Below are 72,089 nucleotides of genomic sequence, written 5' to 3' on the forward strand. Positions count from 1 at the left end.
AGCTTGTATCAATGCTCTTAGACAGTGGTGAGCTGGTAAGAAGTCCATGATCTATGATCCCTTACCTAATAGGGATCAGGCAAAAGGAACTCTGTGTTAGTCTATAGCAGGTGTTGGCAAACTTAAACACTCAAAGAGCCATTTGGACCTGTTTCCCACAGAAAAGAAAACACCATGAGCCATAAAGGTCCTAATCGGAAGCCCCCCTGTTCAATTCTGGAGCTGACCAGAAGTTCAGTTCACCCACCATAGAGTCTCCTCCTAATGCAGCATACTTTTCCCTCTACCTGTCATAACCGAAAGCCCTATCAATTGTGGAGACAACTGTAAAACCCTCCCCTTGCCATAGAGTCTTCTCCTGGTGCACTGTGCTTCTCCCCCACCACCACCATAAGCTCCTCTCAAAATTGTGGCGCCAACCGGTGACGGAGCTGCAGCAGAGGGAGGAAAGAGTCACATGCGGCTCCAGAACCGCAGTTTGTTGACCCCTGGTCTATAGTAACTCCAAATCAGAAGGAATCTGGTAAGTGTATTTTCTAATTACTGAATGTTATTAAAAGACATATACTTTTATTAAATAAATGACTTTAAGTGTGCATTATATGCATTTAATTACATGCATTTAATGAAAGTCTATGTCTTTTAATAAAATGCATTAATCAGGAAAAGTTATACTACACTCCTCCTGATTTTGTATAAGGACTAAGAGTCTCTGTGACACGCACGTGCGTGCAAGCGCGCGCGCGCACACACACACACACACACAAACACACACACACACACACACACATCTCAAACCAATTCAGCATCTCCCCAACTCCCATTATTTGCATCAGGACAAAAACCCACACTGGAGCCCAAGGCTGATTAAATTCTGCAAATATAATACCAGGCTGTCAATCTCTCAAGGATTTTAAGAGGGTCTCATGAATTTCTGTTCCATCTTCAGAGAAATCTTCTGAGGTATATTTGGCTGAGCAGAGATTATTCAGCCCAGCCCTCGTGATATGACCAATACTTTCCTTTATTGTGACTGGATTTGCATAGGCAATTTTAAAGCAGGCAAAATATATGCATTCCTCAGATAAACCAAAGGGAAACATGCAAATCCTTAGAGGGAATAAGCTCTATAAATCAATCATTTTCTCTTAGTTTATAGGAAAAGTCCAGTTTATAGGAAAAGTACACAATACATACCACATTAGTTCAAGAGGTTTGTTCTGGCACCGCAACTCTTCCAGTATTTCTAAGAATTTGCATTTTAAATTTTTTTTTTAGTTGCTCATAATTGCAATCAGATTGCAAATAGTTTTATTTATAAGATGACCTAAATACACTCCGTTCAATGTTAGATTGCATTAAACCTTGGAACCAATTTGAAGAAAATAGCCTTTGTGCAAAACTGTATCCATTCCTGAATCTTAGCTTTTCCATTTCAAACCAACAAAACTTCAAAGTGCTTAACTTTGATAATTGTACCCAGAAAGAATACATGTATAATTTGGAGAGGGGATGGAAGCTACGGAAGGTTATTCAGAATAGATGAATTAACCATAAACAACTTCACCTGAAAAAGAATCAACCTTTCATGTTGTTGCTGAATTTCAGTATCAGAATCTTGAAAGTATCCAGGCAGAGGTCAGCAACCAGAGCAGAGGTGGGTTCCTACCGGTTCGGTCTGGTTCAGCCGAGTAGGTAGTAACTTGGCTGCCCACGCTCCTGAACCGGTTCTATCAACAGCACCATAAGCGCTGCCATCTTGTTTTCTGCTTCTGCACATGTGCAAAAGCAATTTTTCACTACTGTGCATGCACGGATAGCACGCATCAAGCGCCCGCATGCCTGAAACGCATCCCTGAGCGAACTGGCAGTAAAAGAATCCGGAACCCACCTCTGAACCAGAGATGAACACTCTGTTTTCAAGGGATTCAACAGTCACAGGTGATGAAAAGGGGAGGGAGAGGAGACTAAAACAAAGATGTGAGAAAAATCTTTAATGGCTGATTCAGAAAAGCTAGTACGTTTACTTTCTCTTTCTTCTAATTCAGGAGTGTCAAACTCGATTACATTGAGGACTGCATCGGGGTTGTCCTTGACCTTGGGGGAGCGGGGGCGGGGGAGTGGGGCATGGCTGGGGGCGTGGCCAGCTTGACATCACTTGTGTTGGGGGCGCCTGTGGCGGCCTGAGCGCTATGCCAGCAAAAATGGGCTCCCAAGCTCCATTTTCGGCTGTGACAGCCTCCTGGAACCCTCTGGCAGCAAACACATGGCTCGGGAGGGCTGCGGGCTGGCAGAGGCACCACAGGCCAGTCCTTCGCTGTTTTCATGGCAGCCCCATGGGCCAGGTCTAAGCACCGGATCCAGCCTCTGGGTCTTGAGTTTGACACCCCTCTTCGAATTTCTCTAAAACCAAGTTAGTTGAGAATGAATAATGCTACCAGATAACAAGGTATAAGCCCACCTGTTCTTATGTTTCTTCAAGATCTCTCACACCCAGAATACCTTATGAAGAACAGAGTTGCAACACTTGCAATCTTACCTCAGTTTCATCATTCCTGTGGTGTGACCAGGATGCTGTGGCACTTGTCTCTTGCCACTCTCCAGAATTACTATGCTACTAAGAGAGAACATCAGAGACTCCATTGTTTTGTACATGCATCCATGCCAAACACATGCACAAAGAGGTGGTTTCTTTGATAGTGTAATAGAGTCATTTTTGGTCCCTGCTCCCACCCACTCACCCCAAAATTTTTGGTAGACTTCTCATCAAAAAGTTAGGGAGCATCTACCTTTTGACATTTGACAGTGGCCAAAATCTGGGAAGTGCAGGGCACTATTAAAGTTGTATGCCCCCTGAATCTCAATTGCTCTGGGCAGTTTACAACAAAGCGTCAAATATTTTAACAAAAGGCTGTAACCTCCCAAATGTAACAGCCCCCCCCCCCGTTCTTTCCTCCCATCTCTGTATTCCGGGGTTACAAGAGGGGATTGTGGGGCATCGGACATGCCAACAGGTTTCAGGTTGCCCAGCTCTGGCATAGGACTAGCAGCTAGCAAATTCATGGATCATCTGAGGCAAAGCTGTTTGTTATGTATCTTTTAGTCATTGGTTAAAACTGAGCTCAGCAACCCAATTTCAGTATTCTGTTAAGTTGCTTGAACAATAATTGTTCAGCAGAGAAAGAAGCCTAAGGTTTGGAGTGCGGAATTCAGGGGGAATGGCAGGAACAATAAACTTAAACATGTACCAGTAACTAATCAAGCGATGACACCTATCTACATGATATTGATATAGATCAGAGGTGGGTTGTTGCCAGTTTTACTTCCGATTCAGGTGCACAGTTCAATGTAAATTGTTCTTTGTGCTTGCGCATACGAGCTCGCTACTAAACCAGGGAACTGGGCAACCAGGGAACCAATTTGGGGGTGTGGCCGTCCTGGGTCACTGCTGGTTCTGTGACCCAGGTCTGTGGCACTACCAGTTCGGCCAAACAGGGAGCAACCCACCTCTGATATACGTAGATTATATGTACTAAGCCTACATAGGATGTATAAAGTACTCTAGATATAAGTACTTTATATACATAGACATACACCCACACAAACATATATAGTTTGATCAAATCATAAGCTAATTGCTGTTCTGTTAAATTTGACAATAAGGTTGTTTCTTGGAAAATACTAGTGGCTAAAAGAGTTTGTTTAAGAGATTGATTAGTGGATGTGACTGCATTAGTGATGAGATTTATGTTCTATTTGATGAGATAGGAATATAAGATGAAATGTTGCACTCAAGGAGGGAGGAAGGAGGGAGGGAGGGTGTAGGGCAGGGGTGTCAACCTTCCGGTCCACAGGTCAGAGGCATCACGTGTTGGCCCTGCTCCCACCTGGTTTAATGAAGGGGGGAAAAGTCCAGATATGTCATGATGCCCCCATGACACTGCAGGTTTGACACCCCTGGTAGAGGACAACTCACCGCAGGCCACTGCTACAGCCAACTCACCGTGGCCAAGTCACCATGGGACATTGGAACAACTCACCATGGCTAACTCACCATGGCACAAGAGTTACACTATTATCAAAGAAATGGTGGAATAGAATCATTAAGGAAGAAGACAAAGGGAAGGACAAAATGAAATGTGAATGCCAAAAATTAAAATGTTTTTTTTAAATAATTAATTTGAATTGTTGAATTGTCCCACGGCAAGTAAGCTGTGGCAAGTTGGTTATGACGAGTTGTTCAATTTGAGGGAGGGAGGGACGGAGGGAGCAAAGTTTGCATCTGATCCAAAGACACTGTCAGATTAAGGATTTTATAGATGGATATTGTTTCATTTTCAAGCACACTAGGCTTCGATATTATTGTAATAGTGAAGCAACATGATAAAAGTTGGCAGTCCATAGGTACGTAGAACAGGAGAACCTAACGTACAGACTTCAGTCTAATATAAATAATCATGCAACAGATTATTGAACAAAAGAGCTCACAAACTAGAACCAGGATGGACACAGAGGAATAGCCAACTGGAGAGAGAATGTGGGAAGGAAGGAAGGAAGGGTAGCTCTACTTAATTAGGATAAGGTAAAGGTAAAAGTTCCCCCTCACATGCGTGCTAGTTGTTCCTGACTCTAGGGGGTGGTGCTCATCCCTGTTTCTAAGCCGAAGAGCCAGCGCTGTCTGAAGATGTCTCCGTGGTCATGTGGCCGGCATGACTAAATGCTGAAGGCACACGGAGCACTGTTACCTTCACACCAAAGTGGTCCCTATTTTTCTACTTGCATTTTTTACAGGCTTTCAAACTGCTAGGTTGGCAGAACCTCTGATAAGTAACGGGAGCTCACTCCGTTACGCGGCACTAGGGATTTGAACCGCTGAACTGCCGACCTTTCTGATTGACAAGCTCAGCATCTTAGCCACTGAGCCACCCTGAGCGTCCCTTAATTTGGATACTGGGCCTCAATAGATTACTTTTCCTTCGATAGAAAAATAAGTTTAACTATGGCTGGATGGATGATTGTCCCCATAAACCAGGGGTGTCCAAACTTGGGAACTTTAAGACTTGTGGACTTCAACTCCCAAAATTCCCCAGCCAGCATGGCTGGCTGGGGAATTCTGGGAGTTGAAGTCCACAAGTCTTAAAGTTCCCAAGTTTGGACACCCCTGCCATAAACTACCATGAACTTCACTAGCTTTTCCCACCAGAGCAGCCTGATAATTAGTCAGTGGGGAAGAGATACCTGGTTACCAGTTTGTAATTGCAATAGGAAACAATGCATTGCTAGGGGGAAGAAGTCAGCCTCATTATCTCCAAGTAACCATTAGCAGGGAAATCAGTTATCTCAGACTGAATTGTTCAAAGGGAAAAGGAATACAGGCTTCCCACCCTCCTAGTGACCCTGTTTAAATCAGTGGTTTTTTTTTTTTGTTGTTGTTGTGGGAAGCCATCCAACTGCAAGTGTGTGATTGAGAATGTTGTGGAGGCTAAGAAAGTGATAATAATAATAATAATAATAATAATAATAATAATAATAATAATAATAATAATAATAATAATAATATATTTATTTCTTAGCCGCACCCTCTCCCGAAGGACTCGGGGCGGCGTACAACGAAACATTCGAAATAAATATGTAAACAAAACAAACATATAACAAAGGTACACTAAAACATACAGACATACAAAAGGAGGAGATCGATTGATAAAAACAATTAAAATACTGTATTTAAAACCCCTAGAAATTAAATGAATTAAAATACCCAGTTAAAAACCCGTCAAGAGCGATATGGTTAAATCAAAGTTGAGCCAGGCCAGCTGCTTGGAATAGGTGATCAGGAAACTTTGTATTTTGTGATTATCCCAATGCATCTTTCATCTTATATCCCTTTAAAGGTAAAAGGTAAAGGTTCCCCTTGCACATATGTGCTAGTCGTTCCCAACTCTAGGGAGCGGTGCTCATCTCCATTTCAGAGCTGAAGAGCCAGCGCTGTCCAAAGACGTCTCCATGGTCATGTGGCCGGCATGACTAAATGCCGAAGGCGCATGGAATGCTGTTACTTTCCCACCAAAGTCGTCCCCATTTTTCTACTTGCATTTTTACGTGCTTTCGAACTGCTAGGTTGGCAGAAGCTGGGACAAGTAATGGGAGCTCACTCCGTTACACGGCACTAGAGATTCGAACCGTCAAACTGCCAACCTTTCTGATCGACAAGCTAAGCTAACCTTTAGTCCCTACTAAAGATGGTCATGAACCCTGCCCTGCACTTCCCATATTTTGGGCACTATCACATGTCAAAAGGTAAATGCTTCCTAACTTTTTGATAAGAATCCCACCAAAGATTTCCTGGGGGGGGGGCAGGGGCCAAAAATGGCTGCATCAAAGCAACCACCACTTTATGTGTGTGTTAGGTATTTGGTGCTTTCTGAGCTTGGTGGTTTTCTTGTAGACGTTTCATTACCAAACTATGTAATATCATCAAGGCTAGCACTATAGACTACTTTGATAATGAAACTTCTGCAAGAAAAATTACCAAACTGAGAGAGCATCAAGGATGACACAGGTCAATCCTGAGCTACAGATATTTTCTTCTGCTGCTACTGGTGAGTTTTCTTGCTCCCCCACCCCCTTGCAGATGCTGGTGCCAAGTATATTTAATAAACTACAACTGTACAAAGGGAAAGGCAATGAAAGCAATATTTAATTTATTGTGTGTGTGTGTGTGTGTGTGTGTGTGTGTGTGTGTGTGTGTGTGTGTTTTGGAGGTCCAAAAAACCTGATTTAGATGTTTGGTTTTGAATGTTGAATACACTGAATGCAAGATTTTACTGCTGGATAATTCTTGTTTTAATAGGCTACTCTGAGTTCTACAATTAAGGTTCCCCTTTGAGAATATTGCAACATATCCTTGCCATTCTCATTATCCACTGGAAAAAGTTGTATTTTACATTATCATTAAATAAAAACAGAACCCCCTAATCTCACTTAGTTTGTGTTGCTAAGCAACATAACATCAGAGGAATTTTAAAAAATACGTTTGAAAAAATTGCCAAAATACCTCAGAGGAACACTAGTCATGCAAAACAAGGGAACTGCTTCAGGCATCAGATGCTAAAGAGGTGCCCTGAGAAGCTGGAGGCCAAACTTTCCTGCTGCATCCCACAAAGTAACTCAGCCATCTTCAGCTGAAGTTGTTGCCAAATTGTTGGTGTTGAAAAAACAAAACCCTAACTGCCAGTTTAAATTAATTTTCCACATAATAAGAGGGTAACATTTTGTCCTTTGCCCCAGGCAATAAAGGTCTTGGATTGGCTCTGATTAAATTCATTTTTCCCCAAAGGAAAGTGTGATTGCATTCTCTTTCTGATGAAACTGTATATAGGTCTCATTTTGGAGTGCAGAGATTGTTTTTTTTTTTTGTAAAAAAAAAAACTTTCCAAATGGGGAGCAAAGCTACTACGACCTGGGATAGAGATTGTAGAGCGAATTGCCCTTTACAAAATTTTAGGAGCAAGTTTGAACTGCATGCATCAGAGAGAGAGAGAAAATACTGGGAGGGATACGAAAGAATTCTAGAAAAAAAAGAGGGGGGGTGCGATTTTTCAAGTGAGGAAGATGGGGGTAGGCTGGAGACTGCATATTCCAGATTGTAGCAAACAGGAGGGAACTGTTACAGAAGCAATGGGGCAAATGATGTGATGAAACAACTTCTGTGAACTTTGATCTGGCAGATCTTCCTAGGCTCTTGCACATCCCCTCCTTATGGAATTGGGTTTACACAGAAAAGTTTCCTTGGGGATTCACCTTTAAATTTCTCAAGCACCAATAAGAAACAGTTGCACTGATTGCAAAGCAGAACTCTAAATGCCCCTATTTTTTCTGAAGTTTAGAAACCAGTAAATTAAACATAACATAGGAATAGTATTTTATGTCAGAGCAAGCAGATATTCTTTGCAATCCAGTACAAAATAAAAACGTAAGTTTATTCATCACTAATAGGAAATTACTTTTTCCAGAGCTGGGCAGGGAGTGGATGATAACTCCTAAGGTGTCCAATCTTGACCACTTTAAGACTCATGGACTTCAATTGCCAGAATTCCCCAGCCAGCCGGCCATGACACTTACCCATGCTGGCTGGGGAATTCTGGGAGTTGAAGTCCACGGGCCTCAAAGGGGCCAAGGTCGAACACTCCTGTCCTAGACTGAAGACTGTTACTGATTAGTAGATGCAAAACAAATAAACTTGTTCCCGTTTTACGAATTGGCGATTATTGTTTGAACATTAGCCCCGGAAACCAAAATAAATAAGAGCAGCACCTTATCCACCTTCAATTCGTGCCTGACTATTCACCTGCATCATCATCCCTCCGTAACGCTGAAACCGTGGGGAATACCTTTCGTGCAGCAAGCGCCCCTAAACCCACGAAGGCAAAAGGCCAGGGAGGACGTTTCGAATACGAAACTGGAAAAGCGATTCGGACTAGGCGGGAGCGCACTACGGGCGTCTCTTTAACGCGTTTCCGGGATTTAGCGCGGCTCCTGTGAGAACTCGGGGCAAAAAGCAACAAAACGCTGCTTCTTTAAAGAGGAACGGGCAAAGGCAAAGGCTTCGATTGCCCTGGCAGCTTTGTGCAACACCGTAGTGGCTCAGTGGCTAAGACGCTGCGCTTGTCTATCAGAAAGGCCCGGTAATTCGGTGGTTCGAGTCCCTAGTATAGGTCTCCTGCGTAAGCAGGGGGTTGGACTATATGACCTCCAAGGTCCCTTCCAACTCTGTTACTGTTTCTATCCTAGGTTGTGTGGAAAACTCCGTGGCTTTAACAAGAGAAAGGACTTTCTTGTGGAAATCCGTTCCGCGCGCAAGTTTCTGAACCGCGGGGCCGGCTCAACCGCTCCGGCTTGATGCGAAAGGCATCTCTGGAAGAAGAAAACGAGCAGCCGTCCATCCAGCCGGCTCGGCTCCAATGCCAGGGGCTACAAGGGTCCCTCCCTCCTCCCTCCACAAAGAACGCGCGAGATAAGAGCCAATAGGTGGGGAGCCTCATTTGCATATTTCTCCTCACGCACTTAAGGCGCGGGGGAAGAGGAGCCGAGCGCGGAGTTAGCGTCTCCCTTGCTCCTCCCGCGGACGCTCTCGCCCCCTTTCTCAGCTTGCTCGTCCGTGAAAACTTCGGGAAACTTTTTCTCGCCTCGTTCTTTTGCAACCAACGCTTTCCCCTTCTCCTCACTGCCCCGCCCGCTGCCTTCCCTTGTTTCTGTCCGGGGACCGGCCGCCTTTTCCCCCGAGCCATGTGTACTAGAAGACCAGCGCTCCGGGCAGCCCTGTGTATGTGGAGTTGCTGCTGCCTCGTCGCGCTTTGCGGGAAGTCGGCTAGCCAGCACATCGTGGCCCCGTCAAGTAAGTCCGCTTTCTGCTTGCCGCCCCGAGAGAGATCGCCTCGGCTCTCCCACGGAGGTGAGGCGGAAACGCTGGCGAGGCGAGGCTCGGGCTCGCCGTGGAAGGAGAAAAGGAACCGAGCCGAGACTGGAGTGTAACCTGCTGCCGGGGAACGCGAGGTCCCGGCAGAAAAGGAAGGAAGGGAATTCTCCCGAGGGGAAACGGAGCGAGGCGTACGACAAACGGAGAGTTTAATGGGCAGACGTTGGGTAACGGGGCCGGGAATTTGGGAGGGAGCGGAGCTCCTGACAAGGGCTGGTGGTCCCGAGACCACTATTTGCAAGGCTTGCGGACTGCAGAGAGGGCTTGTTTCGGGACATTAGTTCTGGGAAGTAGGAGACTAACACGAGGCTGTGTGAAAAGTAAAAAAGGGCAGAGCTAGTCACGTTCCTGAATGCAACCTATTAATTTTAACTCATTTTTAAATGTATTGTTCCATAAATTCGATTTGTTTTTTTAATTTCTTTTTAACTTTTGGGATGTGTGTTTTTTAATGTTCCACGCCGCCCTGAGTCCTTTGGGAGAAGGGCGGCATATAAATCCAATAAAAACAAAACAAAACAAACAAAACAAACCAGCCAGATGTAGTGTCAACCTCAGTGCAGTGGTGTATTAACCATTAAGCAGACTAAGCACGTGCTTAGGGCACCAGGCCCAAAGGGGGCACCACAAAGTTGAGAAAGAAAAACCAATGAAGATTTGTACAGTATGTAAAAAGGAGAGAGGGGGCACCAAGATTTGTCAGTGCTTAGGGCACCAGTGAGCCTTAATCCGCCACTGCCTCAGTGGCAGGGACTGAAGGGCAACCTGGCTGCCTCCTGTCTCTGCCTTCAGCCGCTGCGGAGAGCGGTGTGCCCTACCGAGAGTATTAACTTGGTATATTGGGGGGGGGGGGAACGCAGGGCAGGTGCACGAAACAGGTTCAGGTGGGTTGTATCAGGTTATTCTCAAGGGGGCGTGGCCGAGTGGGACCACCAGAAGAGGTGAGGAGGACGGCCCAACATTCAGAGGGGCGGGCGAGAGAGAGGGGCGTGTTTTCGTCAGAGCCCCCCCCAAACGTGGCGTCTCCCGGAGCTTGCAAGGAAATGTCTTGGAGCAACTTTGAGCGACGATTAAGCATTTTGCGTGTCGTCGTCCGTCCGTCCGTTCCCCCCCCCCCCCCTTCCGCATCTTTAGATTCGTTCGTTCCGTTGCTTAAAAGAAAAAGAAATGTTACGGGCGTTTCTCGTGAGGAGACTCGCGGCTTGCGAAAGCCCAAGGCCGGCGGCCGCTTCGGGAAAGGGACGGCTTCGTAACAGTTGGGAAAGCGGGAAAGCCTCGCCGAGGTGGTTTTTTTTGGGACCGTTTGCGGGCGGTCCGTTTGGCGCGCGTTTAGTTTTTGAGTAGCCACGGGAGGGTGAGGCGCAACCTATGCGGAGCCCGCGGCGTGTCCTTAGAAGGCCGACGGCGCTTCCTTCCGCCGGTACTTCCAAGCCTCTTGGCGTGTTTACTCCCGCGGCGTCAGGAGAGGCCAGCAGCGGCTCCGCCAGTACGCTTGCTGGGATGGAGGAGGGCGGGGAAGGGGCCCGCCGAAAGAAAAGCTGGGCTCATGCTTGATGACCGCTAGTAACTCCTCCGCTGAGGAGGCAGCCGGCGCAGGAATGCCTGGAACGTGGGCCAAGGTCACCCTGGTTCAGGGGGCTGCTACGAGCCGGGGGAGGGGGGCGAGCGGGCGAAGCCAGAGCCGGTCGAGAGCGCTCCGGTTCCTCCAGGACCAGAAAAGGCTGGGCTGGGCGCGTGGCGGCCTGCCGGATGAAAGCGCCTGGCACGGAAGGAGGCTTTTCAGGAAAGTTCTGCCTCCCGAGGAAAGGCGGCGGGAAGGAAGAGAGCAGCAGGAAGCGGTTTCCACACCGAATGGGACTTTTCTGGCGGCGAGCAAAAATAGGACATTAGGAAGCAAGACTTCCTTTACTTAGAACGGTTTCTCATACCTGTGTCCGCAATGGTTCTGTGAAAAACTCCTATAACTTTCTGCAAGAGCAAAAAGTCTGTGGAGATTCTCAAGTCCCCAAGCAAATATTCTGCCGGGGGTTATAAGAAGAAAAACAAAAAATTAAATCAAATGGTTTTCCAGTTGTCCCTGCTTAGCAGCCAAACATTTTTTGTTTGGATGCATGCTGTACTAATGCTTTCCAGTCCTTTCCCCTTATTTGGCCTTTTGAAAGAATGTTTTGGTCCCCCCCCCCCTTTTAAAAAGTTTACTTTCAAGATTATCTCCTTTCTCCCTCTCTTGGTAGTAAAATTGATTAGTTTTAGCAGAATAGAAACATATTAGGGAGGAGGTGCAGATGTTTTAACTTAGTTCAAGGTTAACGTGAAGTGTAGACTATACACAAGTTCATACAATAGGACAGGATAGTTGTGAAAAAAATAATACCCATTTAATGAATCATAAAACATGACTGCAAAACAAATTTATATAAAAACAGTATATAAAAATGGGATATAGGTGGTTTGTTCTCATTGGGCAGGAATTGGATGGTGAAGCACTAGTACAACCTCTCACAAATTAGAATCTACACAACTTTTACTGACACTTTTGTTACCTGATCCCCTATGTTGCAGATTTATTGCAATTTTTAACCTTACCTTGCAATGTCAGTGTAATCTAATATGTGTGAGCTGACTGGACTGATATTACTTCTCCACTTCACCTTTCTCCCAAGAAATATTCTGCAGTGTTATTGGCAATTTGGGTAACCTTACTCCTTCACAAAAAAATGCACATTTCAGCAATTTTTTAAAAGCAGCTGATATCCTCTGAATGCAGCAGCCTGAGAAGTCTATGTATTTTGTCAGGTTATCAGGATTTGGGAGCCATTTGCAATGGTGCCTCGAAAAAGTTGCTTACGAAAGAGTTTTGTGAAATATTGAGGTTTCCATCATCTGCTCTACTATAGAAGTCCAAAGAAATCTGTTAAGTTTTACTAGGCTTTCAGAAGTCATGGATAAGCTGAGGGCTGTTATCAGTGGGGTGAGGATATATGTACACCCTTGTGTGTGGAGATGGCATCAGGGATGGTCTATCACCATTGTGTGGTGCTAGTACTAATAGAAAGTCTTCTGTTATTACCTGGAATTACCACCATCACCTTGGTTATATCTTTGTGAATAATCATTAGCATTCAATTTAAGAACCATATTTAGGCAAGATTATATACCCAAGATGGCAAACCTATGGCACTTGTGCCTGAAGTGGCACGCAGAACAATGTCGCCTGGCACGCATAGCATTGCTCGTTCCTCTTCCGGGTTTCTGGAGGGCATGTGCACGTGACAATCAGCTGGCCTTTGTGTGTGCGGCAGTGATGGAAACTGGAAGAGCTGATCTTCCATTTTTCAGCATGAGCATGTGCGCTGGCCAGCTGATCGTCACGCGCATGCACGCCAGTAACCGGAAGCACATGCGTGTTCTAGAAACCAGAAGTTCATTTTATGGCACGCGCATGCCCCCTGGGCAGCTCCTTCCGGGTTGCATCCCAGACAAGTGTGAGTGCACACGCTCCATTTTCGGCACTTGGTGCTGAATAGGTGCGCCACCACTGTTATATACTATCCATGATCATAGGTCTCTAACATGATCTTTTACATTCTTCACAGTGTAGTTATCACCATTATAACTGAATCTATCTACTTTGCTGCTGGTCAGCCTCTTCCTTTTCCTTCCACCTTTGCCAGTTGTTAGAGCTTTCTCAAGAAGGCATGCAGTTCTCTGCACATCCTGATACACTCATGTAAAACAATAGTTTTATAAGCTGCACTTACTTCCAATTGTCTTCTGGGTGGAGTCCAAGGTCACTTTTAGGACTGACTATCTCCAGTGGTTTCTGTACCTCCCACCAGATTCAATGGACTGAGCATTGTTATGTTGTCAGTCTCCTCTGGTTGGACCTTAGAGATACTTTTCTGTTGTTTTTCCACAGGCATTATGTAATTGGCACCAAGCATTTACAATTAATAGTATGCCCCTATGCTTATTATGTAGTAAGGATGCATTTTGCTTACAGAATGGCACTGTATTGTGTGTTTAGTTTACTTTGCTCTTGTTTTTATTATCAGTTATCCTAGAATGATAATTATTAATTATAAATTATAATTATAATAATAATAATAATAATTATAAATTATATTATAATTATAAAGTCTTTAAATTCATGCATTTCAGTGACTTCTGTCTATAGGATCAAGTTAGAATCAAGGCACGAACAGTTTGTATCTGCTTACTCTGCCACTGGACTTTTACATAACCAATGTACAGTGTATGTATAATTGAAAAATGAAAAGATTGTGCCCATTTGATTTTGGAATTTGCCTATTCAAGATTTCACATTCATATGGATTTGAAAGAGTATGTTCATATAATTTGAATGCACCAACATACATTCTTTCTAATCTGCTGAATGCTTCTTCATATCACTGCATTGTGCTAGCTTTTATTTATTTATTTTATAAGTCCTGCCTATTTCACCAGCTGCCTGAAGTGAATAGAAAAGTATCATACATCACTTCTAACATTCCATACTAAGCTGGGATTGTATACATTAAAACATCAGAAACTGGGAATAAGGGAGATGGGAGTACTTTAGTTAAGCACAGAAAATATGCAAAGGTTTTCATAATCCCTTTTGCAAATATATCAACTGCAAATAAGTTAAGCACCATTCCTCAAGGATTAGTTTTAGTTGGTTCAACACCATACTTCACTTGGTGGACTTTTGTTCCTAATTAATAGAGCTAAGTGTTAACAGCATTATACACTATTAATTGGAGAATTGGATTCACCAGGATCTTGTATTTTGCAAGTTATATAAATTCTGTTTACTAAGTTGGGTAAGTCTAATTAATGAGAGTACTCTGCAGAAAGTTGACAGTAATTTATGTGACGTGTGATATACTCTCATACTATGACAAAATGCAACATATTTTTCAGCATTATACAAAGAGACTATGTAGGCTCTAAAACTGACTTTACTGTAAATTAGAGGGTTATGTAAAAAACTTTGATCAAGAATTTAGTAAGCCACCTGCATAATGTCATATTTAAAACAATTATAGTTCCTTATGAAAATTTAAATTAGTAATCACTGGACTGCTCTTATATATGTTGCTATTCCTCAAAAAGACAACTACCATATGTAAAACTTTGAGATATTAACCTTTCACAAACTTTGTAATGTGTATACAGTACTATCTTGTCTTTAGGACAGGAATCTTAAAACTGTAGTCCTTTTTCAGAGAAATCCTCTCACTTTTCTTTTCCTGTTCAGTTTATTAAACCCCCAAGCAACATTATTTTGTTTCATTATAAGTAGGCTGCTGAGTTTAATAATATAATAAATGCAAATAAGAAAAACTTACTTGTGATTAATACCATAGCATATAGAAGACTAAGCAAATGTAGAATGTTAGTGCTTTATTGCCACAGTTATGGAATATATTGTAAATCAGAGACAAGAGGGCTGTTTTTATAGAGGCATCAATGTGGAAAACTGCTTTAGGCTTTCTTGTTGCTCATGGAAGCATTATTTTCAGCAAAAGACCTGGGCTTTAGGTAGTCCTCTGAAATCTTCATTGGACTTTGTAAACAGGTACTATAGCTGGATATTAGAAGAAACAAAGAAATTTCCGTTTTCTTGCTAGATCAATCATACTAGTCTTCCTAGATCAAAAGCAGATTTTAACTTGATGTCATTTCTTAGCATATTCTTGATTTTACTCCAAGATGTGTACATAAGAAAGTCTTAGCTCCTCTACCAATGTTTTTCTCCCTCCGTGACTTGGGATTTGGTAGTTAATTGTTCTTTATTGTAAAATATATGTAAGGGTTGCATCTTGAAAGCTGCAATAACTTTTCCCTTTTTATAAAATACACATACATTCAGACTTAGTTTGCAGATAATCTAAGCCAGGTGTGCTTTAATTACAGTTTGTAGAATATCCCACAAATGACAGGACTTGTGTTAATCCAAGACAAGTGACTCGGAAATTCAGCCTTTATTTGCAGCCTGTCATGTCAGTTTCATTAAACTAATAGGGCGACATAGGAAAGCTAACTTTGATTTAAGTAAAAAAAATAAGGAGACAGATTTTCTGGGTGTGAAAGGTTTTGAATGCAATATTTAAAAGTATAGTTTGTATAAGCAACCACATATGCAGGAAGTCTAGTAAATTTTCTGGGTATGCTTATTTAATTTGAACAGTGAATGCGGAGACTGTTTCATATGGTTATATGGAACCATACTTAAGTTCTTTCATTCCAATGCACCTATCTTGGTTGTGTCTAACGTCTCACTGATTTCAGTAAATCTGTTCTTGATAAGTGCTTAGATAATTGCCTCCAATCTGGATGCTCCCTGAATTCCCTATTCGGTGTAGCTATTGATAAGAAAATTGAAGTTCTGAATCTGGGGAGCTCCCAGTTAAGACAACGATATCATAGATTCAGTTATTTCTGTAAATCTTGATTTTGGTTGAAGTTTCTGTTCTCAGCTGACACTTTCAACCGTCATAAATATGAGTCAGTTGCCAAGCGGCTGAATGTTGATCACGTAACCATGGGGATGCTGCAATAGTCGTAAGTGTGAAAAATGGTCATAAGTCACTTTTTTCAGTACTGCTATAACTTTGAATGGTCACAAAATGAACTACCCATAAATCGAGGACTACCTGTATTTGAAAATACAATTTTCAAATCAGCCTCTGGCAACTTCATGAATGTATCCATGTATTTCTTTTGACAACAGTGTGGAAATGATTTGTCAGTGTCTTTCCTAGATGTGCTTTTGAATTCAGCCTGGTCTACAACTCTATGGTTGTCTGCAAGATCCATCCAGTCCTGCTTAGTTTCCAGTTCTACACAAGATCAACCAGGTGTAGCCATCTGGTCAGATCCAGTGACCTTACATTTAGGACCTCTGGGGGAATCAGTGCAAAAGCTTAAATGTTGCAATGATTTGTTGTAGCTCTTCAGGATGAATGAACCAGTGCATTGCATCAGTAATTTTCAATATCCTTTCTAGTATGTTTGCATTTATAAGAGGCAGAAGATTGCTTTATGGTACTGCAATCAGACAGCCTTTGACGAGTGTGGCTGTCTTTTAATCCAGGAAAGACAATCTCAGGAAGATAACTTATATACTGCTTCATAGTGCTTTAAAGCCCTCTCTAAGCGGTTTACAGAGTTAGCATATTGCCTCCAACAATCTGGGTCCTCATTTTACTCACCTGGGAAGGATGGAAGGCTGACTCAACTTTGCCTGTTGAGATTCGAACTGCCAAATTGCAGTCAGCAGAAGTAGCCTGCAGTACTGCATTCTAACCATTGTGCCACCTCAGCTCTTATTGGGCAAAGGAAGATAGATTCCAATGTTTGAAAACCACTTTCCTGTAAATGGATAACTTTACTTACCTCCCACTGGACATACATTTTTAGTTTGCTGAAGCAAAATTCGACTTGCAATCCTTTCAAAGTTCCCTGTTGAAATGTCAAAAAATTAAAAGCTAAAGTTTAGACCTATAGTCTACTGCAGTGGTGGGTTCCTGCTGGATCGCACCGGATCGCGCGCGCTCCCTTTCAGCGCTCCACCTGGCTTGCGCGCTCCCTTTCAGTGCTCCACCTGGCTTGCGCGCTCCCTTTCAGCGCTCCACCTGGCTCTCGCGCTCCCCTCCGGCGCTGAAACCGGAAGTACAGTCTTGCCCCGCCCCTGGCGAAGCAACGACGCCTGCCTGTGCTCCACCAGCTCGGCTGGGAACGGAGATGTTTCTCTCCGCTCCGCTGAGGAAACATCTCCGTTCCCAGCCGAGCTGGTGGAGCGCAGGCAGGCGTCGTTGCTTCGCCAGGGGCGGGGCAAGACTGTACTTCCGGTTTCAGCGCCGGAAGGGAGCGCGAGAGCCAGGTGGAGCGCTAAAAGGGAGCGCGCAAGCCAGGTGGAGCGCTGAAAGGGAGCGCGCAAGCCAGGTGGAGCGCTGAAAGGGAGCGCGCGCGATCCGGTGCGATCCAGCAGGAACCCACCACTGGTCTACTGGGTCAGAAATTTCGAAGAGAAAGCTGCAAGCTCAGAAAACCAAACTGGCATTGGATTTTCATCCTTCTGTAGAACAATCTGTCACTTGAGCAGAAAGATGAGATTGATTGTTTTATTTCATTCATGAATTCCTAAATAATAGGATTGACGTATGGCATATTGTTAGAGGAGATACTGTATTGAGAATCTCTCCCTGCCTTCCACTATGTTCTCAACTGAGAAAAAAGTAAGTTAATTAAACAAGTCTAAAATTTTACTTGCAAAAAGAGGAAGCAAATGTTGCTTCTTAATTTTTGCCCCACAGTCTATTAATTATCAAACCTATATAGTGCCTCATCTCACAAACATGACACTGTAAGCATGCAATGAAACAAACAGTTAAAAAGTCCAAAGCATCCATTAAAAACAGTTAAGCATATAATATAAATAAGACCATGGTAGAATGGACCAAATCCTACACAGTCCTTGAGCTGCAACCTTTCATTGTTTAACGTTACAAAGGCACTGGAAGAAATGACTTATGATGGGTCTTCATGCTTTACAACCTTGGTAGCATCCCTATGGTCATATGATCAAAATTAAGGAGATTGACAACCAGCATTTATTTATGATGGGTGCAGCATCCTGGGTTTATATGATCGCCATTTGCAATCTTTCCAACTGGCTTCTGACCAACAAGGTTAGTGGGAGATGCCAGATTCATTTAATAGCCACACAATGCAACTGTAGCGATTTGCTTAACCATGGCAATAAATAAATAAAATTGATACAATTGAGTGTGGATTCACTTAGCAACCGCCTTGCCTAGCAAGGCGAATTCTGGTTTCAGGTGCAGTCGTATATAACAATCCTTCATGTTCTCCTTTTCCATGGGAGCCTACTGGAAAAATCATGTTTTAAAGAGATTTCCAGAAGGTCAGTAGATTTGGGACTAACCTGATTTCAGGGAATGAGGTTCCAGGGTGCCAGAAAAGGCTTATCTCCTCCTTATCCCATCAGATGGAACCCTTCAGCAGATACAATGAGTAAACTTCCTGTCCTGCCAAATCTATTGCTGTGATAAAGTTGCTTATGTTCTGATGTCTGGATTGCTTTGCTTGTATATTAAATAAATACCCTTCAACACCGCTACCAGTAATACAAGAGATAAGTTGATATGTCAGCCTGCTTTAATACGGGCTCAATGTTAGGAATTCTAATGAATTTGCAGTAGAAAGATATTTAAAATTAGAGTGTGCATATCTTATCTCCAAAACCTTTTACAAGCAATTCGTCTTTTTGTTATTAAGCAAAATCTCAAACTCAGAGTAGTACTACTATTCTTGTATGCAAATATAGTATTTCCTTATTTTTAATTTTGTGTTTGCTCTTTTTGAAGTTCACAAATGCATTTCAGGAGTGTTGCAATATGGCCATGGAAATTATACCTCAAATGCAAAATTGAGTAATCAGCCGTGCAGGTTTGTTGACATTTGTGTTACAAAAAGATGAATAAATATTTGAGAGGTGGAGATAGACCAAGTGGGACATACGTTACCTAGAAAACTAAGGGATGAGTTTGTGGTTTGCCTGTTCAGAAAACAATTCAGACTGTGGCCATGAGGGTTATGTTAAATGCTTTCTAACCTTTGTAAAAGAGAAACATTTGCATAGTCTTTTCCAACACTCTTTCCAGGAGTGTTATGACCTATCATTATCAAATAGCCTAGAAATTGTAATCCAACACTTTTGTAAGGTATTCAGTGTGGGCAGCCTGGTGAATAATAGTTTGTGTATTGACATATCCATTTGAGGGCTGCAAAGATTTACTTTGTTGATGGATTCAAAAATCAACTTACGGGACATTTAACATATTAGGAAATAGAACAGGATGTGATACATAAACAATAAGGCAAAATTGGGCTGATTCATTGTACCAACAAAGGAGAATATTTGTAGCTTGGGATTGACATGAGGGGTCCTTGGTGTTCTCTGAGCTTGGTTGTTTTCTTGCAGATGTTTCATTACCCAAACTAGATAACATCATTATTGCTCCACTAATGATGTTACCTAGTTTGGGTAATGAAAAATCTGCAAGAAAACAACGAAGCTTAGAGAGTACCGAGGACCCCTGATTCATTGTTCTTCTCTTACTTTATCCCTGCTGAAAAATTCCTAGACAGCTTTTTATCAATATGATATAGACTCGAGCAAAAGCTTCAGTTTTGTCATAGGATACTTGCCTTTATTGAACAGAGACCTGATGAGGTGTTCAATAAACCTTTGGCTTTCAACAATCTTGGAAGTGCATAAATCAACTTCTTCCCTTCTTCTCTACATGTAGTTTAATAAAAAAGCAGTCATTTCACTGATTTTTATTTTGAATAAGTCATAACACAAGAGTCACTGTTCTCGTTTATGGCTGCCCTATGTAAAATATAACTACGGTATTTCAAGCAAAGCTAGTTCTTTGTCATGGTTGCTTGTGCCCAATTGCTAAAATTGTAAAAAAAAAAAAATCTATGGAGACCATAAAGCAGTCTTTCATCAAAGCAAACAATAGTTCTTAACTAATAGTAGTTTCCAAAGTATTGGGTTTTCCCTTATCCTGCTACTTTAACTCCTTTTTAAGTGGACATTTTGTAGATTAGTTTACCCAAATGTTGCATTTACCTGATGTCTAATGATATTATTATTGTCAGAATGATATACAAGTAGTCCTTGACTTATGATCACAATTGAGCCCCAAATTTCTGCTGTTAAGTGAGACATTTGTTAAGTGAGTTTTGCCCTATTTTACAAACTTTCTTGCCACACTTGTTAAGTGAGTCACTGCAGTTGATAAATTAGTAATATGGTTGTTAAGTGAACCTGGCTTCCCCATTGATTTTGATTATCAGAAGGTCACAAAAGGTGAACCTGGGACACAACAACGGTCACAAATATGAGCCAGTGGCAGAGCATCTGAATTTTGATCACATGATCACGAGGAAGCTACAAAGGTAGTAACTGTGACAAACGGCCATAAGTCACATTTTTCAATGCCGTTGTAACTTTGAACGTCACTAAACAAACTGTTGTAAGTCAAGGACAAGCCATATCAAATGTAAATGCAAGTTTTTAAAGCATGTCTTAAATGGGTGCCAGCACAATTTATAGACCATTTTTTGACTGAAATGTAGAATGAGTTTAATAAACTATTACATAATCTTGCAAGCAAATTTGCTTCTGATGACATTCATCATCCAAACCATAATCAAAATGCACTCCAATAGGAAATATATTTGTTAGATAAAATATATTTACAGGAGACAATTAATAATGGGGTATTGCAAACCCATAAGATTTTATTAAAATCTTTCAAACTTGGATTAAATTGATTAAATTTGCTTAAAAAAACATTTTGTGCCACTTGATCAACATGGTATGTTAATATTTTCTGCTGAAATTATTACAGCATATTTTTGCCTCCATTTAACTCTTCAATAAAAGCTGAGGCAAAAAATGGTCTGCATGAAATTTAGAAATGCAAATGTCCATTTAACAGAAGGAATACTTTATGCATAAACTGGAAATGTTTATAAACTGACCATAAGCAATATAATGAGATGTGTGTCATTTTTCTATATTGTCATTTTTCCTGCTGTCTATCATCTGAAAATAATCTTGCTTAGCTTCAGTATGGAAACTTGAATCAATACAATGAATGTGTTCTTTGTCTTTTTAGCTGTCACTGCAGAAATCTGTATCAAAGAAGTACTAGGATAAATAGCTATCCTGGACCATCTGTGCCCTGTTTGATGCTACTGTGGATGCTAATAAATCAATATTAGTTCTGAGTCACTTAGCTTCTTACTTATTTTATTGATTTCTATAACAGAAAGAATCTTAAATAGACTATTAATGTTTGCTGATAGTTCCTTTGTTTCAACCACTTCCCTCTCTTTTTAACTTCAGGAAACATTATAAAAAATGAGAAAGACTTCAGTGGTATTGAGAGTAAATTTTCTTTAAGGATACCCGAAAGGCCTGATGAAGACGTTTGCCTCCTAGTTCCTGGACAGGAAACAAGTGTAGCAGATTGCAACTTCAATCATACCAGTAAAACCTTTGTGGTTATACATGGATGGACGGTAAGAGGAGCTAAACACTTGCTTAGCTATTCACTGAAGACTCTTAGTCAGTCGGATAAGAGCAGAAACCCAAATAGTGATTTTTTTTTAAAAAACCAACAAATTAATTGCCATATGTTTTTACTTATTTCTGGTTGGGATGGGTAGCCTTTTAAGCTCTATAGGTAATTCTTGACCAATGACTGCAATTGAGCCCACTATTTTTGTCATAAGTTGTGATCGTCATAAAGTGGCTCATCACAGGACCACTACCAATTTTACAATTTTCCAGAGGAATTTTGCAGGATTAGCCAGGATTGGGGTATTGTGATGTCCAATTGGCCTCGAGACAGAGTTAATTTGAAGCCACGTCTCTGTGCTCCTTGCTTCTGGTTCCCAGTTTCAACTCTGTCTGGCCGAAGAAAGACAGGTTGCTTTTGGTTCCTGATTCTTCCAAAAACAATCCAATGCCGTCCTGCAAATTCCTTCTCCCTGCCTTCTTCCCCTTGCCTCCATCTGATACCTGGAAGTCTCCCCTTGGTGTGGCTTGCTCCCGGCCGCCGGTAAGGGATTTAAAATTTGCTTCTTGGGGCTTGGAGGCAGGATGCCATTATGGCAGCCATTTTGGGGCCTCAATTCCTGCGGGCTGCATGGGCTGAGGCAGAGGCTACTACGAAGCCTTGTTTTCATCCCTGCCTTCCTGGTAGGCCATCCCTTCTGTAGCGGCGGCAGTGGCAAGACCCTGCAGGTCCAGATCGATGCCGGGAGGCCTGGAGCGGCGCGGGACAGCGAGGATCGCTTGGTGCACTGTGTGGTGCTGCCAGCAGCCGCATGGCTTGCAAAAGGGGCAGGAAAGGTCTACCAGAGGCTGATTTCGTTGCATGGAGGCCGTGAGTGATTGGGGGAAGCTGTTTTTTGGTTGCTGCTGTTTCTGGTGGGCTGAGCCTCGTGGAGCCCTGACCTGGTGCCATGGCAGATGCAGAGGAGAGGCCGGATCCCCCCCATTGTCCCCTAGGGAGGGGACCTCCAGTGGGGCCCGAGTGAAGTCCACAGCCTCTGTGAGAGTGCGCAAAACTGCAGCAGCTGGAAAATCCTCCAAGGCCTTGCAGAAGGATGAGGAAAAGAGGCACAGGGCCTTGGAAAAGCAGGTGTCCAGAGCTGAACAGAGGGGTAGGCCTAGTTCTCCCTTGAGGTCTAGATCGCCCATTAGATCCAGGTCTGGGTCTCCTCACAGGGGGGATTCCCCAGTGTATCTCAGGGACATTTCACCTTCTCTCCCCCTCCCCCATTCTCCATGGTGGAACAGGGATCCTTTTCAATGCAGGGAGGCCAGGGGGAATAGTCCCATCAGGCCATCATTGGCTCCACAGTCTGAAGGCTGTGCACAAGAGGAGGAGGATGATTCCTTTGTTAGAGACATGGAGCAGCTTCCAGCAAGCATTCAGAGGTTTATCTCCTCTGCAATTTCACATGGAATTTCTGCTGGGTTACAGAAGGGGTCTGTGTGACCCGCAGTGGTGGCAAAGGTCACTGGGGGGGGGATGTGCCACTGCTCAGGCCAGGCCAAGGCCTTTCCCCTTGGAGGTGCGCCAGCCTGTTTCTCCTTCTCTGGCTAGCGAGGGTTCCATGGTGGGGGATCAAGTTCAGAGAGAGGTAGATATGTCTGATGATGAGGATCCCTCAAAACCTGAGGCATCAGCATTCTCTGGTCTGTTTCCTCCGGATTTGTTCAAGTCACTGTTGCGCAAGGCCAGGGCCACAGTGCAACTGGGTGAGATGGAGGGCGCCACGTCGGGTGCCAAGGAGGGTGGTCCGGAGAAAAAGCCGGAGGTCGAGTTTACTCAGAGACTCCTCCAGCGAAGGAAGACATCCCTGACCCTAAGTTGTTCCTAGAGGTAGTTAAAAAGCAGTGGGAAAAGCCAGGAACATTTCCCAACCCCAGCAGCAGTGATAGAAGGTTCTTTAACATGGAACCTAGCTTCTCTGAGTCGTTGCAGGTGCCCATAGTGGACCTCCAGTGGTGGCATTGGCGTCCACGTCAACGGTGGTGTCCGGTGATGTGGCTGATTACTTTAATGGCAAGGACAAGAAGGCGGAGCTGACCCTTCATAAAACGTTCCAGTCTTCTACACGGGCCATCAAGGCAGCTGCCTCTGCGTCGTTCTTCAGCCGCACGGCTATCCTTTGGCTACAATAGATGCAGGAAAGGATTCCGCCTGAGGAGGTGCGTAGTCATCAAGATCTCAATAAGCTGGTTGCTGTTGCTCAATTCTTTGCGGATGCCACTCTTCATGCCATGAAGTATGCCTCACAGGCAATGGCGGCCTCGGTGACCTCCCGACGTCTCCTGTGCCTGAGGGGTTGGCAAGCGGAGAACAAGGCAAAGTGGCACCTGGCATCATCGCCTTATTCCGGGGGATCCCTTTTCGGTACCCCGTTGGACCCAATCCTCGTTGAGGACAAGAATAAAAAGAAGGTCATATCTTCGCCCGCAAAGAAGTTGGAGCAAAAATCTGCACCTTATTTTCGGAAGCAGTCCTATCATCAGTCAGATCAGGAGGCACAGCACAGCAGGTATTTTCCGAGATCAGATAGGCAGTCGGATAGGCACTACACCAGGGATAGGCCTAGGTTCCAACCCCGGGGGAAGAGGCCCTTTCGGGGGGGAGGGGGCTGTCCCTACCGCCAGGACAGATAGGTCAATAGCAACCCCACCTATAGGCGGTAGACTGGTTCTGTTTGCCGACGCCTGGGCTGAGATTACCACTGACACCTGGGTTCTGAATACCATCAGATTTGGCCTGCGCCTAGAGTTTCTCTCCATTCCGCTGAACCACTTTTGGATGTTTTCAGTCGCCAAGAGTAAAGATAAATGCTCTCATGAGGCAGGCGATCCGACACCTCCTAGAGATTAGGGCGGTGGAACCGGTTCTACCGGACCAAGTGGGGTCAGGTTTCTATTCCAACCTCTTTGTCGTTCTGAAGAGTTCGGGGGGGATGGAGGGCGATTCTGGATCTTAAACTGCTAAATTTTCACTTAGTCTATAGAAGATTCAAGATGGCATCGCTTAAATCCATCTTGGCAGGGGTCAGGCGCAATGACTTCATGGCCTCCATCGACCTGACGGAGGCTTACCTCCATATCCCAATCTTCCCTGGCATCGTAAGTATCTCAGGTTCTCCTATTTAGGTAGCCACTACCAGTATAGAGCCCTACCGTTTGGCTTGGCATCGATGCCTCGGACCTTCACCTCCGAGAGTGCTCTGTCAGGGTCCAATGCTATCTCGATGACATTTTAGTCCAAGCAGCATCGTTTGAACGTGTGAGGGAGGATCTTTCGTTGGTGGTATCCACACTACAGCAGTTAGGTTTTTCGACTAACCTAGATAAGAGTTCCCTTGTTCCCGCCACCCAGAATCCTCACTTGGGGACCATCATAGACTCTAAGCTGGGAAAGGTGTTCCTGTCCCACGACCGTAAAGTTAGTTTGTTAGCCTTAGACAAGTTAGAAGTGAATGTTTTATTCCTGTAGTAGTGCTCTCCAGCTTGCTGGGGAAATTCATTTCTTCCATAGACGTGGTGCCTTGGGCTTGTCTACACGCGAGGCCGCTCCAGTGGCATCTCCTGCCGCATCAGGTCAAACTCCAGCAATTCCGAGGAAAAGGTTCCACTGACACCACAGGTGCAGGTGTCATTGAGGTGGTGGCTCTCACCAGCGCTGCACGAGGGCTGCGAGTTCAGGGAGCCGGAGCGCATCATTCTGACAATGGACGCCAGCTTGTACAGGTGGGGAGCTCTCTTGGAGTCCCGGATGGCGCAGGGGCGTTGGACCTGGTTGGACCTCCAACACAATATAAATTGGCTGGAACTGCGAGCGATTCACTTGGCATTGCGGCACTTCAAGGACCATGTTCGGGATTGAGACGTCTTGGTGCTGACCGACAACGTGGCGGCAAAGGCCCATGTCAACCGACAGGGTGGCACACACTCCAGGGCTCTTCGAACCGAGGCGATGGCACTCGGCGCCTGGGTGGAGAGGCATCTTTGATCGCTATGGGCGGAGCAAATCACAGGAGTGAACAACCATCAAGCCGCCTGGCTCAGTCGGGCCACGGTTGACCACGGGGAGTGGAGCCTTTCTCTGAAACTGTTCCAGGCCATCTGCTCCAGGTTCGGCCATCTGGAGGTGGACTTGTTTGCCACACTGCAGAACGCTCAGATGGATCGGTTCTTCTCTCAGTTCCCGGCTCGGGGGATGGAGGGAGTCGACGCGCTTCGGATTCCGTGGCCAGAGGGCCTGCTTTACACCTTCCCTCCCCTTCCCCTTCTCCCTGGGGTAGTTTGGAAAGTGATATCAGAGAAGGCAGAGCTCATCTTAGTGGTGCCGTACTGGCCGCGCTGGGCGTGGTTTGCGGACCTAATCTGACTGTCAGTGTCACACCCGTGGAGGATCCCGGGGAGGGATGTGGACCTCAGACAGGGGAACCTGGGTGCATCCCGAGCCACAGTGGCTGCAGCTAGCCGTGTGGAGATTGAGCGGGAGCGCCTAAGGGCCGCCCAGCTTTCACAGAGGATGATCTCCACAATTGAGGCTTCATGCAAGGTTTCCACCACTAGGAGTTATGATTCCATCTGGCGGGTCTTTGCAGAGTGGTGCCGGGTCTTGAGAGCGAATCCTCGTGAGGCTTCGGTACTGCACGTCTTGGAGTTCCTCCAAGATGGATTGGATAGGGGGCTCTCACATGGCACCCTCAGGAGACAGGTGGTGGCCCTCTCCATGATTATTTGGGGAGAGGGGCTCCTTCCACTTTCCCAGGTCCTTTTAATTAAGAGGTTTTTGAAGGGTGCGGGGAATCTCCGTCCCCCAGTAGTCCACAGGTTTCCGACATGGAGCCTCACTATGGTTCTCTAAGCAATGACAGGAGCCCCATTCGAACCTCTGAGGACGGTTGACCTGAAGTTTGTAACCCTTAAGGTAGTGTTCCTTGTGGCGGTCACCTCAGCCCGTTGCATCTCCGAACTGGGAGCGTTGTCCTCCAAGTCGGATCTTTGTACATTCCACAATAATCGGGTCGTCCTGCAACTGGATCCAACTTTTGTTCCCAAGGTTAACTCCCTTTTCCACAGGTCACAAGAGGTGGTACTACTGGATTTTTGTCCAGACCCGTCTCATGATAGGGAGAGCCTTTGGCACCGGCTGGATGTCAGGCCTGCCTTGCGCATTTACCTGAGGTGCACGGAGGGCTTCAGGAAGTCTGAGGTGCTCTTCGTTTCCTTTTATCCGTCTTCCCTGGGGAAGAGGGTGTTCTCCTCGGTTATAGGGAGGTGGATCAAACTGGCCATTGCATTGGCCTATGAGGTTCAGCACCTTCCGGTGCCCCAGGGCATCACAGCACACTCCACCAGGAGTGCAGCTACCTCGGTGGCCTGGGCCACACAGGCGCCTATCGTGGAGATTTGCAGGGCGGCTACTTGGGCGTCCCAGTACCTCTCTATCAGGCACTACAGGTTAGACGCATTTGCATCAGCTGATGCAGCATTTGGTCATAGGGTATTACAACAGGTGGTAGCGCATGAGGGGCCCAGGACCAATAGTGCCCCCCCCGAGGGACATTAACTTGGGTATGTTCCAATCCTGGCTAATCCTGCAAAATTCCTCCGGAAAATGACAGTTGGTCTTACCTGAACTGTTGTTTTAGGAGGTTTTGCAGGATTAGCCAGGTTCCCGCCCTAGCGTTGGTTCAGGGGGTGGGGTGTGTGTTCCCTTATGACTTGTTTTCAGGTGTTTTGCAGTGGTCTTGACTCGTTGGAACCAGAAGCAAGGAGTACAGATGCGTGGCTTCAAATTAACTCTGTCTTGAGCCAATTGGACATCACAATACTCAATCCTGGCTAATCCTGTAAAACCTCCTAAAACAACAGTTCAGTAAGACCAACTGTCATTTTTTTTGTAGCAGTCATTAAGTGATCCCTGTGACCTAAAGTTCACTATGGAAAGTTTTTTCCAAAAGCTGAAAGTAAGTGCCTTTTTCAGAAAAAAATACCATAAATCATGATCACATGAACATAAGTTACAAATGGCTGTAAATGTAGGTTTGCTGCTGAGCACCCAAAATGCTTTCATATGACTGTGGGGCCCCTGATATCAGAAGGTCAAATCCTTGTTATAAGTCCCATTTTAGGGGGGGATCATCATAATTTACAATCAGCCCTATATTAAGTACTACCTGTATTGTTTTCTGGATCATGTTTGGAAATTACAATATGTGTTTTTTAAAGGAACTCCAATCTTTGTTTAAGCATCACAATCTGATCATAACTCTTACAAAAAACAACTGTTTGGCTGCATCAGGCCATCTGTTCTAGCATTCTTTTTTGCAGTAGTGCTGAAATCTAATAAGCTGTCCTGCTAAGTGGGACATAGCTGTAAAGGCGATCCAGGCAATTCTATTCACGAAGAGAACTAGAAGCCATTGCTTGGGGAGCAATGAAATAAATTGGAGCTGCAAAGACCTTGTGGCTTAAGCAAGGCATGAATCCGTAATAGGGAACTGTTCGTAGCCTTTCCTGTTTGGGAAGAACTAAATAGCCAGGTCCACCTAGAGTTTGCCTAAGATTCAAAGGGCAGACTTGACATAGGGCTGTGATAGTGACCCTAGGCACGCTTGCCCAAAGTGGCACATGGAGCCATTTTGCCTGGCATGCGTGGCATTGCCCATTCCTCTTCCGGGTTCTGGTGTCCATGCGACGATCAGCTGGCCTTTGTGCGTGCGGCAGTGCCAGAAACCGGAAGAGCTGCTCTTCTGTTTTCTGGCGTGAGCATGCACCCAGCCAGCTGATCAGTGTGAGCGCATGCGAGCCAGAACACTTTTCATCCAATGTGCATGTGCGTGCCAGAAACCGGAAGTTCATTTTCCGGCTTGCGTATGCCCTGTTTCCACCTTCACTTCCTGGTCGCGGCCCAGACAAGCATGCACAAAGTGCTCCCTTTTCAGCATTCGGTGTCGAAAAGGTTTGCCATAGGGAAATAGAAATGGAAACTGGATCTTTTCTAGACTTATCTAGAAAAGCCAGAGATTAAAACCATGATTGTCTTCTTGCAAAGCAAAAACTCTGCTGTTGCCCTACAGCCACTCCCTGCAGCTTGGGAACATTTTCTTGAGGCTAGCATTAGTGTATTAGGAAGTCTTTTGCCAGTAAGACTGTTAAAGAAACTTGGAGCTCATTTAACATTCATGTTGTTCGTTGGTCTTATTTTTTTCCACCTGCTAACATAGCACACACATTTGCATTTCTTAAACTTTATGTTTTCCAAAGGTTAGGTGCAAGAGACTTAAGCATTATCCCAGCAGAGTTCTTTGTTACAATAATATGGATTGTAACAGGAGAAATAGGAGATGGGTATTAGCTATGTTTGTTGCTTTTTAATTATATATTTAAAAGATGAGATAAAAATCTAATAATTGTAATTATTATTATTATTAAATAAATGTCAGGTGCAAGAAATCAGGAACCAAGGTTGTTCAAATGAGTAAACGTTTAATCCATGGTAGTTCACTACAAGTATCTCAACTACTAATGGTCAGGGCAAATTGGCGGTAGAAAGAGTGAATGGAATTCAAGGAAAGATGGACTTAAATTTCTTGTGGGCACAAAGGGACTCAAAACTGATGATGCACTTGACCCCTCAGCCTGGTCATCTCTTACAATCAGCAGCCATATAACTTACTTCTTCACCACCAAGGTCTGCATGAGATAAAAGAAAATTAACACTTGTTCTTTGCTCAACTTACATACAGTCAGTGCAAATCCGTCAGTTCTTTCTAATGTCGTCTTCTTTTTCACCTCCCCTATATGTCCCTAAAATTGCTAGAAATCCTCAACAATAAACCCACAATATTTTGCTTTGTTGTCACACAGTTGTTTTTCTAATGCCCTTCAGATAGCCACAACAGCATGGGGGTTACTTGAAAAGGCAGGCATAATTCCCAAATTCTCCATTTTGTAATAAATATATAATGATACTATCCTTTGCACAAGTTGGCAGTGAATTTCCTATCTATTAAAGTATTATTTTTTATGATTAAAATATAATATGCCCAGGCAACTTTCCCAGCTGAATGTTTTCCACATGTTTTGAACAATCCCCATAAATTCTTAACATGGAAATGTATGTAAGTTTTGCTACATCTGTAGAGCACCGGATTGGACAAGATTACTATCAGTGCACTCCTAAACTAACCCATGAACTTGTTTATGATTACTTTGAAAAATATTTGATGATTATATTTCTTGTCCCTGTAAGTATAGTTAATACCTTTCCTTTGAGGTTAATAGTATACATTGACATAGAGTTTATTGTATTCTAGGTGACTGGCATGTATGAGAGCTGGGTTCCTAAGCTGGTGAAGGCACTGTATAACAGAGAGCCTGATTCTAATGTCATTGTAGTTAATTGGTTAGCTCGAGCCAGTTTGCATTATACAACATCTGCATACTTTACAAAGAATGTGGGAGAAGATGTTGCTGCATTCGTTGATTGGATGGAGGTAAGCATCTATTTACAAGGTCTGTACTGCACAATATCTTGTGAGTTAAAGGTGTTGAAAAGCTAGAATCCAAAAGGACATTTCCAAATGAGGAATTTTTGTTCCCTAAAAAAACTGACCTCAGGGTTTTGATTCCATAATGTTAGCTATATTTATTTCTGGCTGAACTGTATTTGAAACTGTAGTTATCAATTTTTTAAAGTTAACGTTAAATGGAGCTTATAGGTGGTCCATTTTCTGCTTCATCACACTTCTTGCTCTTATGCTTTTAAGGGGAAAAGTGGCTTGATGACTTTCCGCACTCCCATCACGTGGCCAGCCAATGCATACTGCATGCAATAAGGCCTTGGAGTGAAAACAATTTATTTCGTTCCTCATTTCTGTGGAGTGATGGAGAAAGGGGTTTTATGGCAGGACCTGTTATAACTCAGAGTGGAGCAGTTATTTTTACTGTCAGTACATGTCCAATTTGTGAAGGTTATCAAAGCAGAATTTGTGGGTTCTCAGAATGGAGCTATAGCTACACTATACTGCTTAGTGAGAATTACATGTTGGAATGCTTCCTTGTTGGAAAAAAACATGTCTGACGTATGTAGTATAGCAATTTCCATCGTATTGTTATTCTCTGTTAATTTTTTTTTAAATATGTGAAAACTTCCAAACATTCATATTCTAGTTCTTGCCTGAAAAGTTATCTTAGGTAAGTCCTAGACTTATGACCAGAATTGAACCAAACATTTCTTGCTAAGTTAGACAGTTGTTAAGTAAGTTTTGTCCCATTTTACAATTTTTCTTGCCGCAGTTGTTAAGTGAATCACTGCAGTTGTTAAGTTAGTATTATAGTTGTTAAGTGAATTTGGCTTCCCCATTGACTTCAGAAGGTTACCAAAGACATGCTAAGCATCTGAATTTTCATCACTTGATCATGGGGATACTGCAAGTCGTAAGTGTGAAAAATGGTCATAATTCACTTTTTTCAGTGTCTTGGAAAAACTTTGAACAATAACTAAAAAAACCTGTTTCAAGTCGAGAATTACCTATATCAAATGCAAGTGATTTCAAGCCTTTTAAGTATCAGTTTTGTAGATAAGGGATGAAGATATCTTAATGTTTGCTTATATACTTGCGCCAGATATGCCCTTTGCCCTAGCAATGAATAGACAGCATTGCTGTTCAAAGCCTCTTAAAGAAGGCCTTGAAACACCCAGGAATATATGAAAGCTTGCTATATGGATTGTTAAAACTGCTGTGTCTTTTTCAAACTATTATGACTTTGCTGGAAACTATCCTATAGGGTGGTTCAGTGGCTAAGACGCTGAGCTAGTCGATCAGAAGGTTGGCAGTTAAGTGGTTTGAATCCCTAGTGCCGTGTAACAGAGTAAGCTCCCGTTACTTGTCCCAGCTTCTGCAAACCCAGCAGTTCAAAAACAAGGAAAAATGTAAGTAGAAAAGTAGGAACCACCTTTGGTGGGAAGGTAACAGTGCTCCATATGTCTTCAGGATTTAGTCATGCCGTCCACACGACCACAGAGACATCTTCGGACAGCGCTGGCTCTTCGGCTTAGAAACAGAGATGAGCACCGACCCCTAGAGCTGGAAACAACTAGCACACATATGTGGGGGAACCTTTATCTTTACCTTTATCCCAGCTATCCTTGCAAGTATTCTTAATACAGTGCTGCTTAACTCCATGCATTCCTTTGCAGTCTCCTTAATTCCAGCATTATAATATAGTCCCTTCAAATGCATAAGGCTGAATGCATCAGTAAATTTTGGATTTGACAAGCTACATCCAGAATCAGTTCTTGTAAATGGGCAGCCATATAAATTTGATAAACTAATAACTTCAAATGATCTGGAGTGGAGAACTATCTTCATTTGAAATTCAGTTCTTAGCAGCAATGAAATGGTGCTGATTGTTGGAAAGCAGACATTTTTTTTAATGGCTGTTGATAATGCTCACAAAGGATTAGAGGCATTGGGAAGTTCACTTAAAATGTTAAAATGGTTGCAGGTGGCCTTCTTTCCCCCTTTCCTCATCTAGGCAGGTGGGTAAAGTTAAAGGTTCCCCTCGCACATATGTGCTAGTCGTTCCCGCCTCTAGGTGGCGGTGCTCATCTCCATTTCAAAACCAAAGAGCCAGCGCTGTCTGAAGATGTCTCCGTGGTCATGTGGCTGGCATGACTAAACACCGAAGACACATGGAGCACTGTTACCTTCCCACCAAAGGTGGTTCCTATTTTTCTACTTGCATTTTTACATGCTTTCGAACTACTAGGTTAGCAGAAGCTGGGACAAGTAACGGGAGCTCATTCCGTCACGCAGCGCCAGGGATTCGAACTGTCGAACAGCCGACCTTTCTGATCGACAAGCTCAGCGTCTTAGCCACCAAGCCACATAGACACAAATTGAGTACCTCTTTCAATGGAGAGTAAACATGAGCATAAACTAGTTCTGATATTTTACATTTTGCAGATAACAGACTGTAAACGGAGCTCGCTTCCCCTCGAGCCAGATCCCATAAGAGGATAAATGTATTTGCTAGCATGCAGTATCTCTAGGAAAATATTTTTCATTGTATCTCCATATCCAAATCCATCTATCCATATTTCTAAAACATAAATTATTATTTTCTCATCAGAAATGCTTATCTTCTTTTAATACCTTTGGCATAAATGCTCCTCTTATAAATAAAGCCCTTGGGTAGGATGTTGAGCACTGATGGATTATATTTTCTTTTCTGGCTGCTGTTCTATTTATTTTTGTTGTGACAACATTTATTGTTTGTAAATGTTGTATTTATACGTAAACTTTTTTTTTTAAAAATGTGCTGCTTTCCAAAAAGTATTTCTGGCTTTAGAAGTTTTTATGAATGCTTTAAGCGAAAAAAAAACCTTTTTAAAAAATCCACTTTTCTTTTGCTGCTCTCAAGTTTTGTCCCTTAGCTGTCTTACATAGATTTTTATGTATTTACATTTTATATAAAACAGTGCAGATTTCCTGCTGCTACTATAATATTTTTGTCCTTGAAGTGAAACTGATAATTCGATTTTTGAATATCAAGCAGGTTAAAATTTGAATTTGAAGCTTATTCTTTTTAAAAAATAATTGTTCTCAGGAGCAGTTCGGTTATTTTCTCAACAACGTCCATTTGCTGGGATACAGCCTTGGTGCCCACGTTGCTGGCATTGCTGGAAGTCTGACCAGTAAAAAGATTAATAGAATTACAGGTGCGCAAATTATTATTACTATCAGAATAATAACTAGAAGGAAAATTACAGTTTTCAAAGCACTTAATATTTTAACATACAATTCTGGCATATGTTGATAGCAACTGTTATAAAATGAGGAGCCAATAAACACTATGTATCTTCTAGCATACATACCATTGCTTTTCCCTCAAGATTATAAAAAGCCATTGTGTGTTAAAAATCCTCCTCCTCCTAAAAAATCACAAACAAAACAAAAAAAGTAAGTGCCTTAGTGGCAGTCTTTGTCCTGGGAAGTCATTGGCTTCAGTAGGATTTATGAACTGAGGATTTCTGCTTTTATAAAAGCAACCCATGACCTGTAAAATAAGCTATTTGGATGGCAATCTTAAGCTCTTGGTTTAAATGGGTACTTATTTGAGGCCTTAATTATAACTTTGGAATTAACTGCCTTTGCAGACAATCATGCAATTCATTTATAAATGCTGGAAATTGAATTTTTTTAGAAGAGGTACTTGACATTTCAGAAATATTTAAAGCATTTATATAACATTTGCACAATCCTTTCATGGTTTTGTTCTGTATCAATGAAAAGTTTTTCATGCTTTTTTTTTCTTTAAACTTTATATTTGAATTTTTTGAAATAACATTGAAATGTTAAAGCATTCATAGTACAGCAAATAAATAAATAAACCATTACAGGAGGTCATCGACTTATAATCACAATTGAGCCCAACATTTCCATTGCTAAGCAAGACAGTTAAGCGAATTTCGTCCCATTTTACAATCCTTCTTGCCACAGTTGTTAAGTGAATCACTGCAGTTGTTAAGTTAGTTACATAGCTGTTAAGATAATCTGGATTCCCCATTGACTTTGCTTGTCAGAAGGTTTCAAAAGGTGATCATGTAACCTCAGGACACTGTAAGCACTATGAATACCTGCCAGTTGCCAAAAATCTAAAATTTGATCACGTGACTGTGGGGATGCTGCAACAGTTACAAGCATGAAAAATGGTCATAAGTCACTTTTTTCCAGTGCTGTTGGTAATTTTGAGTGGTCACAAAATAAATGTTGTGGGTCAAGGATTATATATATATATATATACAGCAGTTTGGTGTAGTGGCTAAAGCACCAGATTAGAAACTAGGTGATCAGGTGTTCTGGTCCCACCTTAAACATGAAAGCCAGCTGCGTGGCTTTAAGAACAGTCATACATTTTCAGCCCAACTTACCTCTCATGGTTGTTATGGGGAAAATAGAAGAGGAAGGAGTATTATACATGTTTATTGACTCAAGTTATTCATAAAAAGAATAAAGGCAAAATGTAGATAAAGTTCTCATTTGCCAGAGAGCATTGTAAAACCCAATAAACTGTAAAACCCAAAATAATATTGATAGGAAATTTGGCACCAATAATGAATAAAAATATGGGCCATGTCTGCAAATGTTACCATGATGCTACCAATGGCATCCAAAGGTCAGGGGACCAATAACATGCCTCTTTCTTTTACTCTATCGTCACATTAAGGTTTAGATCCTGCTGGGCCTCTCTTTGAATACGCTGAGGCATCTAGGCGCCTTTCTCCAGACGATGCTGTCTTTGTGGATGTCTTGCACACTTACATCAGAGGCTCCCCAGATCGCAGCATCGGTATACAGCAGCCGGTGGGCCACATTGATATCTATCCCAACGGAGGTAGCTTCCAGCCAGGTTGCAATTTAGCTGAAGCCCTGCGCCTGATTGCTGAGAAAGGCTTTCAAGGTAAGTTTTCAAAACTGAATGGCCCCATTCCAAAGAGATTGGCATCATGAAGATTCTGTGGCCGCTGCTATTCACAATTAATGTTAGTTCTGTTCGGAATTGTTCCCCTTTCTTAGAATCATTATAGAAACATCTAGGAAGGAAGGAGTTTGTCTTTATTTTTGTTTCTCATCTGGCTTGGAGTTTTGCTCACACTGAGTCAGAGGTGGTATTCAGCAGATTCTGACCAGTTCTGGAGAATTAGTAGCGGAAATTTTGAGTAGTTTGGAGAACCGGTAAATACCACCTCTGACTGGCCCCGCCCCCATGTATTCTTTGCCCCCGAGTCCCAGCTGAGCGGGAGGAAATGGAGATTTTACAGTTTTTACAGTATCCTTCCCCTGCCATGCCCACCAAGCTACGCCCACAGAACCAGTAGTAAAAACCTTTGAATCCCACCACTGCACCGCGTCCAAATTAAGCGGGCTGGGAATTACAGTTATAAATCATACTGATTATTAGTCGATCATCATATGACTGACCCAATTTTATGACATTTGTTGTCGTTAAGCAACCCATTGTCTGCAATAGGTGATTTTTTTTTCTTTTGCCAGAAACAGGAACTAAACACCAGTTTCCAGCAAAAAATGTCATAAATTACATTCATGTGACTATGGGATGCTGCATATAGCCATAAATAGCAACCATGGGCTGGTTGCTGAGCGCTGTGATCATGTGACTATGTGGGAGGAGGTTGAAAGGATATTCTTTTGGGGGGGGTGGATCTGTTATAACAGTCACTAAGTGACTGGTCATAATTTGAGGACTACCTGTGGTGATCTACGTCTTGACTAACTTCCCTTCTCAAGTTACAGAAGATAAAAAGTAAAATAGTGTTCCAGAGATATTCAAGAGGTCTTACGTATTAGTGTTCTGCTCACTTTTCATTGCATGCATGTGATACTTTGGCTATAGGGATAACTGATCCAGTGTAGCATTTAAAGGCAAAGCTATATGATTAGTTGTGCTTATCTATGCGTAGTCAGTTATAGATGCCCACTGTTATGCTCAGATATTCAGTCTAGACCAGGGATGGGGAACTATGGCTCTTTTATGATCTGTGAACATCAACTCACAGAATGGCTCAGGAATTCTGGGATTTGAATTCCATAGATCATACAAAAGCCATAGTTCCCCACCCCTGGTCTGGACTACAATGAAATACAATGAGCTATAGATCATTGTGGTTATTATCACCAGTATTGTATCATTCCTAATTGGAGGACACTATTGATAAGATTAGAGGGATGCGGTGTCTTAGTGACTAAGACGCTGAGCTTGTCAATCAGAAAAGTTGCCGGTTTGAATCCCTAGCGCTATGTAATGGAGTGAACTCCCGTTACTTGTCCCAGCTTCTGCCAACCTAGCAGTTCGAAAGCATGTAAAAATGCAAGTAGAAAAATAGGAACCACCTTTGGTGGGAAGGTAACAGCATTCCGTGCGCCTTCGGCATTTAATCATACTGACCACATGACCATGGAGACGTCTTCGAACAGTGCTAACTCTTCGGCTTTGAAATGGCGATGAGCACCGCCCCTAGAGTCGGGAACAACACATGTGGAAGGGCAACCTTTACGTTTATTGATATTGATAAGATTTAATGCAGGAAAGGAAAAATAGCAGCCAAGTAGGGTGAAATAGTTCTGAAGAAACAGTGAAGAAAAACAATGGCATTCAGTGTGACTAAAAATGAACATTTTCTGCACAATTGAAATATTTTTCCAAGGGTGAGAGAATTCTCACCAAATTTGTTACACTGGAGAACGTCTGGTGCCGATTTGCTTATTGTGATTGCTGAACAATAGAAATGCGTCTCTTTGCAGTACAGCTTGTGTCATTTTCCCCCCTAAGAATCTGATCAGCTGGTGAAATGCTCTCATGAACGCTCCATCCACCTCTTCATTGATTCCCTCTTGTATGAAGAAAAACCAATCATGGCGTACCGATGCAATTCAAAAGAAACATTTGAAAGAGGACTTTGCTTGAGCTGCCGAAAGAACCGTTGCAACAATTTAGGGTATGAAGTCAAAAGAGTGGGAAGCAAGAAGAGCAGCAAAATGTATCTAAAGACCCGTGCACATGCTCCTTATAAAGGTATTCATGATCTGCTGCAAACCTTTTATTTTTAGGTCATGAGTTTGCCACTGGTGGAATATAACATGTGAAAACAAACTAATTTCAGAACAAATTGAACAGAAAGGACTCTTTTGCAGACCTCATTGAAACAATAACATTCTTCTTGATTAAAGTCTGATTTCGTTATAAATTTAAGAACGGTAGATTTATTAGATTCAAATGAGGCATTTGTTTTAATTAATCCTACTATTGAAATTGAAAATTAAGCATATCAAATGTGATAGCGTTTGTATTTCTCAGGTGCATAGTAAGTTCTAATATCAATCCAGTGGCCTGACTTTTTGTAAGCGAATACAAATATTTTGAGGCAGGATCCCCCAAAGTAGCCAATATCAATTCCTAATGCTCAATGAGACCATCCATTATTGATATTAGGTTGTTGTTGTTATGTGTGAGTAATCTACAGTTAGATTCACAATCTAAGACTTGTAGAATTGAAGTCCTAACCAAGGACCTAAGAATTATTAGAGTAGAGTCTACAAATATATGTATTCTTATGGTTGTTGAACATCAGCCAGCTATTTAGACTAGATTTGGTATTTTTATCTATCTGAGTCCTTCCCAAGGACTGCAATAGGAAGATGTTATTTGATGCTGCTGTTATTTGTAGTGCTATTAATTAAAGTAGCAACAGTTCAATTATTTTCATATAATAAATGGCTTTTGGGTGTGTGTGTGTGTGTCAAGCATATACTTCAAAATCTCATAATAACAGACCCTTCATTCGGATTTATAACTGAATGCTTTTTACATTATAGAAGAATATAATTTATACTTAGATAATTTATAGTTATAATTAATCCGTTGTAGTAATAGGAAGAAACTCCTTTATCTCATATAACCAGACTTAGTATTGCAGTACAGAATTCCCAAATAATACTTTGATCTGATCTTCTGACTTTGTGGGAAATTAGATGGAGAATATCAGCATTTTATACCACCCTCTCCTGTTTTTTGGGGGGGAGGGCAACTTTTAAAAAACTTAAGAAATGTTGTCTATAAAATTAATTTCCATTCTTAAGCACGAAAGTATTATCTTTCAAACACAAAACAGCAGAATTTATTAATAATATTTCGCATCTTTTGCTTTCAGTCTTTCATTTCCAGGTCAAGATACATTTTTTTGGAAAATTGAACATTACCAAGAGAAATGAACCATTTCTTATTTCTTTTTATGGCACCAAGAAGGAAAGTGAGAACATACCGTTTGTAATGTGAGTATCAGCTAAAACAGCTGCCTACACATTTATCAATATACTGTTGCATTTTAAAACATCTTCCTATTGGCTGCAGAAGTTGCTTGCAGAGTCATTTGAGAATGGTTCCTGCATGGGCACATTGAAGGTTTTCACTGAAGGATGTGGCACATTTTGTTCCATTTAATTGTTCCTAATTGTTCCGTCTTTTAGTATCTCAGATAACTTTTTGTATTTTATACAAAAGTGCTGCATGAGAGAAGTGAGTGAGTGTCACTTTTGTCCTACCCACCGCCTTTCAAGGAAGTGTGCAAAAGAGATAATATTTAGGCTTTTGACACACCCCGTAAGCACAAGGAAGGAAAAGTTGATTGTGTCCAGTTGCTCTGTTTGGGAAATGTACATTTGTATATAGAAAGCTGTACAAATGGTGGCTACCCATGATGCATTTCTGCTTGGGTGAAATAAAATACATATCTGATGACCCTAGGATTAAACCTTTTGCATACAAAGGCAAGGAGCTAAGCGGCAGTAATGGTAGTTCTTTAAAAAAAAAAAGACTATGAAAGACCTAATAGTTTAATGATCATGTGCCACAAACCAGTCATTTGTTAAAAGCCAATCTGGTAAAATGCTTTCTGGTTGAAAATCTGCTATTTTCTAAGAAAGCCTATTGGCGCATTCTAGCTCCCTAATAAATGTTTGAAATTAAAAGTATATAAGGGATCGGTCTGTGTACATAACTGGCGTTTACCACTGATGTTGGATATAGTATGGGATCTAGCAGGAGTAATAAAGAATGGGATTACAGGTTGCATGTTTTAATCTGAATTATCTCAATTTGCAGCCACCCATAGTTCTGTTGCCAGCTACTATCTTGGGATCTAATGGGCATGTATTTATCTGTGAATGAAAGGGATCTGAAAAGAAGAGGCTTGTGAAATAGGCAGCTATATAAATCGGACAAATAAGTAAAACTGATGCTCCTTGAGATACCTCTCTTTGAACTTTATATGAATGCTTCCATGAAGATTGTAGCAACTTTCCCAACCCAGTGCCCTCCAAATATATTGAGAGTTCAGCTTTTCCATTTCCAGCAGTCTCTCGTGCTGGAGTGGTATCATATCTGGAGAATACTAAGTAAGGAAATGAACATTTATAATAGCAGGCCAACTTTGCTCGGGTTAACAGGTTATTCCAGCTTTTAACTGGCATGCCAAGGGCTACCACTCTTAAAAGGAGTGAGTATGCATCGAAAAGATTCAAAAATCGGGTCGAAAAAATATTTAAATTAATTATAATAACTCATGTCGTTATGCAAGGAACTTCTTGAGGTAGAAGGAGAACATGAAGTGATGAGGAAAAGAGACGTCTTGGAGGGCTTTTCAGCTGGTCAGGGAAGAAAGTTGGAAGGATGTGGTAGCTTCTAACCAGGATTAGAGAAACCAGGAGAGACAATGGTGGTGGAATGGAGGACAAGATGTGGGAGGTTGGGCTGGTATATCTGAAATTTAACAGGTAAGAACCAAGTAATGAAAGTTGTTGGAAATGGCATCAGGGTCATTACAAGGCCATCAGGATTCCCTGGATTTACGAGAAGGGCATCATTTTTCATGATACACTTTTGCTGCTTCTGATTAAAAGGTTTTGTTATATCCTATGAATGAAAACCTTTTTTCACGTTCTCTGATAAAGGAATAGGCTCCTGGGGTGAGGTGAAGACAAGCACGGACTGAACTTGTATGTGCTTTCTTTTTTAAAACAGGCCTGAGGTTTCCACTAACAAAACAAGTTCCTTCCTGGTGTGTACCGAAGTTGATATTGGAGAACTGCTTATAGTAAAACTTCAGTGGAAAAAAGAATCTTTTTTCAGTTTGAGATGGTGGGATACCCCTGAATTTAGCATACGAGTAGTCAGAATCAAGGCTGGAGAAACCCAGAAAAAGTAAGTTTACTTTCTTTTTCTTTTTTGTGGTCAATCATTTTGTCACCATCCAAGTTTACTGATTATCTGTTCTCTCTTGGGTTCAGTTTTGTTCTTCCAAGGCACTTACTTCATGGAGGAGAATGTTTTCCATTGTCTCCTCTCTCCATTAACAGCTTACTTATGCAAATGGGAGCAGATACAACAAGGAAGAGGACATGACTATTCCCTATTTCACAACCAGAATGCTCTAGTTTCAACTCACACAGCATCTTCGAATCACTATAAATAACACTAACCTTTAATGTATTGCTGATGATAATAATAATAATTCACTCTCCCTTTCAATACTATGAAGCAGCATGACAATTTTCCAATTCTCATCTGTATCTTAGAAGTTAATGATATGTTCTCTAGAGTACTAGATGCATAGTAAACAAGAAACAAAAGTGACATTGGAAATATCTTTTTGCACAGGATACCCTTATTAATGTCATGGTACAGAGATATTATGGTAACACAAATAACCTTGTAATTGCCTTGGTCTACATGGGAGGTTGGGAAATTTTCTTGAATAGTAAAATTGATCCAGAATTACAAAAACTGATGGAGAAGCTGTGGAGCAAATGCCTTGAAATACACCTAGTTTTTTCAGATATGTGGTACATTATACATTTTGTGGCATTTTTAAATATTTAATATATGGAATTAGATTGAGTTATTGATTCTGCACGTATTTATAGATCTTATTTGCTTGTAGGCTATGATTGATTTGATAGTAATGATTTCCTATTTGTAAATGACTCACCTACACAGTTCAGTTCTGATAGGCATATCTGATAAATACACATCTAACTGCAAATGAATATTATAAAAACATGTAGTAGATAATTGTTCTTTTAAAGTTTTGGACTAACCAATCAGTTAAACAATGCCTTGTCAGAACTTCTATTTTAGATTTAAGATATAGCTGAGGTAATGAAATAGGGCTTTTTAGATGATAAGTTTATAGCTACTTCAGCAGTTCTCTTTATTGTGCAGGGTGATGTTCTGCTCACAGAATGGATCCTCTTTTCTCCAAAAAGGGGGTGAAGCTGCAGAATTTATGAGATGCAATAAGAAAAAACATAATGACACAGATTCATGGTAAGAATTATTTCATTGTTCTCAAATAGTAAGAGGCAGGCTCTTTGGACAGAAAATTGTGTGACATACTTGCTGTTTCTGATCTCTTTCTGCTGTAGGTTGGGTTGCAGTGATAAAGGGAATTCTATATATAAACCATGTGAACATTAGAAACTTATAGTGGAAATTAACAATTTCCTCTAACATGTTTTGGACAGTTTTCTGTGTTCAGGATATTCTCTTAACTTTAGGTAGAGATAGAATAGAGTAGAGTAGAATAGAATAGAATTCTTTATTGTCCAAATGTGATTGGACACACAAGGAATTTGTCTTTGATACATATGCTCTCAGTGTACATAAAAGAAAAGATACATTCCTCAAGAATCATAAGGTACAACACTTGATAAGATATAAATAAGCAATCAAATCGTATTAGGAAATAATCAAATAAATCGTAAGGATACAAGCAACAAAGTTACAGTCATACAATCATAAGTGGGAGGAGATGGGTGATAGGAACGATGAGATGATTAATAGTAGTGCAGACTTAGTGAATGGTTTGACAGTGCTGAGGGAATTATTTGTTTAGCAGAGTGATGGCGTTTGGGAAAAAAACTGTTCTTGTGTCTAGTTGTTCTGGTGTGCCAATACTCTATAGTATTGTTTTGAGGGTAGGAGTTGAAGCAGTTTATATCCAGGATGTGAGGAGTCTGTAGATATTTTCACAGCCCTCTTTTTGACTCATGCAGTGTATAGGTCCTCAATGGAAGGCAGGTTGGTAATAATTGTTTTTTCTGCAGTTCTAATTATTCTCTGAAGTCTGTGTCTTGTCTTGTTGGGTTGCAGAATCAAACCAGACAGTTATAGAGGTGCAGATGACAGACTCTATTCAGATCCTATTCAAACTACAGTCTTCCACCTGAATTTGGGAAGAAAAAAATGGAGCTGATGAATGGTTCTGCTAGATGTATAACTTAGTTCTAAAACTAGGTAGTTATAAGTGTCTTGAACAGAATCCATTGTCAATCATAAAATGCAGAAGAAACAAGGCAGGCATTAATTTCAAGACTTTATATGGCTCTTAGCAAAGCCTGAATAATTTCCTAAGAAACAGAGAGGCAACTAAATTGGCATGTTGAAGCTAGCTCTGAACTTCAGCAGAATGACACTAAAGCTTCTGTCCTCAGGAAAGTATTGCTTGTCCTAGATTTTAGGGAGGTAACAAAGGACTTGGATGTTTTCTGCAAATTCCAAGAGAAATGGGAAAATAGATTTCACTAGAACTCTGTATCTTGCATTTAACCCACTGTTCAAGCCATAGAGTCTTCTTAGAAGATGATGTAGATGAAGCCCTTCTGCTTTTGAGAGCAGAATTCTGCACATGAGAGAGCTAGCCAAAAGTTTTTCTCATAATGCTAATACAGGGATGTGATAGATATATTTGTGGTTTAGAATAGATAGAAAGGGTAGGGCTTTAAGCACATTTACCCTGTGATTTTATACACACACACACACACACACACACACACACACACACACACACACACACATATACATTCTGTATTTTGTGTCTCCACGCTGTTCTGATAGCTTTGAGATTTGTAGGAATTTAGATAGTTTGCAATTTACTATTATATACTTTATTCATTAAACATGAAACTCAGCCAACTGAACATTCAAAAATGCATTACAAATACCAGTGACTGGTGCTAATGGTTGATACGGTTTGCTGCCAGTTTCCTAGGTATCAACCAAGTACCTTCTTAAAATATAAGATGTTCCGAGTAATACAGTTTTTTGCAGTTCCGCTGAATGTTATTGTAGGAAGCTTCAGTTTGTTGATGTATCTTGTAAAATTCTTGGACATGGTGCCAAATGCCCCGATGACAATGAGTATCACTGCTACATGCTTCATTCATAGCCGTGTAGTTTCGATGGCCAGGTCACGATATTTCATGATTTTTTTCTAGTTCTTTTTCTTCGACTCTGGCATCTCCAGGAACAGCAATATTGATAAACTGTACAATAATGATGATGATGATGATGATGATGATGATGATAAGTCATGTTATTAATATTTATCCCCACAAGTGCTTTATAGCTATCATATTTGGGTAGCAAAAATCCAAACGACCTCTAGATCACAGCAAAGTGTTGGAAGTTTTCTGCATCTTTGTGCTGCCATCTAGTGGCTCACCTGGGTAGTTGCATCTCACATCTGATAACCATATTTATTTGAGAATGCATACCGTATTTTGGAGTATAAATTCTGTTCTGCTAATTACTGTTTTTATATATTGTGCCTATACAGCCATTAGATTTGTGGAAAGGGGCTATAAAATCTTGGTAGAAAGCCTTTCTGTATTAGTATTCATTACACTTCTTATCTCAGAGCAGTTAAGAATTGATTTCACTGTTCCTATGTGCTTTGCTTTGCTTTACTTGTTGAACTCTCACAGGGTTTGCAGATGTAAAATGCATTAGAAATCTTTAATCTCACATCTTGCTCAAAGAAAGGTGGTTTGTGTTCCTTGGAATGGAACATATGGATGATCCATTAAATTGCATCCTATACACAGAAGCTTAGAGGTTTTTTTCCAGAAGAAAACTGGGAAATGTAGTTTAGTTAGGAAGTTGAATACTGATAGAATTACACTTCTTGACATCTGAGCAAATGGCTCAAATTAAAGACATTACCTGTTGCTACCTCATCAGATTACTGAAATAGATGTCAGAAGTCACCAACAGTTAATTTAGAAAATAGTGTTAACTGCTGAGATTTTAAAAATTATTTTTCTTTTTAGAGACCAGGCCAAGATAATGAATGAGTGAAGACATTCTACTTTGGGAAGGAAATTCCCCAGAGTACTGACCAAACAGGAATGATTGTACGGACATAATTATCTGTCTTCTATAAAACTGTCAGCTGACACTGCCCTAGGAATTATTTACCCAGACTGAAATCTTGATTTGGTTTCGCATGAATGTGACCAGCAATATACATTCAAATTCACATCCGACTGGAAACACCGAAGTGCAGATGGACAGTATCTTCATCCAGATCAACATCTGAATGCAAACTTGATTCCTTATTCAGTGAGCAGCATGCATGTAAAACCTACATCTACTGGGTAGATCTCCTTACCTGGATCAGCTCAGCATATACCAAAAACTACATAAACCAACTTTATTTTTATAATTAAGAAATCTCTCACAGATGGTGATTTTTGTATTATTCAGAACAAATGTCAATAATTATACCAACTCTCTTGTTTTAGAATGCACTTGTGTAAAAAAAAAACTATTTATTGAAGAATTGCTTATTTTTACATGCATTTGGGTGGTGTTTGGTTGTTTTTTTATTAAGTTCTGCAAGTGGGCATTTTGCTGTGCAATGTCCATTTAGCTGATATGTGCAGTTTTGGAGCTTTGGCTGGCTATAAATTACTTTTATAAGCAATTAAGAACAATATTTAGACTTTTTATTCAATAAATGCTTACAAGCCACAATATATATGAATAATGATGTTTTGTAGGTCTGAAAAATCTCAGAGAAAGCTGTTTCACAGTAGGTAAATAATTAAATTTAGCAAACACTTAGCAATCCATATTCTCCTTATATGACAATAAATGCACCACAGGAGAAAATACCCAAAGTTGTGTCTCATGCTTTTCCTTTAAAAAGGAATCTAATGCATTTATAGTAAACATACTTATCTTTATCAAATGACTATCCCTAAAAAAGGAGCAACAGTATCATAAACATTGTAGAATATTGCTTCTTACAACAATATTGTTACCAGACACAAAATTTCTGTATTGATTGTGGACAGTGATGACAACAAAACCTATGATTTTCACAAATCCATATCCCAAACAAATAATAATCCTCTTTTTTTTGACCCTGTTTCTAACTTGGAAAATAATATTTTTTTTCTTGAGGTAATGTTAGCATATGAAGATGTAGTATTACACTTTCACTTTTGGAGAATACATAAATATATATATTTTGTTGAATCAGGAAGTAAGGACACACAGAAAGAGGTATTTGATGCAGATATTTATTGGCATGTTCAAAATAATTTATCAATTTTATTTTTTAATCAAAATTGCAGACTTTCAAAATTAGAACCAATTATATTCACAGTGGTTTAGTAAATTGTACACTAAAAAGAAGATAATTTTTACTTCTGTGAAGATACATAAAAACATAGATGTGCCTGAGCTTAGATACTTCCACTTTAGCATCTGATTGTTCAATACTACAGGAAAAAAGTTAACAAATGTGTGGCAAAAATTAAAAACAATGCTTTTAAGATTTTTTTTTATTGAGAAGGTTACCCTGCACATCAGTCTTTCATTCAGGCAAGAAAAACAAGCGAACACTGAAGGATACCTTTAAAGATGTACATCATTTCTTCTGGATGAAGCCAATTTCTCAGGAATGAGATTTAAAAGACTATTTCTTAACAAGTTGAAGATTTTTAATGCAAAGTAAAAAAACAACGCCAACAGCACTTGATCACCAAAAGGAGTTTTATATATGAGAAGATATATCTTGACTTTAATTGTTTCTATTTATTATTTGTAAAATATATTTGTGTACATAATGTAAAAGTTAGTTTGTATATATTGCTGTAATAATTAAAGCTATATTCATTTATAGACTGGTTTCTCAAAACGAATGTTACATGAAAAAATATGCTGCAATGATCATTTGTTCTTTCAAGACATCTCTACATTTGCAAACATTAAAAAAACGAAGCCATTGTTAGTAAAATTTTGGAATGGTTTGCAGTATTTGCTGAACCAGAAGAGAGCATGTTGGTGGGCAGAAAAAAACAACAACCAATGGTTATTTGAAATTAGCATCTCCATAAATCCCAACTCTACAGACATATTGAGCTTTATCTTTTTGGCATCTGACAGTGCAACAAATGCAATAACTTTTTTTTGCCATGTTCCTTCTTATCTCATTCCCAGGTGAAAAATGAGACAGATTTGAGTCATCCTGGATATTAGAGAAATGTTTCCCTGTCAAACTGGCATCATCCAATTATAGCTGTAGGGAATGTCGAATAAGCTAGGATTGCTGTATAGAATTGCAGTATATTCTGTAGTGGGATGAATCTCAGAGATGCATACTGACCATTTGAAGCCCAGGTGGGCAGACTCCTCTGGTCCCCAGTCAGCCTTATTTGCTATTATGTTGCTGACATTTTGAAGAGCTGATCTCAGCAGTGTTGTAATAATGGTACTTTGAATTTGCAGAAAAGCAATCCAGCAACCTTTTAAAGTACAAAGTACAGTCTTTTTGTGTTCTAATGATTGTGCCTTAGCTGCATGTAAATTATTTCCTCCCAACAATATGCTCCTATAATATTTAGTACAGCATGATAGTTGGGGGTTGCTCTTTTACACCCTCCATAGTAGCCATTCTCAAAGTTTGTGGGCTATGGACTGCTGGTGATCTGCAGAGATCTGCCGGGGTCTGCCATAGCCACCCCATTTTCAGGGGCCAGAGCACATTCTTTATCTCACCCCTGCATCTCCATGGTGGCCAAGAGATTGTGAAAGTCTTGGCATTATCTTAGACACCACCTCTCCATAACCCCTGACAAGTAGTTCAAGAGAAAATGTCAATGGCTGAAAACTATCTGTGAAATCATGCAAGTGATAATGTGTGTAGTCAAAAGTGATTATAATGAATAAGTCTCAAGGGCAGCTTTTGACTGGGAATCTGCATGTATTGCATTAAGTGAAACATGTCTTGCAAAAAGAAAAAGGAATCTACAAATGAGCTGGAGATCTCCCAACTAGATCTTCCTTAGTAATCGAAAGATCTCTACTGAAGGACACTAATGACCAGTAAGTTAAGAATAGAAGTATATAAAGGGATTCAGGTGATAAATAGATGCTTCTGATTTGGGGGTTTGATATTTTGTTTTAAGAGGCCTTGGTGAGTTGTGAGTATGCTATTTAATATGAAAACAAAAGGAGTGGGTTGGTTGCTAAATAGGGTGTTTTCTGCATTTTCTAAATCTAATGATAAACGTAATGGTCCACAACTAGAAAATTTGAGAAGTGTTGCAGTAGACTGCTTGGCTGGCAGCATTATAAATGTTTTAACTCTGGATGCTACCATAACTGCCATAATAGAATGGTGAGACCAACTCTTCTCCCTCTATTTCAAATTATCTCCTGTATGGAACATTGAATCTGGAAGCTTGCCTTTCTGATCTGTATAAATAAAGGACTTAGATCAGGGGTGTTGATTTCATTGAGGGCCGCATCAGGGTTATGTTTGACCTTGGGGATGGGTGGGTGGTGGGGGCATGGCCAGCTCGACATCACTTATGTTGTGGGCACCTGTGGTGGCCTGAGCACTCTGCCAGTGAAAACTGGCTCCCGGGCTCTGTCTTCAGCTGCCACTGCCTCCTGCAACCCTTTGCCAGTGAAAATGGAGCTTCCCAAGCTCCATTTTTACTGACAAAAGGCGCTGCAGGACGCTCCTTCACTGTTTCCAGGGCAGCCCCATGGGCCAAATCTAAGCGCTCCAAGGGCTGGATCCAGCCCCCAGGCCTTGAATTTGACACCCCTGACATAGATGTTTTAAAATAAAAGCTTTGCTTGTGATTCAGCTTCCTTTGAAACTGATCTGTTAAAAATAAAAAGAATAGGTTACAGTAGGAAGCAACACGGAAAAAGCCAAATTCCGCAGCCAGTCCATTTCTGCTACGGTGCCATTGATTGCCAGATATCTTTCCCTCTGGGACGATGCAGAAGAGATGGCAGCAAAGTTGGAAGAATCAACCAATTTATTTCTCCAATTCTGCACATGAATAAACAAGGCAGCTCCATTTGGCAGTGACTTAGAATAGAGACAACAGAGGTGGAATCTATAATCTCAGCATTGTTTTCTGCTGACCCATGAATCAATGGATAATACTTTAATTTAGCAGTGAGGAAAGGCTCTTGGTTTTTGTAAGTATATTAAGTGAGGTGGTATGGACTGACAGTCCATATGAAGAGCATACATCCTATATATATATCCCAAAATTATTACGTGACAAAGAAATGTGCACCTTAGTGAAAAACCAATACAGAAACTAGACAACTGAATCAAAAGAATTTTTAGGGACCTTAGCGAAAAAGGCCAAATCACAATACAGGAACACTCAAAAGCTAAAAAGGAAAAAAGCAAACAAAATATCTGATCAGCAATGAACACCAACATGAGGAGATTAACACCAAGGGTAATACTAGACCAACAATCAAGGAGCAAATAATACCCCACTCAAGAAACCACCAACTTGGACAAACAAGCTCATAGTAAACAACAGCTTAATCAAGGCACCACCAAATCCACTCCACCAACACTGAAAGGGCAATATAAAATGAGACAAAACCCATTCTCTTCTGCCACTGATTATGTTACTTAGTTTGATAATGAGACATCTGCAAGAAAATCAGCAAGCTCAGAGGGCAAAGATATAATTTGTTATCTAGTCTAGTTTTCCAAAAAACTGACTACCAGGTATATAACTCCTTCAAATGTATGAAACCTAGATGTCATCAGCTAAGATGAAAACAACTAAGAACAACTTTCCTACAGATGATTATCGTAATTACATCATCAGCTAGCCTCCTAGTTCATAGTATACATGGATGATCATTTGCTAACCAAAAAGAAGGATGTTTTCCTATGGCAGGCCATCTTTGTAGATGCAATCTGAAAGTGATACTATTTATTACCAATTTGCCATTTCTGCAAATCAAAAATTAGGGGCAAATTACACTCCATGTCAGTATTCATAGCCTAATTATAAAATCAGGCAGAGTTGTCTGCAGAAAAATAGCTCTTTTGGTCAGAAAGACATTTGTGTTATGACACAATATGTGCCTCTTTGGCTCACAGATGTAACATCACAATGCCTGTAGGAAAGGGCCAGAATTTCCATTGTGATGTTACAACACTGCATTCAGCCATCTATTCCTCCTTGCATGTGTCTCTAAAAGCAGATACTGTTTTGTGCATAACATGCAAATTTTCATGGTTCCCCTTGGTGACTAAACACCAATGAGTAAATCATGTCTGCAACATAAAATATCAGGATTCAAAGCATTTCCATTTCCCCTCTGTATTTTCAAAAAGAAAAGGAAAAGAGAATTGTGCTGAGAGTTGCATCTTGAATATTTTAAGATATAGTGACATGAAGTAAGGAAGAAGGGATGGATTTAAAAATTATTAGACTGCTCGGGTAAGCTTCTGAAAATAGTGTAGGGAAGATAGACTAAATAAAAATTAAAAAGCCAATTTTTTCCAGCCTAAGGTGGATTGGGGTGGACAAACCAGGGAGGTTGAGATGATAAGAAGAACTCAATTTTATAAGGGGATTTACAGTGTTTAGACTTTGGGCAATTCCATAGTGGAACCCAAAAAGTCTGGTTTTTGTTCTGCTCCTTTTGTAAATCAACTTCCGAGATTCGGCTCTGGATTGTAATGAATTGGCAAAGGGGCCGAGTTAGGGCCAGTACAGGGGCTCATTGGTCATTTCCCTGTTTCTTGCCTCCCTCATCTGTGCAAGAGAGAGAAGCCTCATTGGCTGGCCTGTGTGTCAGCAGGTGTTTCCCAGCTGTTGGAACACATCCCTCCATTATCTCTTTTGACACCCCAGTGTTACAGGTCTTCCCTGTTTTGCGGTGATGTAATAAAGCAACAGGGAGCAGCATTTTCTGTTTCTGTTTCCCTGTAGGCCTGGGGAAATGTTGTAGCAAGGAGGCTGTTCTTGCTGACAGTTCAATTTCCTACAAACAAAGTATAATGGGAATTTAAACTAGCTTTTTTTAATAAAAGGGCTGGATGGGAGGAAGGGACATTTTGCAGAATAGGGAGTAGGAAAGGAAGAGGAGCTTGCTTCAACTACCTGAGCAGAAGTCAAAAGGTTATCAACTGGGAGATGAAAGCGTTGAATAGAGCATGAGCTTCTAGGGTGAGGGTGTAGGAAGTTAGCACCCACCCCTCTCCTAGAAAAATGAAATATTCTAGAAAATATTAAAAAGGTAGAATATTATATTTCCCTGGGTGAAAAATGGAGAAGCATGTTTTTTTAGGCAGGAAGCAGACTCACTCTTAATAGCCCCCAACCTCCTCAATAGCCCACAGCCGATGTCCACACTTAAGAAATAAAGAGATAGCTAGGTCTATTCATAAGCAAATGCCCTCATACAAGAGCCAACAAAGGTAGGATTTGTCCTCTACCCATCTAGCAACAGAATTCACCATATAGCACCTGGGAAGATTACATCACTCAGCAAGACTCAACCAAGCATGGGACTCAAAACACAACCTACAAAATTACCCCTGCATGGCCCCATGGGAGTCTGACAACCAATCAGAATACAAGCTCAAATTCAAAAGCCGAGAGTATCTCTTCCCTTTTTTCTTTGCCAGCATGTGATCCTGTCCACCATTAAAACGATATTTTCAAGCAACTTCCATGAATCTAGTGTCTTTTTCCAATTGGAACTGAAATCAGAAGGACATTTCTTCCAACAAAGGAAAGCTAACTGACTTAATGGCCCATTGTTGGATCAACCACAATATTATATTAAAAAATGGCAAATGCCAACTAGCAGAGAGCAGATGGTTCTGGCAGCTGAGGACAAAATGGCAGCCCAGGGCAGTAACTGTCCATTGAGGAAGGCTGAATGCCAGCCATTGCAGCCAGTTGGCGCTGGAACTGTTAGTGGAACAGAATAAAGGTCTTCAGACTATCTTGAATATTTTAAGATAGGCAGAATAAAGGTCATAAGACCATTTCGCACAGCTTGAGACAGATCAGAAAGAGCAGGCTTGAATCAAAGCTCGGAAAATGTGGGAGTTTTCTGTTCCTGCATTCAGATGGGCAGCCTATACTTGTGATCGGCTAAGCAGAATGTGCAGGTGTATCCTTTAATCATTTGGCGAATCAATCAGATATTTTGATTAGATGCAAACTTGCAACATTTGCCCGATAAAATCATGTATCTGTCAGGGTTCCAAATATCACCCCTAACGAAAGAAGACTCTGAGGCTTGAGTTTCCTCAAAGTTCCATTTCAGATGGAAGATGTTATAGTGGAACATCTGGAAAAACCCGAATCTGAAAGTTTCCAAGTTTTCCCCACCCAAGTCCCTGCCCAGCACCCACATGTCCATCACATGTTCCAATCAAGCACCGTCCCAACTGGAGATGCCTCCCAGCCACTCCACTCCAGGTACAGGGCAAGATGTCCTTGACTCTCTGAGAAAGGAATGTTATTTTGACTATATGTACCCAACTCCATATAATTCCCCCTCCCAGGTTCCCACAGCAATAAATGTGGCAGGCTTGACGTCTCAACGCAAAAGATGGCTTCCAGTCCTGACGGTATCACTTTGTCCAAGGTAACACATTCACCCATTTTGTTTCTGTTGACATTTTCATCATGAGTTGGAGGAAGGCAGTTTGCTGCCATACAAATAACCTTGTAGTTTATTTTCAAGCTTTCACTCTTCATCTGATGATGGTTTTGTGAAACGCTCATTTGCTAACCTTCACATTGGTTAGGTTAATGTATTGCAAATCCATTCATGGAGAGACTGCTTTCCCCCAGAATATTCTTCCTGCCCAACCAAATGGCAGGAAGTCTCCTAAGGACTCCACATATTGGGAATTCAATGGGGATTTTCTGTGGTAGCTTCAGGAACAGTCTTTCCCCTTCTTGAATGGCCTTCTGGAATCTGGTAAACCTATTTTTTTCAAGAAGAAATATGCGATAAATTATTGGTTTTTTGTTGTTGTTGATAATATTCTTTCTCCCTATGTCTGGAATGGGCCCACATGCCACTATGTCTGTGGTCATCTTCAGCAATAAATGGTTTAATGGGTTACCTACCACTCCTAGGAATGCCCCCCAAGTCCTTGTAAAACAGCATACTACATTTTTCACACTATAGATGCACCGGTCCATAAGACGCACATTAGCTTTTGAGGAGGAAAACAGGAAATAAAAATCTGTCTCTGCCTCCCAGCATCCATCTGGCATTCATCTGGCTAGCATCCTTGCAGGAAACAGCAAACAGCCTGGTCAGCTTCAGCAAATTATTGCAGCCCCAGCATGTGATTTGTCAGGGCTCTGTTCCGTTGTGCCCACCACCGGTCAATTGAGTTGAATTGCTGCCGCTGGTGGGAAACACTAGAGCTATAATGGCAGAACCCTCTATGCTGGCAAGTGCACCGTCGATCAGCTGTTTGGCAACAAAAGCTCCAGCATTCCCTGGCAGTGACAAACGGCAGCAGCAGTGACAGGTGGTGATGGTGGTGGCAATGACAGGCAGCGGCAGCGAATGCCGCCACTGCACCAACCCCCCTCCCCCGCTGCAAAATTCGCGCTATAAGATGCACAAACATTTCCACCCACTTGTCCTTCTGAGGATTTTGGGATTGGGCCTGGTAATCTGAATGATGTGAAATGTAGCTCTTATCTACCTTGTTTCACCGAAAATAAGACAGGGTCTTATTTTCTTTTGACCGCCAAAATAAGCGCTTGGCCTTATTTTTGGGGAGGTCTTATTATTTTTGAGTTGCAGGAGGTCACCTCATGACTGTTGCTGTATTGCAATATTTTTTGGAGAGGGCTTATTTTCAGGGGAGGGCTTATTTAGCACATGCGCTCAAAAGCCCAGTTGGGCTTATTATCCAGGGAGGGCTTAATTTCAGGGAAATTTGTTTTGTTACTTGCTTTGGGACATAAGTAAGAGTGAATAATATTTGTTTAACTAGGCATATTCTTTAAAACTATAGCATAAATAACTATGTTATTTGACAATTTGCTGCAAAATTCCTATTGGTGTTGAAAAGAAATGCATAATGAGGTGAGACACTTCAAATACAGGAAGCGCCTTTTTTCGTCATTACCACTTGCAGTTGTCCTGGTGATAAATTGAGATAAATGTTTGTTTTGGAGTTCACCATTTACTCTGGTTGGATGCCATTATGTCTAGGGCAAGCGCGAAGAAGAAGCTCACTGAGGATTAGGATTTGTTAAATAGCAAAGTTAAAAAGAACAGACTATAGCCCTGGGCACAATGCAATATCTGATTATATGACTCCTGGGAATGAGCTAACATTAAAAAGAGTTGCTGATTCCAAATATTTATGCACTCTGTACACATATTTGGAAGAAAGATGCAGAAGAGAACGCGAGATACAGTGCAGTGGGCTGAATGGTCAGACTCGAAAGCCAAAATATCAAGTGAACTCAAGTCTCATTTCTTATATTAAAATAAATCCCAATTCTTTTCAATGATGTCAATTATTGTGGAGATTCTTCATTGGATTAGTGCAATGCACTCTTTGTAACAATGGCTTTGAAACAAAATTGCACATGATCCAGAAATTTGCAGTTTGGTTGATGATGTACTTGCCAAGCAGAGCAGCTAATATATCTAATATCTCTTATCAGTGAATTGCACTAATGACTAGCTTGCTGTCACTGGGTTCAGTTCAAATTATGTTTTTTTCTTTCTTGCAAGTTGATAAACATGAAATTTGTCCTATTTTGTTTTCTATTTCAAAAGGCAAACTAGCAATTCCCTGCATATTATTTTGTGGGTTGGGCCTTGAGAGGAAGGAATGAAGGACAATTTTCAGTTAAGGCACATTTATCTTTTCCCCTCCTCCTCCTCCTCCTGTCCCTATTTTCATTCCCTGAGCTTTTCCAGTGAGTTGTAACAATCCATACCTGAATCTGCAGAAAGGTCAGATTCATATAGCTGTTCTTGCATAGAATATTGAAATTCGGAAAGCTATTGAAAAACCAATGAGGAGATGGCTTCAGTTTTAGTTAGTTCTGCTTCTGACCTTTCATTGATTTGTGTTATTAACAGTGAAATTTCTAGTGACATTTTGAAACACTGGATGGGTGGGATTCATTGGGATTGGGATTTAAATGGATGGGATTCAGAGGGATTGGGATTCAAATGGATGGGATTCAAAAAATTTTACTACCGGTTCTGTGGGCATGGCTTGGGATGACAAGGAAAGGATACTGCAAAATCCCCATTCCTTCCCCACTCTTGGGGGAAGCTTACTGTACAATCCCCATTCCCTCCCCACCCCACTAACCTGCTTTCCAGCTCCGTTCTCCTGTTCAGGGCAACAAAAGAAGATCAGCTGGGAAACTGGGAGGCAGCAGGGGCAGAGCCAGCCTATTTGCTGGTTCTCCAAACTACTCAAAATATCCGCTACCGGTTCTCCAGAATCTGTCAGAACTGGCTGAATAACACTTCTGATGGGTTTTCATATTGCACTAAGCCATAATAAAGTTGATTGACTTGTGCTTAGCATATCAGAAGCACCCAGCTATTTTTATTTATTCGCCTAGTCATAACTAAAACTAACCCTGCTTAAAGGTGGCACTTTGCCCCTAAATATTAATAATGGAAGCAGAGAGTCCTGCTTTGCAAGTAACAAAGCATTTCAATTGTTAGGAAAGAATGAATGTAGAAGGACTTTTTTTCCTCACCGTCTTTCAAGTCTGTATAAAAGACAGACAGATGCACCTGCCCACCCAATATATTGCTTTATCCATATTCCCTTATCACACATACACAAAAAAATTCCATAGGTTGCTATTGTAGTAGAATTGCTGTGGCCTCTTTGCTCAGCTTACTTTGGAAGACTGTCAAGGATTCAGTATAAACATACTCAGGCCTAGGAAGATTGAGGGGGAGGGGAAAATTGAAGTTCCATCTATTTTCAAGCCCCCTAATCAAGCTCAAATAATCCATACATTCAGTGGTGGGATACAATGACCAGCTGGGTAGGCATGTGACTGGGTGGGCATGGCCAACCCAACATCACTCAGGTCGATGGGAGCTTTGCCTTAGCTGTTACAATGTAATAAAGGTTAACCAGAGAGGCAGTTTCTGTAAGCAGGGCAATAAAGATTACGCTAGAAACAACATCAGAGTTTCCTTCCTGCCTTCCTTACAGGATTAGCCCTGTAAAGTGGAAAAAAAAACAAAAGGAGATTTCTTCCAACAATTGGTTCTCCAAACTGCTTAGAAAGTTAACAACTGTTTCTCCTGAATAGGTGTGAACTGGCCGAATCCCACCACTGCATACATCCCCCTCAGAACAGCTGAGGTAAAAAGACACCTGAAAGCTGATCAAGCTTCTTATCTGTATTTCTCTTTGAAATAAAACTTTATTGCAGTCATACGAGAGAGAGAGAGAGAGAGAGAGAGAGAGAGAGAGAGAGAGAGAGAGAGAGAGAGAGAGAGAGAGAGAGAGAGAGAGATTCTTCTGCCAATCAGGAATTGTTTACATTCAGAAGCAGGGAAATTGAATTGTGTTTTTGAAATAAACCTCCAGATATTGTTTGAGTTTGAATCTTTTTTATTAGGATATGCATTTTGTACAGTTTTTCTAGGTTTTGCTCTTGACTTTTCTTTTGTAAAGAAAAGTTATAAACATAAAAAAATACTTTTATTCTGATGATTCTCTTCTAGATTTGCCCCTTTTTCAGGTTGTTCCTTTATTTTTCCAAGAAAATAAGGTCACCTTAGCCATAGGGCAATGCAAGTAGTCTTCAAGTTATGTCTGTAATGGAGCCTGCCCATCATGGTCACAATTTGTGATAGTCCTAAAGGTCAGTCAATTATTTTATTATTTTTCTTTTTATTTCTTTTATATTTTATGTCCTTACAAGCTTCCTTGAGTCGCCACGTGCGAGCAGGAAGCAATATAAATTTTCTAAATTAAACAAACAAACAAACAAACAAATATGGTGGCGCAGTGGTTAAAATGCAGCACTGCAGGTTATTTCTGCTGACTGCCGGCTACAGTAGTTTGATTCTGATTGGCTTAAGGTTGATTCAGCCTTCCATCCTTCTGAGGTAGGTAAAATGAAGACCCAGATTATTGGGGGCAATATGTTGACTCTGTAATCAACTTAGAGAGGATTGTAAAGCACTATGAAGCAGTATATAAGTCTAAGTGCTATTGCTAAATGTGACCGACCTGATTTTATGATCTTTTTGTGATGGTCATTAAACAAATTGCCATGATCACTATAGTTCATTGTGATTGTGGTTTTTGCCAAAAACTGTAAGTAAATGCCCAATGTATGACATACAGCATACAATGGTAAATGTGGCAAACAGCATACAATGGTAAATGTGTCCTGTTTGCTGAGTGCCTGAAGTACAGTCACATGCCCATGGGGGATGTTGGAACTTCAAATAAACTTCTAAGTACTCCCCAGGAAGATCCATTGGATCCATTTCAATGTTTGCTAAGCAACTGGTTGTAAGTCCAGTCTGTATCTATCTGTAAAGTGAGAGAGTACTACTCCCTTTAGCTCATCAATTGTTGCTGAATTTTACGTCTAAAGCAAAACTTTTCCTTCATTATCCCAAATCGCTGAACAAAAAGTCCCTTTTACCCAAAGTAAACAAACCACTTTAAGCCAATTTAAATGTCCCTGTTGTGATGGCGTAATGAGTTTGTGTGTCGTTACTCAAAGAAAAAACACATTTACCCGATTTGGGGGAATGTACCTAGATTTGGGAAGTTGCACTTGCAATGTTAAGGGAAATGGATGTATTTCTGGCAGGGAATAAATAATTCAAAGAGTAACAAATCTGAGCAGCCTGAGAATTTTCTTATTAAAGAGGAGAACGTTGCCATGCATTTGGCACAAAGCCTAATAATTTGGTGTTTAACAAGGCTCCTACAGGCTCTTAAATGCAAAGGGAAAAATGGATTGAACACAGAATCCACTCCCTTTTATCTTACTCTTGCAGACATCATAAAAGAATTGCCAGCAGCTGTTTTAGTATCAGTTTTAAACACCAGCCGGGTTCATTAGATAGGGTTATTGAACTAGTAGCGAAATTTTGAAGAGATCCTGGCCTGAAATACTTTACTTTATCATCATCAAAATGTTTAAGTCCCCTCAGCCCCAGAGGCCGACAGTCAAAGATTTGCACCTGGTGTTTTCTCCCCTCTGCTGTGAAACAATAAAAATTAAGAGTTCTATTCAAAGATGAGCAATCCCTTAAATTCTTTATTAAACAAAAATCAGAAGTATCCACCCAAATGACACACAATTCACTTCAGAAACAATGTTCTGCATCACACTTCAGTGGTAAAGTTAAAGATAAAGGTAAAGATTCCCCTCACACATATGTGCTAGTCATTTCTGACTCTAGGGGGCGGTGCTCATCTCCGTTTCAAAGCCAAAGAGCCAGCACTGTCCAAGACGTCTCTGTGGTCATGTGGCCAGCATGACTAAATGCCGAAGACACATGGAACGCTGTTACCTTCCCACCAAAGGTGGTTCCTATTTTTTCTACTTGCATTTTTACTGGGACAAGTAACAGGAGCTCACTTTGTTATGCAGCGCTAGGAATTTGAACCACCAAACTGCCGACCTTTCTGAGGTCAGCGTTTTAGCCACTGAACTACTGTGTCCCTATAAAAAAAAGATAAAGATAGCCAAAGTTAAAACTGGCTTTGGCTAAAACCAGTTTGAAACATCATATTTCAAACATTTTGAAATAATTGAGAATGAGTTAACCTGTTTTCATAATACATAGAATAACCTTGGAGGTCTTCTAGTCCAAACCCTGCTTGAGCAAAAGACTCTATACCATTCCTAAATTGCTTTGGAGGGGTAGGGGATTTTTCTGGAAAACATTGTTGAGATTAGAGGCTACACATCCATGCTTTAGCTAATGTGGGCTGAAAAATAAGCCTTCAGCTGGCTGCTGCATTTGATCTGTACAATTAATCTGGGACTCTGCCCAACGTTTATATCTGAAGTCGAAAGCTCTGGGGAGAGGGTACAAGTTAACATCTATATTTAAAAGCACCCCAGAATCGGAGACTGAATGCTGGCAATAGAAGCTGATGTGAGCAAGGTCTTTGTCTCCTTCAGGAATTGTTAGTAGCTGCTCCTTCAAGGCTGTTCCTTGAGTAGAGATACACAAAACATTCTGATTGTGAAACCAAATGTTCATGTTCTGAATTTTGACTAGCTAGATAGACTACTTATTGAGGTTGGGGACAAAACATAGATTGCATTGTTTCCAAGTGTTTCAGTTATTGTGACTGGTTTGCTGTTTTCTAGATTGTACCGTTGTTTTGAAATTCCTCCCTAGCTTGATGTATTCACTAATAAAATAGCAAGCCCCATATCCATCTGTGCAGCTATTGGTCAGGATGGATGGGGTGAGTCAGAAACCATAAGGCAAATAGAAAAAGGGGAGAATAAAAAGCTCACATATTCAGATTGCAATGAAAATGTAACATTCCTGTCTTATTCCCTATCTGCGTTGTGCTACAGTAGGCCCTGCAGGCAGACAAATGTGTACAGCGTGTGCACTACAAGTGTTGTGAATGGTGCTAGTTAAGGTTTTTGATTGGTGATTTCTGTACTTGCTTTTCTGCGTTGGGTCTTGGCAAAATGGACATTTTGAAACGCATAAACGTATTGTTCCTGCAATTCAGTTTTTCTTTGGACATAAGTGGTACATTGCCAGACTGGGGTTTCATTGTTTGCTGAGTACTGTTGCAGACAAGCCAGGTTAATAATGCACAAAATGTTGGATGTATGCATTAGGAAGAAGTCTCTGTAGCCAGAAAAATGTCTGTCTGTCTGTCTCTCTCTGTCTCTCCCTCTCCTTCTCTCTCTCTCTCATATGTGATTGTGTGTACATCTAAACACACACACACACTACAGTGAAGTGATTTCAATTAATCATTGCTGTTCTTGCTGGATTCAGACCAAGTACATAAGTGTCTTGTACTTATATACATTAAAAGAATCTTTTGCAAATCTATAGTCAGTGTATTTTATGCTGTTGCTCTTCTCAGGCAGCTTTGAAGTGAATCCAATTGCTGTTGGCTATCTCTTTATAGAGGCACTGAGGCTTTTCTGCTGCAAATCCCCACATCTTTAAACTCATATACATTGCTTTCTGTTCGAATTATTAAACTTTCCATAATATACCTAAAAGTCATAACACTGAACAATCTTTTTATAAATGTCTTGGTAAGCTGCACTCAATATATTTATTGCCTGACAAGTAAAGGAACAGGATTATTTTGAGTCCTCATTGTCATCTATGATGGAATATGCAAAATGGTACATGAAAATTGAGACAATCTGAGTTTTGCTCTTTCATAATGCATGGCACTTAAAATATTCTGATGTCACTGAATAGGACTGGGTTGTGTTAAGCATAGACCAAAGTATATCTTTTGTTTTATGCTTTAGATCAGTGGTATATTTAAGGCACTAATTCTCCTTCATTCTCATCAACTAAATGGGGAAAAAGAGGGGTTGAATTATTATTTTAACCTATATGATTAGAGAAGATGTGCCCTAAGATGTGGTTTTGAGTTGGTGCTTTCTCACTTCTGATATACAAAGTAGACAACATTAATCATTTTAGCACAAATGATTGTGTTATTAAAACCTGATTAAGGTTGACTCTCCTGTGTTTCTTTTCCATTGTTATTTCCCCCCAGCTGGGTTCCTTCTGTGAAAAGTTGCAAGGTAGGTAGAAAGGTTAGGACAAGTTAAATTGATAGCCAGCAACAGAAATATTGCTCATGGCTTTGTCCTCAACCTGCCCCCTTCAGTTAAGAGAGATCTCATCCTTCTTTCCTTGCTGATTTCACTCATTCTCCATACAGGATTATAAGCTCCTTGGTCAAGGTAAAAATTTAAGAGCCAAACAGATTGATGCCATTTTATTAAGCATAGGAAAAGGTGTGTTTTGTATGTTGGTATGTCATAATATTGCCATGTATTATAGAATGCTACTCTTTGTTTTGAGTCTGCTTCTCTCAAGTTATCTTCTTCCTTGGTTTTGAGATAGGGTATCATAAATATTTATAGTAAGTTAGTCCAACATTTTAGTTCCTGCTTGTCTGACTATTCTGAACTTTGCTTTTGTAATGATATATACCACAACCAGACATTCTAGTGAGGAAGGTTGTAAAACTGCCTAGACAGAATTTTGAATGCTGTTTAAAACTAAACATCTAAATCAGTTTTTTAGACCTTCAACTTTTTATCTCTCTCTCTCTCACTCTCACTCAGAGACACAACAGCAGCTTCAGATGCTTTTATGGTTTGGGCTTCCCCCAAGAATCTGTTTTACTCTGGCTTGTTTATCTAACAGCCAGCATTTCTTGTGTGTGTGTGTGTGTGTGTGTGTGTGTGTGTGTGTGTGTGTGTGAGAGAGAGAGAGAGAGAGAGAGAGAAACCTCAGAGTTCCAAAGGGCTCCACCACTCCTTCAATACTTCTTCAATGTCAGAACTCCTATTTGGATCAATACCAGCAGTGTACAGCTTTCACCAGCAGGAAAAAAAGAGCCATGTAGCTGTCAAATGTCTGTCTTGCTTAGAACAGATGAGGAGTGTTCAGCATTCGTTAACATCAGACATAGGAAGGTAAAGAAAAAGATGAGCATTGTGGGAATGCTATCTGGTTTCATTCATGGTCTCTGTTGGTACCTGACAATGAGCTTATGATTTTCTTGCAAAATTATCAATGGAGTTCTCAGCATGAAAACTATAGTTTCTCTTTAATTGATTTTACTATGTATAAGGGAATCTAAAATCATTTGTCTGAGGGAAGAGGGATTTCAGGAAGAGCTCGGGCTTTTATTTGTTCTTTTATTCTGGTAACCTTGGTAGAATAATAGCTGATGGAATGCAAAATGCAACTCAATGTCTAATAGGCTTAATTTGAATGTCTAGATTGTTCAGACAGCAACGCACAGAAGCCTTAGCCAGCACGACCTCTATAATTCTGCAGGATTGAGAAGGCTTTGAAGGGTTTCAGTATCATTATCCTATTGTTTTTGTGTCCTTTTTGTCAGCTATAAAAAAGGGAACTCAATATCTCATCCCTGAGCTGCCAAGCTCTTGGACTGACAATGCTCCCCTGCGTTTCTCCACACAAAGGAAAATAAATTGCCAGCACTGAATTAATCCACATTTTAATTCAGGTTGTATGTACAGTAGCTGTCTGGTTATTGGCAGAAGGAAGGTAGAAAGGAAGGAAAGAAGAAAGGAAGGAAGGAAGGAAGGAAGGAAGGAAGGAAAGAAGAAAGGAAGGAAGGAAGGAAAGAAGGAAGGAAGGAAGGAAGGAAAGAAGGAAGGAAAGGAGGAAGAAAAGAAAGAAGGATCCACCCTGCTGTGAAGGAGCCTTTGTATTTATGTCTTAAAAATGAATCTTATGGCTGAGATGCTAGAAAAAATAATATACACCTGTGTGCATTATAGTGCTTCATAATAGCTTAATTATGGTTGTAATTTGAAGTCTAAAACATGAAATTTATGTGTTTATGAGTACTGTAGAGAATAGGCAGGAAGGGAATCTAGTTTGCCAGTTTCTGACAGAGATTATGAAATTGACCAGAACCTGTCTAGAAATATTGAGACTGGATTCAAATGCCTTTATTCTTTCCCTAGCATAATTAGGTTGCAAAAGAAATTGAGCAAGAGCTTGCTTGCACACTGCAAATGGAAGTTGAGATAACTCAAAGGCAAAGACAACCAGCGATACAGTTCAGTATTACAAAATAATAATAGCAATGGGCATTGACAAAATCACCACCAATCAATTGCAGAAGGCAGCCTTTACTTGGAACAATGTGTGGCAATAGCTTTAACACCATCAAAGGATATCTGCTAACTGCAGGCCCTTGGGAGAGACTTGATAGCTTGATTAAAATGTCAAATCCAGAATGAATATCTGGCAGTGACGGTTTAACCAACCACACAGTCATTGTTGTTATTATTTTAAAATCAGCTTTGCTCTGGTTTCACATAAACAGGGACGGAGCTAGTAAAACTTCATGGGGCTGAGGCTGGGAATAGGGCCAGACAGGTCTGGAGCCCCACCTGAGTCCTGCAAAAGTTGGATATGGAAAGGCTGTATATGACAGTGCTTTCCAAGGGAAACATTCCAGGAAACTGGAACTGTAGCTAGAAAATGAGGAGTTAAACCGCTTGGATCATCTGTCTTTTAATAGAAAGCTCTTTAATGACAAGCAGTGTGCTTCTTCCCTGTACATCCCCCAGTTTTTCCTTTATGACATTTATCTTGCCCATAATTTGGCTGCAGCTTCTCTCCAAAGGGAGCTTTATTCCATATGTCTCCATATTCCCAAGAGAGATGGAGGGTGAGGTCGTGCTTCAGCAATCTGCCACTAATTAGGAACAGTGGGCAGCAAGGGCATAGAAGGACAGGCAACCTAGAATCAAGATTTATTTCTTTTTTAAAAAAGAAAGAACGTAGCAATTTCCTTGCCAAACCAAAAGCCGCCTAGGAAGATGAGCGGTGTGTTCAGACAGGAAATGTACCACACATGTGCACAATTCCCGCTGATGTGAATGTCAGCCCGTTGTGCTAAAGGTTTGATCAATGCCCAAAGGTCAAGGCTCTTATGCAGGGAGAGTGACAGGGCTGAAATGATATTGAAAGGCCATGAAATGTGAATGCTGTATGGACTGACATTTCTGGATAAAGCTTAAGGATATACAAGATGCGATCAGCTTACTGTCTGTGGCTTGTGTACCTTTGAGCTGCGAGCAATTAAAGTGTCATTTCATGGCCTTTTGATCAGAGCTCTCTGGCTCAGCGGAAGGGAATGTCAATTCATGAATCTCTGTGACTTAGTGAATTTTGATCCTTATGGGCCTACACCATTTTCCTTGGAGGACATTTTTGCTTATGATTACTGTATCTTACGAGGTGTCACTTGGTTTGTATAAGTGTGGTCAATTAGGCTAAAAAAAGAAAAGCAAATATTCCTGAATTGGAACTGGGCAGGTGGGGAGTGGTGATCATGGTTGGAGCCTTTAACTCAATTGATGACTGACTCAAAGGACAAATGTGAAAAATCTAACTTCTTTTCCCTTTTGATAAAAAGTGACTTATGACCGTTTTTCCACCCTTATAACCATTGCAGCATCTCCATGGTCGTGTGATCGAAATTCAGATGCTTGGCAATTGACTCATATTTATGACGGTTGCAGTGCCCTGGGCTCATGTGATTGCCTTTTGCAACCTTCTGACAAGCCAAGTCAATGGGGAAGCCTGATTCACTTAACAACCATGTTACTAAATGAACAGCTGCGGTGATTCATTTAACAACTGTGGCAAGAAAGTTGGTAAAATGGAGCAAAACTCACTTAACGAATGTTTCACTTAACAAAAGAAATTTTGGCTCAATTGTGGTTGTAGGTCAAGGACTACCTGTATTAAGTGGGACATTTCAAGCACCTGTCTACACACACCGAACTCTTCCCCATGCCAATTAAGGAGAGTGATTGGAAGTTGTTTTCTCACTTTCATGTAATCTTTTTTAATGGAAGGCAAAAAAAAAAAAAAGGTGGAGAGAATCATCAATTTCATATTTTTAACTGGACCCTAAAAGGAGTGGGTAAAAGAAGCATAAGTTGCCAGCCTCAGAGTTTCAAAATCAAAGACAGTGTAAATTATCCTCTGCCAGTGACAGAAGAAACCCCAACAATCATAGCAACATTTTTTTTATACCACCATGCTTTTCTGCTTGTTTGGGGACTTTAACATAACACATCTCTGCGCCCCACCCCCAAAAAAGAATGTTATATATTTCCATGTCCTGGCAAGACTGCATTCATTTTGTACCACTCACATTTTTGTTCTAGAAACCCAGACAAACGTGACTTTTGGGAAGGATGCTGAGAATGACACTCCATGACTTCCCTTAGACTTATCGTCCCTAGCTTTGGCTTGTCAAATGGTTTCGTGATTTAGTATATTCATGAAAGTGAGAATGAGCATGTAAAATATTGTTTGTGTAAAGAACGAATAGATACTATTTGAGAGTGAATGCAATCTGTGCATCCTTTTTTTTTAAAAAAAGAAACCCCAATCAAATATTTGCTAAGACAAACAATGATTGTCTGAACAAGGAGTCCATCCCTGATGGATATAAATATCAAATTATATTCCATAGCCAATCAGTTTAACAGAGAGGAATGAATAGAGGAACCTCCAGAATTCTGATATTAAACTAGGATTCTTGTCTAATCAACTTGTTGGAAATGAGTGTATTTGATAAGAACTGATTTGCTCTCTCTTAACTTACTTTCACTGACAGTGGGACCACCAAACAGTTAGTACAAATTCTAGTCTTTCTTGTGAAACAGTCTTTTTATTCAGATGAAACATTCCCCTTTGTATAAGTTCAGGGTTGGGATTCAAAAATTTCAGCAACCCAGTTGCTGGGTGGGCAAGGCCATGGTGGATGTGGCCTAGTTGGCCTCCTGCACCACGGTGGGGAGGCATTTTTGCCTTCCCCAGGCTCCGGAGGCTTTCCTCAAGATTCTGGGAGGGTGAAAATTACCATATTTTTCGGTGTATAAGATGCACCGGAGTATAAGACACACCAAGGTTTTGAAGAGGCAAATTTTTAAAAAAAGTTTTTGCACTCTGCAGACCTCCCCAAAACAGCCCGGGTTTTTCGTGAAAACGGGCCTGTTTTTTGTCCAAAAAAAGGGCATGCATAGCCTTTAGGAGGCTTGTAGAGTGCTCCTAGGGGTTGGGGGTGAGGCACAATTGAGCAAAAAATGGTCCATTTTTTGCTCATTTCTGCCCTCCCCAGCCCCCAAGAGCACTCTGCAAGGTCCCTAAAGGCTATGCACAGCCATTTTGGTGAAGGGGCGGGGCTTCAGGATGCAAAAAAAAAATGCTGTATTCAGTGATCAAGACGCACCCAGATTTTCAGCCTCTTTTTTGAGGGAAAAATATGCATCTTATACTCTGAAAAATATGGTACCTCCCCCCCAGGGCCCATTTCCAGCCTTCTGGAACTTCTGGGAGGCACATTCTTTTCCCTCCCTGAGCCTGCACTTATCTCACATCCAAAAAGGGTCGCTGGAGACTCTTAGGAGGGGAGAGGCAGGGTGGGGCGGGATGGGATGAGTTGGACGAGGCCAGCCAGGGGTGGGATTTGGAGATTCTCCAAATGGGCCATAAACCCAGGTGAACCCGTAGCAGCCCACCCTTGTATTAGTCATATGAAAGACAGGGTAAGCAGGGTAGTTGCTGTGAAATGACTGCTAATTATTATTTTTTCTCTAAGTGACTTTTAGCAGATGTGCTTAAAATGCAGCACAGGCTGCAAGAATCTTCTGTCCTCCAAATGCAGGAGGACATTCAGGGGAAAATACGGGTGCAGTAGTCCACCTTGTCTGCAAAGAAGCATGTTGGAAACACTCCATCTAAAAGAGTGCCAGGTGACAGTGATAAATTGAGAGAAGGGCTAGCACAACTAATGCCCAACCACGCTGCATGTAAATTCCATGCAGCTACTCACCAGGGGCTTTTCAGAAGAGAATCATTGCAGCACACGATGGACGAAATCTTAGATGGACCAATACGTCACTTCACTTTCCTACTCACTTCAATAGGCAATGCGTTTTTCAACTGCCCCATCTCTAAAAAGGAGCCATCAGGAAAAGAGAAAATAAGAAAAACCGAAGTATCCATTTTGGAAGATAGAATCAGGGGTGGGCTGCTGGGGTTTCGCAGGGGTTTGGGAGAACCTCTAGCTAAGATTCTGTGCCGTTCAGAGAACCTCCAAATCCCCACCTATCCCACCCCTCCCAAGAGTCCCCACGCAGCCTGTTTGGATGCAGGTAAGTGCAGGATGTATGTAGAGGCATAGGGAGGGTGAAAAACGGGCCTACCAGACATTTGGGAAGGCTGGAAACAGGATCGTTTCCAGCCTCCAGAGGGCCTCTGGAGCCTGGGGAGGCCATTTTTGCCCTCCCGGAGGCTCGAGCAAAGCCTCCAGAGCCTAGGGAGGGCAAACATCCCCCCCACTGTGGTGCAGGAGACTGATTAGGCCACGCCCACCATGGCATGCCCACCCAGCAACCGGGCAGAGAACCCCTTGCTAAAAATTTTGAAGCTCACCCCTGGAGAGAATGCCGTGTTCATTTGCAAGAAGAGCCCAAAACTGCACTTTAGCTCCTTCGTGACAATACGTTTTGCATCTTTCCAATGTCACATAGATCCCAGATGAGGCCATTGGCTTTGCTCATCTCCAATATCTCAAATTCCTTTGTGGAATACTTGCATCACCATGCCCTTAGCATCTTCCCCCTCCTTTTCCCAAACAGGAATATCAATCGGGGGGTTGGTTTTAGAATTTGAACCAATGTTCCCTTAATGGTCCACATCATTTTTCATTCCAACATTTCTCTCTTGATGGATGGCCTGAACGGTCTAAGAATCTATTTCTTCATCTGAAACCTTTGTCCTTCGTGTACAGCAACGTCCTCGATAAAATAATACACAGTTAAGTTGGGTCATGCCAAATAATGCAACTGTCATTTCAGTTGCGTATTTCAGTTATGATTAGGCCATAATTAACCCACAGGTTTCCCATCCTTTTCACGTAGTTCCATGTTTTGTTTTTTACCCTCCATATTAGAATGTCCTTATGAGAATGATTAGGGATGCGGTGGCTCAGAGACTAGGATGCTGAACTTGTCAATCAGAAAAGTCGGCAGTTTGGCGATTCGAATCCCTAGTGTCACGCAATGGAGTGAACTCCCGTTACTTGTCCCAGCTTCTACCAACCTAGCAGTTTGAAAGCATGTAAAAATATAAGTAAAAAAAAAGGAACCACTTTTGGTGGGAAGGTAACACTACTCAGTGCCCCTTCAGCATTTAGTCATGCCGGCAAGATGAGCACGGAGATGTCTTTGGACAGCGCTGGCTCTTCGGCTTTAAAACGGAGATCAGCACCACCCCCTAGAGTCGGGAACAACTAGCACAACCTTTACCTTTTTATGAGAATGATTCAAGTCTGCATAGATTGGCGGCTGGGAGTACTTTACTTTACTTTTTACTTTTATTCATATTTATAGACCGCCCCCTCTCCCAAAAGGGACTCGGGGCGGTGTACAGTCAATGGAATACATAAAAATACATAAATAAGTCAATATTTAAATATTTAAATACATAGATAATTAAATGCTTAAAAGGAGGAGGTTATAAGCACTGTACATTCAAGTAAAGCTTTAAAAAATACAATATTTAAAAAGACCCCTAAAAATACCCCAAAGAATTAAATTTAAAATGGTTCCCCAGAAATTCCAATTAAATAATAATAATAATAATAAATTTAAATTTATTAGCCGCTCCCTCTCCAGACAGGACTCGGGGCGGCGTACAATAAAACATATAAAACATAAAACATGTGCAAACACATAGACATCCAAATACACACATATACTAAGACATACATGCACGGACATACATGCACGGAGGAGGTAACAGATTACATCACATTTAGACAATTAAAAGTCACCATTAAAATACCCCATTAGAAATACCACAATTTAAAATTTAAAAGGACTGTCAGGAGGAATAAGAAAAAATTTACGGTTGAGCCAGGCCAGATAATTGAAAGAGGTGGGTCTTCAGCTGTACACGGAAGGAGCGGAGATCGGAAGTAATCCTGATGTCATGGGGGAGGTCATTCCACAGGGCTGGGCCCATCACAGAGAAGGCTCTGCTCCTGGGTGTCGCCCCCCGACACTGTTTAGCGGATGGCACCCGAAGAAGACCCTCTCTGTGTGAGCGGATTGGTCGTAGGGATGTATGGGGCAGGATGCGATCCTGCATGTAACTAGGTCCTGTGCCATGAAGCGCTTTAAAGATCATAATCAAAACCTTGAAACGCACTCGGTAGACTACAGGAAGCCAGTGCAGCTTGCGCAGGAGATGTGTTACGGGGGAGTATCTAGTCCTCCCAATAATCACCCGCGCGGCCGCGTTCTGGACCAACTGCAGTCTCCGAGTGCATCTCAAGGGAAGCCCCATGTAGAGAGCATTGCAGTAGTCCAGGCGAGACGTCACCAGCGCATAGGTGACTGTGCGTAGGGCATCCCGGTCCAATAAGGGGCGCAATTGGCGCATCAGGCGGACCTGATGGAACGCCCCCCTTGCCACGGCTGTTACATGGTCATCCATGGACAGCCGGGCATCCAGGAGGACGCCCAAATTGCGCACCCGTTCCATGGGGGCCAGTTGCTCGCCCCCAATGGCCAGTGATGGAAGTAACTGGTTGAACCGGGAGGCCGGAAGCCACAGCCACTCCGTCTTGGAAGGGTTGAGTTTTAGTCGGTTGCCATCCATCCAGACCCGTACGGCCTCCAAACACCGGGACATCATTTCAACGGCCTCGTTGGGGTGGTTCGGGGTGGAAATGTATAGCTGAGTATCATCAGCATACAGATGGTATCCCACCCCAAAACCACGGATGATCTCGCCCAGCAGTTTCATGTATGTGTTGAACAGGAGAGGCGAGAGCACCGACCCCTGTGGCACCCCACATGTGAGGGGGCTCCGGGTCGATCTCTGCTCCCCTGCCAACACACATTGCGTCCGGCCAGAGAGGTAGGAGCCAAACCACCGTAAAACGGTGCTCCTGACTCCCAGCCCCTCTAGCCGGTGCAACAGGATACCATGGTCGATGGTATCGAACGCCGCCGAGAGATCTAATAGGACCAGGTTAGAGGAGCAACCCCTATCTCTGGCCCTCCAGAGATCATCAACCAACGCGACCAAGGCCGTCTCCGTGCTGTGCCCGGGTCGGAAGCCGGACTGGCGCGGGTCTAGATAATCATTCTCCTCCAGGTGACGTGGAAACTGTTGTGCCACCACACTCTCTACAACCTTCGCTAAAAAGGGAAGGTTGGAGACTGGACGATAATTGACTAGGTCCGTTGGGTCCAGGGAAGGCTTCTTGAGCAGGGGCCTCACAACCGCCTCTTTCAAGGCGGCCGGTAGAAACCCCTCACCCAGCGAAGCGTTCACTAGGCCCAGGAGCCAGTCGCGCGTAACCTCCCAGGATGCCAGAACAAGCCAGGAGGGACACGGGTCCAATAAACATGTGGTAGGACGCAGACGTCCACGCAACCTGTCCAAATCCTCGATGGCAACCGAGTCAAACTCCTCCCAGAACGGTCCCTCAAGACTCGCCTCGGGCGTCTCCACTGGACCACTGAAAGGGGCCCATCCCATCCGGATTTGAGCGACTTTCTCCTGTAGATATTTCCCAAACTCCTCTGCTCTGCCCTGTAAAGGGGCTTCCCGCGGTCTCTCAAACAAGAGGGAGCGAGTCACCCGAAACAGGGCGGCAGGGCGGTTATCTGCGGACGCAATAAGAGCGGCACAATGTTGACGTTTGGCTGCTCTTAATGCCACAAGGTACGTCCTCAAATAGGCTCGTGCCTGTGCTCGGTCAAATTCGGAACGGGAGGATCTCCAACAACTCTCTAGGCGTCTCTTGTGGCGTTTCATCACCCTTAGCTCCTCAGTAAACCAAGGCACCAGGGTGGTTCGTCGCCGCAGGAGAGGCCGCAAAGGCGCCACCCGGTCTAGGGCCCCGGTAGTCGCACTATTCCAGGCGTCTACCAGGTCCTCCACTCGGGGGCGGGTCAGGTCCACAGGAAGTGGCCCAAGCTCCGTCTGGAACCTATCTGGTTCCATCAGGCGCCTGGGGCGGAACCATCTAATACCTTCCGGTTCCGCCTCCCCGCAGCGGGGGGTAGCACCAGGGAAGTCAAGCCGGAGAAGTGAGTGATCTGACCATGACAGGGGAATAATAGTTGAATCCCCTATTCCCAGATCACTCGTCCACTGGCCAGAGACAAAGACAAGGTCCAGCGTGTGGCCTCCCTCGTGAGTAGGGCCCTGAATTAATTGGGTCAGGTCCATGGCTGTCATGGAAGCCATGAACTCCCGAACCCCCTCAGACGCTTCTCCCATCGACGGCAGGTTAAAATCCCCCATCACTAAAAGTTTGGGGGTCTCAACCGCCACCGATGAGATCAGCTCGAGGAGTTCAGGCAGGGCCGCTGATGTATAGCGAGGAGCCAGGTATACTATCAGCAGGCCCAACTGCCTCCCTGGGCCCCATCTCACGACAAGGGACTCACACCCGGATGTCTGCGGCACAGTGAACTCTCTCGGCTCCAAGTCTTCCCGGATAATCACTGCTACCCCACCGCCCCTTCCCTGGGCCCGAGGCTGGTGAAATGCTCGATAACCTGGCGGGCACATTTCCACGAGGGGTAGGCCTCCCTCGTGGCCCAACCAGGTCTCAGTTATTCCTGCGAGGTCCGGTTCCCCCTCCAAAATTAGATCGTGGATGAGGGGGGCCTTATTGACAACGGACCTCGCATTGCATAACAGCAGTCTCAGGCCTTGGGTCTGTAGATCCTGACCACCTAGTATGCAGGGGTTGGTACAAACGACCGGGTATGACCAAGAACCCCGGTCTCCCAACCGACTACGCGCTCTTGATCTGTCCTCGCACCTGCCCCTCCCCACGACCGTTGGTATCAAAGAGCCCTGCACAGGAATGCTATCTTCCCTCTCCTCCTCCCCCCCTCCGCTCCCTCCTCCTTCGACCACACCTAGATGCCTGGCTCTACCATCCCTCCTGACCTGTTCCCCCCCCATCCCTGGAACCCCTTACAATTTTTAAAAAACAATTAATTAAAAAACCCCTCAATGTGCGCTTCCTCCACCTCTCTGGGTTAATGAACCCGTCCTCGAGGTGGGCCCTTGAGAGGGCAGGAGGCCATAACTGCGAGAGGGGGGACTCCCGCAGTGAAATAAGGTCAGATCTTGCATACATGATAAATGATAAATACACCGGGCTAAAGATGGAATCTGAGTGCTAGAAGAAAATATCTGTGCCAGAAAATATCTGCCAGGAGGTAAAACTATGAGTGTGCCAGGCCAGCTAATCGAAACAGGTGAGTCTTTAATTTTTGTCGGAAGGGAGTAGGGACACAACTAGGCCATGCAAAATTACGACATAACTAAAGTTAATCCAAGGTTATTCAGCTCCCTTTAAATCTCTCATTTTTCTCTCTTTTTAGACGGGATCTTTCTCATTAATCTCTTTGCTTGAGGCAAAATCTAGCACCATGAATTTCTTGAGCTTGATGTTTTACTAACAATTGAAAAAAGCCTGTTTAAATAATTAATAGCCTATCTGGCCCCAGAAAAAGACTAATAATTGCCCCTTTGTTGTCGCATCCTGAATTGCATTTTACCCATGAATAAAATTATTGCAGAGCCTCTGAGGGACCAGCTTTACAAAAGGAATGAAATAACACTGGTCAAAATCAGCTCTAGTAATATGGGGACTCCAACTCCCAGTATTTCCAGTTAGTGGTAAGGCTTCTAGGTACCATGATTATTTCATATTCAAAATGTACGAACTTGGGAGTGCCTTATGATATTTATTGTGACCAAATGACAATTCTCAGATCATTTAAAATTCATAAGGACCCACAATGGTCCGTACCCAGAGCTAATGCATCTGAACAGCAAATTCCAGATTACAACTAGATGGCAAGAAAAAGAATTGTGGTTTTATTGTTGTCATCTAATGTTCATTCAAATTTTGAATGACATTTCCTACCATAT

At 41.9% G+C, this 72,089-nt stretch overlaps 1 protein-coding gene across 1 annotated transcript; it reads left to right on the forward strand.

Annotated features, from left to right (window-relative positions):
* The first annotated feature begins 8,975 nt into the window (after positions 1-8,975).
* Positions 8,976-46,193, forward strand: LPL (lipoprotein lipase). The gene is made up of 10 exons (XM_081944696.1): positions 8,976-9,394; positions 21,432-21,607; positions 29,957-30,136; positions 33,255-33,366; positions 34,875-35,108; positions 36,999-37,241; positions 38,377-38,497; positions 40,245-40,424; positions 41,445-41,549; positions 44,333-46,193. Coding segments are annotated over exons 1-10 (1,461 nt in total). The 5' UTR covers positions 8,976-9,285; the 3' UTR covers positions 44,334-46,193.
* The last annotated feature ends 25,896 nt before the right edge of the window (positions 46,194-72,089 follow it).

This window comes from Natrix helvetica (assembly GCF_964273705.1).
Source record: "Natrix helvetica genome assembly, chromosome: 2".
Lineage (NCBI taxonomy): Eukaryota > Metazoa > Chordata > Lepidosauria > Squamata > Natricidae > Natrix > Natrix helvetica.

Bases quoted from the DNA above. Each gene is read 5' to 3' on its own strand.
- LPL (XM_081944696.1), top strand. From the start codon at position 9,286: ATGTGTACTAGAAGACCAGCGCTCCGGGCAGCCCTGTGTATGTGGAGT. The intron at 21,608-29,956 runs GTAAGAGGAGCT...ATTGTATTCTAG, and splicing joins TGGTTATACATGGATGGACG to GTGACTGGCATGTATGAGAG. The intron at 30,137-33,254 runs GTAAGCATCTAT...AATTGTTCTCAG, and splicing joins CATTCGTTGATTGGATGGAG to GAGCAGTTCGGTTATTTTCT.